The sequence below is a fragment of the Ailuropoda melanoleuca genome, chromosome 1 (genome assembly GCF_002007445.2).
Source record: "Ailuropoda melanoleuca isolate Jingjing chromosome 1, ASM200744v2, whole genome shotgun sequence".
Taxonomy (NCBI): domain Eukaryota; kingdom Metazoa; phylum Chordata; class Mammalia; order Carnivora; family Ursidae; genus Ailuropoda; species Ailuropoda melanoleuca.
In genome coordinates, this window is record NC_048218.1 from 55,790,696 (window position 1) to 55,862,784 (window position 72,089).

The window sequence follows — 72,089 nt, forward strand, 5'->3', positions numbered from 1 at the left end:
GCAGAGAAGCCAGGTGATAGATAATAAAAAGTGAGAAGACAGAAGTGACTTGCTCAAGGTCATGCAGCTGGATGGCGATAGGAGAGGCCTACCTCACAGGCCTGTGTGTTTACAGAGCACGACACTGTAGACATGAACTTTAAGGTGTCATTTTCATGCAGTCTGTACATCTCTTCTTCCCCTAATTTTCATGAATTTTATTTCATACTGTAAATAATCCATCTGTGATATCTGGAATAATACGACAGGCAAGAGTTGGTGGAAATTTATAAATAAAATAATTATTAAACCTGTATCTTGAGTCTTCACTGTCATGTGATGTGGGACACGCAGTTCTTTTCGTTTTCATTTCAAAAAATGGAGTGAAACAAGAAATCCAAACGGCTTTTAAAACTTTCTTTTTCAATAGATGTTGACTTCTGAGAATAGCAAAACTGGGAATCACTTTATCATGGGTATACCCCTCCAGGTTGTGAAAGAGGGAGTTTACATTATTATGGCAATTCATTTTAAAGGTAAGGAAATCAGGTATAGAAAGACCTCCTTTTTAGGAAATATAATCTATAAAAACATCTAATGGAACAGAAAAATTACAACAATATTATTGGCAAAGCTATTGCCTACATTAAATACATTAAACAGCAGATTTCTGTAATTCGTGGAGCTTGCAATGACTTTATTTGTAATTACAGGTTTAGCTGTGTTAACTGACCAGTTACTAGGATAAAGAAAGAGCTGGAGCTAAAATGTGAAGTTGCAGTGTGGATGCGCTGTAGTATGTTGTGGGCACTAATGCTTTGAAAGGAGAATCACTGGAAGGTGAGAGGTCCAGAAACCATAGCCAATCATCTCAAGTGCTCTTGGAGTCAAGTATATGACCTGGGAAGAAGAGCAATTGTTATGTGGAAAAAGAAGTAGTCTTTCCTACTCTGAAGAGCCAAATTATAGTGAACGTTGTAGACTGACAGTTATTCTTTCCTTATAACCAAGACCCTCCTAACAAATGATTCTTTTCAACCGTAGAAAAGGTCCTGAAGAGTAGTAGAGAGTAGTAGTGAATTCTTGATCGCTGAAGTTTTCAGGGAGAGATTGTACCATTAGAATGTTTTAGAAGTATAGAAGTTGGCCTAAATGATTTCTGAAATCCCTTCTTATTTTTAGATGCTCTTCTAAGCCGTTATGACCTACGACTGATGTGCTGAATCTGCTTGCTTCATAGTTTCTGAATAGCCTTTGGTTGGACCTCACATGTGGCCTGCAACGACCTGGTTCCAGCTCTGTCACCAGCCCCAGGACCAAACTTAGGTCCAGCAGTGTGCCTACTCCTGAAGGGAAGCAGGATGTGGATGCTGCTTGTAGAGGGAAAGGGCCCAGACCCAGGATCCCAAATCCTTGGCCAGCTGTGTCCTGCTGCTATAGGTTTTCATGGTCCACATGCAAGAGGAGACTCATGGCCAGATACTTTTGTTTACAGCTCTGAGGCTTGCCTCTCAGTTCCCATGTGGAAGTCCTGTTGCTTGTGAGCTGGACTAGACTGTGCAGCTGCAGGGAATCCCTGCGCTTTTCCAAACAGCCCAACAGGCTTGACCTAACACAGCCCAGGTCCTCCTTGGCTCTTTTCCCTTCTATGTAAGTCCTGGTTTTTCCCAACAACTCTTAACCACTCCAGTGTGGGGAAGAGGCAGAGAAAGCCAAACTCAAAGGAAAGACAGTGGCTTTCCTTCTCTAACACTTAGACTTCCTGAAATTGAGTAATATATATTCCTCTTTTAAGAGAAAAACCATGTTTTTTCTAAAAGATCTCAGTGTTGGCCTTTTCTCCTTTGCTGTTATTTAAACTCATACAAACATAGTATGAAGTATAAACTTCCTTGCTTATAGTTTTTATATGAAAACCAAAACAAATTTGCAAATTAAAAGAGAAATATAGCTATAAAAGCAATAAACTTTCAATTCATGTATGAGTTTAGTGAGAAGGGGTTGTTTTGCTCAGATAAAGTCACAATAAATCCCTTAACAGACCTGCAGAACATTTGCCCTCACTTGCTATTTTACTTGCTTCAAGCACCATCCTGTCTCTGCCAAGATAACTGAAACCTGCTGACATTGCTAGTAATGCATTTAATCCTGCTGGGATTTATCAACCCATGTTCCTGACAATCCCATACGGATGTGGTGTGGGTCAAGCTGCCAACTCCCATTGGCCTCGGTGCCCTGGAAAGATTTTTAAAACGTCAGCTTTATGCGTTCCCTAAAGTTTTGAAATAACTCACCAATAGAATTGCCTAGGCTTGGCACTTTTTGAGCCCCTTCTCCCCCCACCCCCACAACATTCTCTATCTATTCCTCATCCTCCTTTGGGTCCACTCTGTCACTTACATTTTGCTAAAAAATCATTCAGATTTTCAAACTTATTTGCATAGGAATTTTTGAATCATTCTCAAAATTCTTTTATTGTCTTCTGTTACTGTAGTTCTATTTTCTTAATTTTGTGTGTGGATGGTTTCTCTATTGTTTTTTTTAAAATAAGCTAACAAGCAGTTTCTAATTTTTAGTTTATTGAAGTTTATGTTCCATTTTTCTAAGATTTGTTTAATGTTCTTTTTCTATCTTATGTACCTGAAATACACTTGTTTTCTTTCTCATTTGTTAATGAACATTTTTATAACTAGTAGAAACATTTCCTGGAGTAAGTACATATTAGGCCAATCCCCAAAAACTTTAGAATATGGTATTATCATTATCTTCTAACTAATCTGTCTTGAGTCAAGGGCTGTGGATTGAGGTTTTGATTCATACTTTTGTTAATTTCTGGTTTTCATACACTTGATTAGAAAATGAGATTTGTGTTCTTTCTGTTGTTTGCATATTTTTATTGAATTATTAAGTGTAGTTTGGTCCTTTAGTATGCAATAACTTTTTTGAGAAAGTTGGTTTTGGTTTGATATTTTGAACCAGTCCAAAAGTTGCTTGTAATATTCGACATTTATTCTAGTTACCTTTCTAATCTATTTCATCACCAGTAATTATTTTTACATTTAAAAAAGCAAATTTAGAAACTTATTTATAAATTTATTTATTGAAAAATTAAAATATAGTCATTGACTCCTTTCACTAAGAGATGAGGAACTTAGAATATTATGTTTCCTCCCAACTCCCAGTTTGTCCTAATAAAGTCAAGAATTTTATCCGGATCTGCTACACTGTATTTTGTCTACTCTAAGACTCCTATGTTTTCACATTACCATCTCTGAGATTGGAATGCCTTAAGCAATGGCAGGTTAAAATAGCTACTGTCTTGCGGCATAATGATGATGTTGTCTTTGCTTGCATGTGCAGGCATTTGGTATGACTGGACAATGTTTTAGTCAACAAACCACTTAAAAACCATTTGAGGAGAGGGATGCCTAGGTGGCTCAGTCGGTTAAGCATCAACACTTGATTTTGGCTCAGGTCGTGATCTCAGTGTTGTGAAAGCACGCCCTGTGTAGGACTCTGTGCTGGGTGTGGAGCTCATTTAAGATTCTCTCTCTCCCTCTGCCCCCCCCACCAAAAAAACCCCCAGACCATTTGAGGAGAGGATAAGAGTCCTGGTTGTTGTATGAAAATCTTCCAATGAGATCTCCTGGTAAGATCAGGAACATGCCAGCGTTACATTTTACAAAATGGGTGTTCATCGCTTGAAAGTTTTGGAAAACCCTGGAGACAGAGAAACTTAAGAAATGCTATGTCATCATCAGTTCTCTCAAGGGCACAGAGAACTCTGGAAAACCTCAGACATCTGCAGCTCTGCACCAGCAAGTGATTCAAAAGATTTTTGGCTCAAATGGGAAGATGTTTTAGAAATACCTTAATTAATTTATTTTAGTTACAGTTTGCCTTTTTATGAAACCAGAAAATGGTACATACATCTTTAAGAGCTCTTTAAAGAAATATAAAGTAAAAATTCTAAGACATGAAAAATAATATGTTTAATTGACAATGTGCTCTCTTAGTGGGGACATAAAATAGTGATTGATTCCTTTTGGAATTAATGCTATCATAGGCATGGTGAGATTTGGAAGTTCATTCAATTTTTTTTGTTGTTTTGTACCTTTCCTTTCAAGAATTAATAGTAATCCCAATTATCACAGCTAATTAAACTTAATTTTTCATGACATAATTTCCTCATTCATAACTTTATAATGCTAATTTATCTCTCAGCTGGAAGCTGCCACGAAATAGAAATAGATTTTTCTCTTCTGAAAGGGCTTTTGGCTGATATACTCCTTGAGGTTTTGGGTCGTTTGTTTGTTTTAGCATCTAGCAATTATTTACTAACAGCGCTTTTTATAGTCATATTGCTCAACCTGGCTTTACATTTTTTAACTTTCTATAGTCATTTAACATGAATAACAGCTTGTCTGGAAAATATTTCTCGAGTCACCCATTTTTACAATCAGAAATCTCTTTTTTTATCATTTAGTGCTGCAAGAAGTTAAATGTTTCCCTGCTATCTTATTGTGTATGGATGTGTGTTTGTGGATTTTTTCTTCCTTTTACAGGTGAGCTGTTTTCTAAGCCTAGGTGATTGAATGCCTATTGTATGGGTCCTTTCTTTAAGTTTCTGTGTACTCCTCTTTTAAAAAGATTAACATTCTGAGTTAAATATTTGCCACATATTTGCCACAAAATGGTATAGATAGAATTTCCTTTACCTAATTGCTCTTTACCTGGATATTAGGTTGCAGGGGCCATGGACAATTGCAATGAGGGAATTTTATAGATGATGCTTTTCTTATAGGTTGAAACTTCTACTTTGAGGGTCAGTTCCATAAAGAAGGGGGAAAACTATCTCCTGTCTGTGAGAAGGGGGTGTCACTTGAGTTTTAGTTTATTCCTCTGTTTTAGGTGGAACGTCCAGCTTTGGTTAAGAAGTCAGGTTAAGCAAAGTACCTTGAAAGTAGCACACAAACTTTCTCTACAGCTAGAATTTATTGCTAGAATTTTTATATTGTACACTTCTATACCATATAATATTTTACATATTATATTTAATACCCTATATACATCTAACATACTATATAAAATGCTATATTTTACATTTTGTAAATTTTTATATATACACATGTATGTATACAAATACATACTTAAATATCTATGGACATACACACACACACACACACACACACACACACCACCCTGCAGAGATTTCCCAAGTTCATATTTGAAAGGACTCACCAGACTCCACAGAGTACACTCACTTTTATTTAAAGGCCAAGGGTACAGTGCAGCAAGAAAATGAGAGCGTAGACATTGACGGTCCAAGAGAGAGCTCGTGACTACGCTCTGCAGCGTTCTCATCTGTTCATACAGACCACACTGTCTCCACTGGCTCCTGCCTGAACTACCAAGATCTGTGTGAGGAATACTGACTTTGGGAGAGCTCAAAGCAGAATTTTTCAGGACTTTTATGCCTCGCTGGCCATGTAATCAGCTGGATTTACTTAATCGTTAGGCCAGTTGGAAACCATCATTAAAGAGACTGACCTTAGGGATCACCAGAGTAGTTCCAGACTTTGAACAGCACATCATAAATCCCACTGCTGTAATCCTGGCCGAGGGTCAAAAACCAGACATCCTTATCTCCCCAGAGATAAAGATTAAGCATTTCCAAGCCTAGCTGTAAACCAACTCTCTCCTCCATACATACACCCTCACCTCCAAACCTCCTTCCTCCAATTAGGAAGTTAGGTGAGTCAGAAGGGGGAACATAAGGACACATCCATGTCACCTATCTTTGGCCTCTCAGACAACTGACCTTGCATGGGTAATGAACTACAAGTGTATTCCTTATCTTTCCTCCTGCCAAGTTTCCCCAAGTTGGGGACGGTAAATAGGCACACATTACTCAGAGTTCATGCTATAAGATTAGAGCCATTCCCTAGTTTCAACTTTGATGAAGTTTTCTTCTATAAATTCAGTACCTTTTGTTCATTTTGGCTTATTTCAGTGAAGGAGTGGTGGTTACAAATGAATTAATGCTACCATCTTCCCATGGATATTCTAGACAACTTCTTAAATCTGGGATAGGGAAGAAGTTCCAAGGAGAAGCAGCGCTTGCACTGTGGGTATCCAAAGCCCTTGACCATGGTGACAATAGAGTCAGTAGGAGGCACTTGCTCACATCATGTGGAGCTTGACAGGAAGAGCAATTTATAGTTCTAGATTCCAAAAGACCGAAGAACTATCACCACTCATTTCTCCTTGGTGCCCTCTGCACCCCTTACCTGTCCCTCCCCATATGAGGACCCAATATTGATTATCCATACACAATATTTTATAATTAACTGTGCATGTGACTGTTCTCTACTGGTCTGTGAGCTTCTGTGCAGGGAAATTTTTTTTTCCAGTTTTATATTCCCGGTTTCTAGCAGACTACACAGAAAATGGTATAAAAACAATAAATGTTTGAGTCACCATATAACTTGAGTCTAATCTACAAGTTAGTGTCTTGGATTAAGAACCAGAACGACCAGATGGTTCTTTGCATACATCAAGGCTTTCAGATGTTGTGGATCAGGTCTTGCCAAATTTGGGAGTATTCCAGCCTCTGCCTCCCCTACCCTACTTTGGCTCTCTGAAGAGTATTCATCACAAAAAAGTAAGCTAAAGATAGAAAAGAGGACTGAAGGAGACAAATGGAATGACGGTGAAGTCTGCAGGTGGAATTTATTCTTTCTCTAACATTTTTGGGAAGAAATGTGAGGCTTGCTTCCAGGGATTGGCAGTCTTCCAGAAGTGGTTTGTTCCCTACCTCTCTCCTTCAAGGATTCCCTTTACATTGTAGATATTCTTGGAAAAGATGGAACCTTTAGCCTCTCAGTTATGCCTAATCAGTTGGAGTCATCTCTGAGCCAGAATGGGTCATGGGAAAGTGGCCGGAAAAGGGAAAATGATTCTTATGGAGGAGGTGGAAAGTCAAAGAAAATTTTGCCCAGGGTCAGTTTTAGCTACTTAAAATCACCCTATCCCTTCACCCAGCATCTTTGCCACATGTATCAACCCATAGACTGAAGGAATAGGGAATCACTCTTTTGCTTTCTAGAAGGAAATTGCTAGTATTTAAGGTCTCTGCAGTCTGTCCAGGGACACCCCAGTTTGTCCAAGTTTCAGGTTATCAAAGAGGTGATGCCTGTGGTCACCACATTAGGAAATTGTGTTGGAAAGCAAGCATACACCTTGTTGGAGGGATTCCATCAGTGTTTGGGATGCTCAGTCTTTGCTAGCCTGAATGTCCTTGGAAGCTCCAGTCTGGCTATATGGAGATGATAAGGGTTTCTGTGTTAGAGGTGATGAGCCCAGTGGGTCCAGCCACAGCAGTGCACCATGCTGGAAAGAAGTTATTCAATACATTTCCCCATTCCCATAAAAATCTGGAACTGGAATCTGAACTATGAAGTCTGGGTTCTCTATGAATTTAACATTAATTCAACCAGAGGAAACCTCTGAGTTTAGCATCCTGCTCCCTACTGGCCAAGAAAGATTCACAAATACCATGGAGTTAGATGGTAACTTAGATATCTATTCCTATTCTCTCATTTTGTAGATGAGGAACTGTGTCCCAGGGGTAAAATGACTCATCTCAGGTCACACAGGTCAGTCTGTGGCAGAGTAAGGACCAGCTACTTTCCCAAGTCCAGTGGCTATTTTATGACACCCTTGAATTCTATGACACCTGACCCTTTGCCTCTCACTGCCCTAACCTTGTTTCCTGAGTTCTTAATAACATGTACAAAACTAAGAGAAAGTTTGGCTTTGGGAGATTTGCACCAACTTTGAGAGTACTGAAGAGAAGTAGTTAGCATTTAACCTTGCTTCACTTTGTCATGAAGTTAAGAGTACTCCTACCACACCCCACTATCTGTGCCCCCCCCCCAAACCATTAAGTACAGAGCAGCCAAGAAGGAGAAAGGAGGAAAAGAAAGCAATCCTGCAGGGAAAGGGGAGTTAGTGGTGGCAGAAAAACGGACACGGGTTCTTTTCAAGAGGCTTCTCTTTTTCTGGAATTTCCATACATTATTGAATACTGAGATCATCAATTCATGCTCATTGAGCCATCATTCCTCCTAGTCTTGAGTTGTTTTTATCACCAAGACTCTAGAAGTTGAGAAGGTGTGAACTTCAATGTTAACTCTACTCCGGAAAATGAGACCAGCTGGGCTCTACGGATTCCACTGTGTCTGGACTGCCTGCCTCTGCCTCTGAGGCAGGATCTCTCTACCCTGCGATTTCTCCAGTGAAAAACAATTCCTGGAAACTCATGGATGTGAATTCTGACAACCAGCAACTTTGTCCTCCTCAGAGTCTTCCAGATTTCCCTCACTCTGCTGGGTGATTTCTTTCTACATACCATAATTCCATAATAATTCTTGAAAACTGTCTTCTTTGTTGCTGTTGTTTGGAAGGAAACACTTTCATTAAAAAACTAAAAACCAAACAAAGAGAAAATACCCAGATTACAAGTGCCCCGGTCTGTACTCCCAGAAGACAGATTCAGGTGATCTCATTCTCTAATCCTCCCATTTACTGAAACGTACTTTGTGATTTTCCAGGTTATAAGATTTGAGGACATTTACCAATAGCATCTTCCTCTGAATGTCTCAGTCCCTTTGCTGAGCTATTGCTTATTCTACAGCTCTGCAAATGATGATTCAGGGCTTCTTGGCCCACTCACAAGAGGAAAGAGAGTTCAGACACACTGCTAATGATGATTTCAGTGCCAGTGAAAAGTAATCTCAGGTTATGAAAAAGTGTTGTCTTTCTTTGGTTGCAGAAGCTAGAACTTTATTAATCTTATTCTATAAGTAAATTTTCTTTCTTTTTTTTTATTTATTTATTCGACAGAGACAGAGACAGCCAGTGAGAGAGGGAACACAAGCAGGGGAGTGGGAGAGGAAGAAGCAGGCTCATAGCGGAGGAGCCTGATGTGGGGCTCGATCCCATAACTCTGGGATCACGCCCTGAGCCGAAGGAAGACGCTTAACCGCTGTGCCACCCAGGCGCCCCATATAAGTAAATTTTCTATTATTATCTAATTGGTTTCCTTGGGAGATGAAATTCCCTCGTTATTATACTTCCCGAAATTGAGACTCTTTGGGCCCCTTACTTAGAAACCCATTTTTTATTGGCGATTTTAAGCTATCCATCTCCTTGGCAAATATTTAAGAGTAATTACATCATCCTGGTTCTCCCACCTGCACCCTTTGAGCAGCTGGTATAGACTGTTCTAAAAGGTGAGAGGAGGAAAGCTCTTCACCATGGGATGGGGTGGGGGCAGAACCATAATTTACACAATAAGAGAACTGTGTTCCAAAGTCACTTGAACTGTCTGGACCTCAGATGCCTATAAAATAGGTAAGAATGAGGGGCGCCTGAGTGGCACAGCAGTTAAGCATCTGCCTTCGGCTCAGGGCATGATCCTGGCGTTATGCGATCGAGCCCCACATCGGGCTCCTCTGCTATGAGTCTGCTTCTTCCTCTCCCACTCCCCCTGCTTGTGTTCCCTCTCTTGCTGGCTGTCTCTATCGGATAAATAAATAAAAATCTTTAAAAAAAAAAAAGTAAGAATGAATGGTCTTCATGGAGAATGAAGAGCAAAATAAGTGATTTCTCAAGTTTATTGAGCTACAAATTCCACTTTTACAATATAATTATGTATAACAAAGTCCAGAAGATGTAAAGACAAATTTGTGCAAATAGGCACAGATAAGTTAATAGCTAATATTCACATGTGGCTTGAATGCAGTTATTAATATCTATGCTCATTAGAGTTAATAACCAATACCAAGATGATTTGGAGAATTAATTATTAATAAGAGGTGCAAAAAGATAAGCATCCCCATTATTGATAGAGGCAGGCACTGTTAGGATGCTAAATGCCTGGGAATCAGACTGACTTCCTCAGGGCAAGGTCACAGATATTAGTTGTTAAAATTACTTGGTTTTCGTTTGTCGAAAAAAAGGAAAGTAGGAAAGAAGGAAGGGAAAGAGGGAGGGAGGGAGGGAGCATATTTAGTTTGAATCGTCATATCTAAAAAATAAATGCTCTTTTTCAAAGATAAAGATTGCATTTTGCACTCCAGCTACACTTCTATCCATTGTAACTCAATAACATTTACCTCTTAAAACAAAAAGAACCCTTGGATATAATCTCCATCTTTGTAATGTTCTTATATAAAATGCCAGTAGGGTAATAGGTCCATTAATGAGTAAGTACAGGGGTGTCAAGTGTGAGGGGTCAAGGTCTTCTGTGCCAGGAATTCCACAGCACCTGCTAAAACCCTGGAAGTATCTCCTCTGGCTGCAGTATCAGACTCTGGTGATGATTCAGGGATTCCTTTTCCTGGCCCTCTGATCTATCTCTGAAAAGACAAGATAAGAGAAACAGGGCAGGAAATGGCTATGAAAGCAAAGCAGGGTTTGGTGCTTTTCCTGGCTGTGGTGGCCAATATCGTTGGACTCCTGTGGTATCAAGCTTTATGAAAGAAACTCACAATGTAAAGCAGAGCCATCTCAATCATTTTTAGACTGACATTTCTGAAAGTGTTAAGAAGCTGTTTCCTCTGTTACATGTGTTCAGATGTTTTCTGAGAACATCTGTGCTGTGATGTTTAATTTTCTTTAACAATCATAGTTTTACTTACCAGTGAATACTTTTTAAAATGTAAATGAGAGGTATAAACACTTTTATATAAAATTTTGTATTCCAAATAATGTCTATCATAGAAGAAGAGGGAAATATCCATTCAGCACCAGAACCCCTCCAGTTAGAGAAACAAACGATTCCTTTAAACATCTTTATGGTTTAAGGTTTCAATAACAACTCATGAGTTGGCAAAAGTTTGCTATTTATTTAATTTTGGAAGAACACAGAAAGAAAAAGGCAGGGAATGTAGGCGGTGTGGAAAAACTCCTTTCCATAGCTGGCCGCTTGTGGCTTTAACAGCTGCAGGGGAAGCTGGCTGGGGCTAAGGTTACGTATTTCTGTTCAGTAAGGGTATCCATGGTGGTAACTCTCATGGTGACGGTAGTCATCCTGATAACCATCCTGGTACCCTTGGTGGTAGCCATGGTAACCGTAGCCTGCGTACTCATCTTCAGGGCAGCGCATCCCCAGTGACTGCTGAATGGCCATTTCCTGTCTCCGGAGTTGCATCGAATCAATTAAATCATACACAATCACCATGGACCACATTGGGGAAGGGTACCAGGATTTGACATTTCCATCTTTTCCAACTAGAAGCATGGAGAAGTACTCCGGGCTCACTTGAAAATAGTTCCGGATGTCTTTCACCAAATGGGCTGGTATGTCTTCTCTCTCCACAACAGAACTCCCTAGAACAGGTTTAGAAAAGTTGTTAGTGTACTGAAGAGTCACCCCTCAAGCAAACATTGAAATGAGAAGAAATCACTATGAGAATAGAAAAGGACCCATGAGTCCCAATTAAAGAAGATTGCTGGGTTTTTCCACTAGAAATTAAATGTCCCTGGTGTTCTCCAACACCATTAGCGTCAAACTTTGGTATGTGTGATGTCTTTTTAACAGGAATGTTACAAAACATAAGACCAATCCTTTAATTTAATTCTGGCAAGATCAACTTCTTTCAAGTTTGTCACGAATAAAGATTATATTTTTTATATTTCTAAGTTTATTTCCAATTAGCTTAGTTACGGCTTTCCTTTTGGTATTTTTTGTATAACAAAAAACTTATTTCATTTTCAAAGAGGAAAAACACCAATTACGTAAGATGTGGATACATGTATTTAAGCTATTAGGGTCAGTGAAAAGAAAAGGAGAAGGGGGAGGGTGCTGACACTTTCTCTGCCAGGGAGCTTATGCACATTATCTCTTGTGAAGATCTTGATTTTGCAAGGAAGAACTGATTTGCTTTCTGAAAACTTGAGTCACTAGTCACTTTTTTTCAGCTTCCCTGAGCCTTTCTGTATTGATCGTCATGTATTAAAAGGAAATCAGTAAGATATGACCCATGTGCTTCATAAAATTATTGTGGGAATTAAATGAGATGGCACAGATAAAAATGCTTTGTAAATCATAAAGTCCTATGCAGACAAAAAGCATTATTCTAGTTAAGAAAACGTATGCTTTTACTTTTATTGTTACTTATGAATGATTTTATATTAACAACGATATTAGTGATTGCACTCTATTTCCTGCTTGTGCGTACGTGAACACACACACACAGGTGGGGTGAATTCAGTGACTGTGTTCACCTTAGAGGTACACCCACTGCTTGCATAGAGTTTAATATAATTTAATTGAACTTAACAATAGTTCATACTGTTTTAAAATAACAGCACTTTACCATTAATTGGGAACAGTTCTAAAACTCCCCCAACTTCCTCTCCAACCCCTAAAAGTTTCAGAATGGTTATGTGGCGCAGACCTGAAAGAAAAAAGAAAACCATAAAATTGGTAAATCATCTTTTACCTCCAAAGGCTGATATCTGACAATTATAAATCTCTACATTAAAAAGAATATAGAACATAACCTGATTAGGCAAAATAATCCATTTTTTCTATAAAAAGAGTAATTAAATACTTTTAAAACCTTGAAAAAGACCAGTTGTAGATTTAGGATAATAACAGGGTCAGATGTGGTTTTGTTTTGTTTTGTTTGTAGATGGAAATAGAAGAATTTGCTCTTAAACTGTGGTTCTACTAAATAACAAAACAAAAATGAAGCCATCAGAACATTAAAATATCTGGGATGATCTGGGCTGATTCGTGTGCTGAAAAAGTCATGCCTGAGGTTGGAACGGCTTACATGGATGATTCAACTGTCTCTCAGAGAAAAGACAGCAGAACCCATGTAGTGTGATTGTTAAAGGAATAGTTCTGGCTTTCTTGCACAAAAGTTTGTCAGCTTAAAGGGCAGGTTCTTATCACTTTTTTCGAGGATTCAAAGGAGAAGCACTTAAGCAAGCACAGCGTGCTTCCCACCCTCAGCTAAAGTTTCACCAAAGGAGAGAAGGTCATGCCTTGGTGGCTTGTTGGAATTCTTTTGAGGATGAAGTGCACACGAAGGGATTCAGGAGAAAAAACACTGGAGGACAAGGGGGCTGTCAGTTCATCATATCAAGATTTCATGGTGTTTGACAAAACGCCAACCCACGCAGGGTCATACCTTGGGACTAATAATACAAATATCGATGGAGTTTATTGTTCAGAGGAGAAAACTGACAGTTGCCATGGCAGGGGCTGTTTTAAGGAGGGGCTAAAATCCAAGCAAAAGGCTATTCCAAAAAAAAAAAAGAAAGTTTGTGGTCTTTGCTCTTCTCCCAGAGAAGTGAAGCATTCTGTTCTCCATGTTGTTGAGTCATGTTTTCAAAAGGAAAGATCATGAATTTAATTATTCCCGGAAAGTAGGACTTGTTTACATTTCCTGTATATTACAAAAGGGTTTGCTTGCGCTAGTGTGATTTAGGCTCTGTGTGCAGAGATTAAATGGAACACCGCCTAATAACTGTTCCAAAGCTGCCTTTAGAAACTTAACAAGCCATGATTTTATTTATATTCTTATTGTGAAGGGCCATTAACTGCTCTAAGAACTTCTGTCTTATTTAGCAACATTGGTGGCTACAAATAATTTAAAATATCCTTAAAAATACAAAAAAAAACACCCTTATATATTGATATAAAGTCTTATTGACTTTGATAACTATACATAACTTTGAGGACTATACATAAAAACTCACGAACTTTCTAGTTGTTCTTACTCTTATGAGCTTGTTTTCTGCCTGCTTTTGAGTTATTATTTCATGTCTTAAAACTGAAATGTATTTATATTTTACAGATGCTGGGTCATAGTAAAGCCCCACGTTCTGTTAATGCTTTACAAAACGTATACCCTCATCTTTTTATAAATCAAGCACAGTTTTATAACTAATAAATGATTCCTCTTCCTAGTAGAAGTATCAGAATAATGCTGATTCATCTGTGTTCCAGTTAGGAATGGAATTTTTAAAATCTGTGGCTTCTAGCTACTTTTCCCCTCCCCCATGACTGTCAAAATTCTTCCTCTTTAGTGCATTTTAAATGAGATTTCAGTTGTGAATTCCACTTTTGAAACTGTCTCTTGGTTCACCATTGAACTTAGTACTAAGTTTCTATGTACTATGCATTTTCCTTTCTATGTGTCCCTATTCAAAATGATACTTTAGGCCACTAGCATAATAATTTTGGTAAAGAAAGCAAATGTTAGTTTTCAAAACACTGAACAGTTCACTACAAAAAATAAATAATAAACTATGTTTCTCTTTGAACTACTTGTCCTAAAAATAAGATTCTGTTTAACAGATCTTGCTGTCTTTGGTGCCCAATTACAGATCAAAATCCTTTTTAAGGGAATGGCAATATAATACAGTATGCTTCCATTAATATATTAATTCTCAAAGCCATTTCTGTTTTACAAAAGACATTTAATCTATGGAGAAGGACCCAGTGTTTGTAGCTAAGTATTACCTAAGTAAATGATGATATCTGGGTTTTATGTTGTTGAGACAAGTTAAAACAAACAAACAGGAAGGCACGTAATACAGATCACTGAAAGCAAAACAGTAGGTATTTTCAAACACTTCAGTGAAGAACTCCAGAGGGGAGAATATTGAAAAAAAAAACAAAACCCGAAACAAAAAAAATTAAAAAAAGAAAGAAAAACAAAAAAACCCTTCCAGTTGACTAAGGTTCCAGTCTGAAAGAAACTTTATACTCAATACAACTGAGTAAGTGTCTGGGAATCTCCAGTCTGGACTGAGGAGTATTTGGATGATCTAAGCTTCTCTGTTCCATTTTAGAATTGACCAGGAAGAGCGTGGTATGGGAAAACAGGGATGACGAGGCTTCCCACTCACCAAAATTGCAGGCCTGGCCACTGAGGGCCGAGAGCTGCTGTGAATAGGCCCAGTCTTCATCATTAGGGGCAGAGATCACCAGCAACCGCCTTCTCCATCGGAACCTGGAACAAGCAGAAGGCTGCGATTACTGCTTCAAACAATAGAGGCTAGTGTAAAAAATCGGAGTCCCTTTGGCTGTCGGGTTTGCCTGTGCCCAGAATAAAAAACACTGGCCCTTAGAAATATCTCAGAGTTCCTCAAAGCCATGAAGCTGCATTTCCACATTTCTTGCACTTTTTCTGTTATAACTCCACGGTCTGCCTACTGTGGCATTTGCATGAAGCATCACGCATGAGTCTGGCCACCACGATCAGTGGGGTCACCTGGGGAGACACAAAGCTCTCAGACACCATGAAGACTGGCCAAAATGGTATGTTATATTGTAGCCACAGAAATAAGGAACCAGAAGGGAACTGAAGAAAACTCAAGTTCTAATAGAGTTCAGTAGGGCATCGAGGGGGTTAAGAATCGAATGTATGGACAGGGAACAGAGTAGAAAAAGAGAACTAAATTTAAAGTGGGTGACAGTGACAGAGTGACAGTGACAGGAAGAAGGAAAATGGGGAAGTTGTTCAAAGGGTCAAGAAGGATTCCTGGAAAAACTAAGCCCTAGGGGTCTTGGTAGCCGGTGCTTCTTCAGAGGCAAATGTAAGTTCTAAAAGGTAGCCTACCATCATTAGTAAGAACCAACATTATAGAGGCCTCCCGTGATGGGGCTACACCTAGAGCCTAGGACTGTAGCATCTGTGGTAAACCTGTTTCTGCTCCAACACCATAGGGTAGCAGAAAGGGCTTTTGTCTTATAACCTGAGTTCATGTTTTGTCACTGCTAACTTTTTGGGTTCCTTGAGCATGTCACTGAGTTCATCTAAGTCTCTGTTTTTCCTTATCTCTAGAACTGAAAATAGCATCTACTTCGAAGAGGTGATAACACCTAAGAATTAAACAAAAACCCATCAGTGTAAGCTGTCCATGTGATGGCGTAGATATAGATGGTGGCCTGATCTGCGGGCTTCTAGATGTAGAACTTTGCTATAGACAGACCTTGGACATCCGTCTATTATGATGCCGTATGATAAGGGATCCAGTCCTTATGTTTGTGTCGCATTTCGTAGCTCACGTTCATCTTCACGGACAACATTGGAGGTCAGTGCAGGCACAGCCTATTCATCTTACAGATGAAAAAGTGGGGCTTAGAGAAGAGAAGTAATTTGCCTAACTAGTAAATCGAAGAGGTGGTACCAAAAATCGAGTTTCTCTGACTCCCAGGACAATGGTCTCCCTAGTCTATCACCCTCAGAGATCCCGAGGTGTGGCCGACACAGTCGAGTCCCTCAGGAGATAAGAAGGAGAGAAGGAATGCAACCAAGGGCTAACAGTATGGAGTTGTCTCCACTTCCACTTTCACTGGAGGCAGGGTTTTGCTTTCTGCCTTCCGTGCAGACAACTGTGGGGTGTTAGTACACTCGCTGAGCTGGAAGCCAGTTGATTTTATTCATGACTTCTCTCCCTGTGCCCATTCTAGCCTCACAGTGAATGTGAGCATTTTCAACCCCAAAGAAAATGGCCTCCTGGGGGAATAGTGGTTTGGGTGAATGAGAGAAAATGATAGTCTGATGAAATACGACCTCTGAATGGATGCCTGTAGCAAGGCTTGCCAAGAGCTGCTTGCTATGACATTACATTCGCTTCTGCTTCTTTCTCTTCAAGGGGAAAGAAAAACTAAAATCTCCACTGGGGATAGGGAGGTGAAGGTATTCGGCATGGAGGAGGGGAGAGGGGCGTCTGAGACTGTCCAAGATCTCCCGGGAAAGGGAACAGTGACTGCTGTCAGATCACAGACACGGTCTCCTGTACCCTCCCTGCTTCCTTAGGAGGCATGCCAGCCCAGCACCGGCCCCCCAGCCAGCATCCAAACCAGGCAAGCCTTCCTGGCCTCACACAGAGCTGTAGGGTATCCTCGAAGGAGCTATTTTGGGTGAGGTATATTTTGGCTTGTTTACCTGTGTGCACCACTGAATGCTGTCCTGATTGGACAGGGACAGGATCTGAGTCTCTCTGTTGTAGACACAACCAGGCAAAGGTCATTTCCCCTAAGTGATGATTCTTTCTCCCATGGCCCTTTACATTAAGATACAAGGCTCCAGCTGGCAACACTGAAGGAAATCACTTGCATAGGGCTAGCAAGAGATGTCAGTGTGGCCCAGATCCTTGTTTCGGACAAATTGTTCTCCTGTCACTTTAACGTATCAGTAAATAAAAATTCTATGAGCTGTGTGTGTGTTTGCTTCTCTAACTGGCATTCCCAAATTAGTGTGCATTTGCCCACTCTTTGGGGCTTCTGTCTCAGAGAAGCGTAATTATAGCCTGAACCAGATGCGTGTCACTGAAGACCAGACTGGCTTCAGAGTCTGGTCAGCTGAAACCAGGCTGTATAGACTCACCAACAACTCAGCAAATTTGAAGGAAAATTCTGATTGGATACTTATTTATTTATAGAACTGCTATTTAAAAAAAAAAATCTTTTCAGTTCTCTTTGCCTGGGTTTCAATCCTGAGGTGTTTACTAAATCTCTTCCTACCTCTCCCTTCATGACAAAGCTCTCTGACTAGGAGCTGAAAAACTGGTTCTAATACTACCAATAGCCAGTGTTCGTTGATTACTCACTTTGTACTAGGCTGTCGGCCCTCGTTACCTTAATTTTTATATTATTTTATTTTTTAAAAGATTTTACTTACTCATTTGACAGAGAGGTAAGAGAGCCAGAAAGCACAAGTGGGGGGAAGAGCAGAGGGAGAGGGAGAAGCAGGCTCCCCGCCAAGCAGGGGATCAGATAAGGGGCTCTATCCCAGGGCCCTAATATCATGACCTGAGCTGAAGGCAGGAGCTTAATGGACTGAGCCACCCAGGCGCCCCACCCCTCATCATTACCTCTAGTATTGAATTTATCTTTCACAACAATCTTAAGAATATATACACTTATCATCCGCATTTTGCAAATGAGAAAACCAAAACCCGGAGAAGTTAAGTCATCGGCCCAACGTCACACAACAAATACGTGGAGAAACCAGGAATCTAACTCAGGGCTGTCTTACTCATGCCTTTGGGTAATACACGATTCCACTTGAACTTTTAAGATCAATGATAACTATCAGCACGGTGATTTCATGAGTCGTGACCACAAATCATGCACGGCTCTAGGACATCCGAATTATAATCCTCTCCATCCTGAGTATCTACAGCAGGGGCCTGTTCCTGACATAGTACTGAATATTAAAGCCCATAAGGCTCTGATGTTCGAAGGAAAATACATTTATATATCATAGTGCCCTGTCCAGTACAAATGGCTTTAGATGAAAAATGTGCATACAAGTCTTAAAGATATGCCAAATTCGGATCAGTGATCAACAGGAATGAGCGCTGCAAGTTTTGTGTGCGATCAAAATTGAGATCATGTTGGGGCGCCTGGGTGGCGCAGCGGTTAAGTGTCTGCCTTCGCTCAGGGCGTGATCCCCGCGTTATGGGATCGAACCCCGCATCGGGCTCCTCTGCTGGGAGCCTGCTTCTTCCTCTCCCACTCCCCTTGCTTGTGTTCCCTCTCTCGCTGGCTGTCTCTCTCTCTCTGTCAAATAAATAAATAAAATCTTAAAAAAAAAATTGAGATGATGTCAAGCCTTTTCTGTCAAGGTTTGAAACCCATGACACAGTAATTATAAAAAGACAGCCTGCCTGGGGATGGTAAGAAAAATCTCTCAGAATGTCTGTAGCTGCAGGTCTCAGGGCTGGCCCAAATCCTTGGCTATAAATACAACAAAGAACTGGGTGGTAACTGTCTGCTGTCGAGGATGGAAAACCTGAGTTTACAGGGTTGGTTCAGCAGGTAAGCACCTTTTGGTCCTGGAAGATTTAGAACTAAGAGGAGAACGTTTTCAAAGAATCACAGTGATAATAGATATTTCTAAGAAGGATCCTGGTCTTCTTTATATACATAATTTAAGTTCTTGTGAAACTTAAGAGAATTTGGTTTAATAAAATAACAACCTTGAAACTTTAAATTGGAATGTGTAATTGAGTAATTAGCTTAGATGTGTGGTTTTAAGTCGCGTGCAGTTATTGGAACATCTGAGAAAACTTTAGATTCACTGTATTTACAAGATTACTGGATCATTTAAGTACTCAGCAAGGTTTTGTTTGTTCATTTCAAGCAATTCAAAAATACATAATAAATGTAAAATGGCTGTTTGAAATAATAGCATTGTTTAATTATGGAGTTTGTAAGCAAGATCAAATATTGTTCAAAGCCCCTTAAAAGTGATAGCTAAAATTTGCTAGGTTATAAATAGAATAATACGATTTAAAAGCCTAACTTAAACTTTAAGAGAGAGCTACGGTCTTAAATTTATAACTTGAATATATTCAACACTAATTGTGAAAATCAAAAGTGAACTTCTAAAGACTCTTATCTGCCAAAAGAAAGGTACACAGAAGGAATGGAAGGAAGGAAGGAAGGAAGGAAGGAAGGAAGGAAGGAAGGAAGGAAGGAAAAGGAAGAAAAACACCTCAAGGGCAACAGAAAGCTTTTATCATCAATCTTCTAAGTCAGTGCCATCAAGAGGGATGAACTTGGATCAGAAGTTGATGTTTCAGTGCCCCCAAGACTAGACAAAGAGCCATCTGCCCAGTGGGCATGCTCCTTTCATCTTCTTTCCAGATGCTTGCACTGCACTGAAAATTTGAATGAAGGAAGAACCTCAGGTTCCTTTCAGCTCTGAAATCCTGTGGTTTTAGGGATATTTCCCTTTGCTTCAAACTCTGGGCTTCTGGGTCCAAGACTAAAAATAATTCACATTATATTTTCAAAAGGAGTATTAGATAAAAATGTGGACTTTGGGATTCAGATTCTGCTGGGTCCACTGAGTCCTAGAACTGACACTAGCTCAGAGTCGACAGAAAGTTAGTTACTTTTCCCTGTTAGCCTCAGTTGTCCCATCCGCAACACAACAATAGTTACAGTATTCAGATCCTAGGATTGTTGTAAAGATTAAACTCGGGAAGGAAGCAAAAGTGCTTGGCACAGAGGTAAACATACAAAAAGTGATCCCTTGGGGTGCCTGGGTGGCTCAGTTAGGTGTCCAACTCTTGATTTTGGCTCAGGTCATGATCTCGGGGTCATGAGATGGAGCCCCCTCTTGGGCTCTGTGCTGGGCATGGAGCCTGCTTAAGATTCTCTCTCTCTCCCTTTCCCTCTGCCCTTCCCCCGGCTCCCACTCGTGCACTTTAAAAAAAAAAAAGTGATCCCAGCAACTCTGGGGTGTAGTGAAGGCTACTTGATAATATTTTCACATATGGGTAAGATTTTTAAGGCAAGTTAATTAGGAAGCATAGAGAGGTCAACATAGCTAGTAAATTGCAGACCCAAAACTTGGATGAACAATAAGTCCTTTGCTCTTTACACATCATGAGGTTCAGAGAGACCCAAATGTCCTTAATCTAGAGGAATTTGGATGATCCATCCACTTACTAGTCATAGAATTCTTGATTCTCCAACTTACATATGGAGAATATGCTTTATGGACGCAAGTAAGGAAGTTAATAGCTTCCAAGTTAATGAGTCCCCAAGTAAGAGCTTGTCCGTTTCTGGAGCCTCTCAGCCACACAGTACAGCTAGGTGTGGGGGGTGAGGTGGGGAGATGTTACGCTGAGATCTCTGTGCATTTATCTGTTGTGGGTGGAATTTCTGCAGCTTTACACCGTCTAGGGCCCCAAAGGCCCTGTAGAATTTTCATCCAACATGGGGGAGGGGACAGAGAAGGGAGAAAGTGGAGCAATTTTTTAAAATAATCTTGTCTGTGTATTTATTAAAATGTTTCTACAATGGTTTTCAATAAACCCTACTCCCCAGGGAATCAGGGATCTGGGTCAAGAGGATTTCTCCTTTCGAGGTCCTGCAGGGGGCTTTTGTTAGAAGGAAGCAGAAAATCAAGCAGAGTGTTCCAAATCCTGTTTGGAACCAGAGAGGCCTAATAAATAAATACGTAAAATACAAATGCTGTATACAAAGCCCTCTAAATTCGCTGACAGAATAAATGAACTCTCCCAGGTCCGAATTCTTTATTCTGTGCCAAAAACGGAGCAGAAAAGAGAGAAAAGACCTATCCAAAGCCACCAAATCAACATTCAAGCTTGGAGCTGACCCCAGTCAACCTTGCGACCAACCTTCCTTTCTACAGGAAAAGACTAAACCCCCTGGCCAGAGGGCTGTGAAGGAGACAGACTTTCCACCAGGGAAGGTTTGCACACAGGTCTACTTTGTGTTTCCTTGGCCTTTTCATGAGCTCACCCAGAACACCTTCCCACCTGCCTCCTCAGGGACTCCAAAGGTGGGGTACCTGGATAGGAAGTTTTCCAATGATTGCTTCTTGTCTTCCTTGCAAACAATGCCCTCCTTCTTCTGCTTTTCCATGTCTTTGATTCGGGACTGGAATGTATCGATCAAATCGAACACAGACTTCATTGATATAGGCACCTCATAGTATTGCTGTTTAAGATAGAATAGAAAGCATATAGTGTATAAGGGTGTTTCTTCCCTCTGTTCGGAGGAGAGGGCCTGGGAGAATTCAGGAGAGCACTGGAGAAAATCAGAGCCTGCAGGGTTCATTGATTTATAAACTTTCTTCTGCAAAAGTACCTCTGCTGATGTTTTGAGGTTCAGAATCCATGAAACAACGTCCCTTACCTTTTATGAGAATTTCTGAACTGCATACCTTTTATTGGAAAGGGTCCGTGCCTTCCTCATCACACTTATCTTAGGTTCGTTTCCTTATCTCTGGGACTAAACTGGTTCCTGTTCATTACACAACTGGAGAGAAGGTGAGAAATGCTATAACCAACACAGGAATAGAATAACCTGTTCGAGTATCTGACCTGAACTATAAGGATAATTTTCCACCAGAGGGAGGACTGTTCTGTGGTCGTCAGGAATCTACATAAACAGTTTGTGATTCCCAGAGACTGTTTTATTGAGCAAGTGTCACTTAAAATTAGGTCATGTTTCTACACGTATTCTCAGAAAAAAGTTGGACTCCAACTTAAAGATAATGCAATTCAGTTTCCTGGATCATAGCTGTCTGGACTTACAACAACAACCTAAGATGGATTTGAGGGCGGCTGAGCATAGGCAGCATAAACTAGAGAGAAGTCTGGACACAGCTTGGAACTATGCCCCCAGTGGGAATTCAGTAAAGCAGAATGTGAAAGCTAGCAGAGACCTTTGGGCCCATCTAGTTCAGTCCCTCGCATTAGAGGTAGGGCTACACAAGTGAGGAACAGATTAATAAAAAGCCTCTCTCCAGATCTAGAAGAATACTGCAAGCTGGGTCAGCTATTCTGTTAGCCCGGGTGACCTTTTCCCTGATGATTTTCACGTAAGCATGGTATGCTATTGGTGTACCAGAATAGTTAAGATGTGCGGCCTGGAGCCTGCCTGTATAGGTATGAAGGGCAGTGCTAACTGGGCGAACTTCAGCAAGTTCCTTAACCACTCTGGGCCTCTCTTTGTTCTTCTGTGAAATAAAGGTAATACTTGTCATTTATCTCAGAGGTTTGAGATAGGGATTGTAAAGGGTTGAGGTGAGTGCCTGACATGAGAAAAACACAATAAAGTTAGATATTTTTGTTATTATTTTTATAACTATTATTAGTGTTACTACATGGCACAGTTTTTCATGGCTCAGAACTTCTGTCCTCAAGCACAGGAAGAAAAGTATAAAAGAAAGGTATAAAACTCTACTGTCTTGTCCATGTTGGATCAGGAGGTAAACTTCTAGGCCTTACCAGAATAGGTCTATGTTAAATCTGGCTTTTCTGAAGGAAGAAGTCAAATACTCTTCACCTTTTATCCCTTGGGACTGGCACATCATAGCTATTCAACCAGTGTCTGATGAATGTTTGACCCTGAATTTGGTCTGGATCAAACAGCTGGGCCACAGGAGGCCATCCAACTCAGCTCTTTCCATAGACTGCATTTCTAGGCACAAAATCTATAGGGCAACAGGGAATATCTGAACCATTCTAAAACCTTCCCACTATAAAATAATTTGTGCCTATTCATATGTTTAATCGATTCATTGACAAAAAATTCAGAGTTGCTATTCTAAGGACTAGAACTGTATCATCTAAAACAGAAACCCATACCTTGACTCTCAGGTCCACATCTGTGAGCACCATGAAGAAGTCATTATAGGTCATTCCATATTCTTTCCTCAGCTCACTGATGAGATGCTGGTCTACCAAGTCCTCATCATCCACCACACGCATGGGTTTTTCATTATCTTAAGGAAAATGAAATGTGAATAAATATAGGTGCGACAAGACAGAAATAAGGGGGAAGCGAATGGGTGAAGGCTCTGGGTCTCCATCCTGAGTTAATTAGAACAGCGTTCATTAATTGCACACATTCAACTAATATTTTATTTGAATAAAAGTTTCCCAAGTGAATAAGTAAATATAGAAATAAATGAATAAACTGATTTTGAAAGTCAGTCTTGTACAGATGATCAAGCCCCATCTCTGTCTGCCTTGGTCATAGTGAATCAGAAGGAGCAAAGAGAGAGTGAAGGCGTCTGAGTCATCCCTGGAAGAAGACTGCCAATTCTGCCCTGGGAATGAGTCATCACTCCACCTCACCAAGGAGTTTTCAAATTTGTTTTAGTTTTAGTTATTCATCTAGTTGAGTCTAAAATCTGTGTCTTTTCCTCGCTTTTATTAGAGAATCACTTTGGGACTCAGTGAACTATGTCATTGCTATAGAGAAAAATAAGCCTATGTTCAAACTTGGCCACAGGTTCATTTTAGCTCCAAAAATGTAGGGCTCTTCATTATACAAATGTTGTAAGTGAATATAATTTCAAGCCAAGTGGTACTAAATTTATGGGAAGTTTTTAACCATTATGTATTTTTTTTAAACATCAAGCCCTAAAAATAAATTATTATAGTTTGAAATGGTTCTTGAAGATGTCATTAGGTTGATGGGAAGTATGAACATGGCAACTCTTATGTCTCTGGAATCACAACATTTCTGAGATGAAAATGCTACTTCCTTCCCTTATGAATCATAGTATTTCCCTCCACCCCACTAAAATTTTTCTCTGCAAAATAATCCCTTGTACTTAAAAAAATGTGAAAACTTCAAGTTAGCAAATATGTGATAATAGATATATTAGTGAAAAGAGTCTATCAGGTACCATCCACATAGCTACCCAACGAATAATACTGGAGTAGAAACAACCACAGTTTTGCAGATACAGAGGTTACAGAGCTTGCGTACCATAGACCATTGCTCTTTTATGGATTAAAAGGGGATGATAACAATTTAACTATTACTTTGGTTTATTTGATTAGGATCACTGAAGAGTATACAAACAAGGAAACTGATTTCCCCCAAAGCAGATCAAAACTCGAGAAGACTCTATTTTCCTCCCCCAAATTGTGACAGGTCATGGAGGCAGCTCAAAGGCATGGGAGCTGATAGCTTCTATGAGGGCCAAGCACTGTCTGCAAAATGAAAAATGACGTGCTTCATGCGTATGAACTATTTTTAAATGTATATTTTTGCTGCCATTAATTAATTACAAAGTGATGTAAAAGAATTGCCAGATTCATGTTGGTTTTTGTTTAATGTGTCTCATTGAGCAGAAAAAGCAAGTTGCTGAAGAAAATGCATAGAAGACATTATTTTTGGTTCAAAGGAAATAAAACACATCTGCATAGGAATAGACACTGGAGAATGTCCAGAAGGACATCTAGCTGGTGACAATGGCTGCTTCTAGGGAATGGAAAAGGTGAAGTGGAAACTTTCACTGTTTATTCCACACATGTCTATAGTATTTAAAATTTAACAAGTAGCATACTTTGTAATTAATAATAATAATAAGGTAAATCATTAAAAACTGATTTTAAAAATGTTTTTAACAACCGATGATTCTAAAACTTTAAAAACCTGATTTTATCTTGAACCTAGGGATTACCATTTTTAATTTCCAACCTACAGTCATTTTTGCTTTTGTTCATTCAATAAAATATTTGTTGCCAGCGTCCTGAGCTAAGTCTATGCGGGACCCTGAGTTCAGAGATAAGTAACTCAGATGGAGTTCAAGTTCCTAAATTAGAATCAAAATTAGACCATTTTATCTACCTAACAGAGAAAGTTACATAAACCACTGAATGGCTGAAATGGAAGGAAGTTGGAGATTGTAGGAGATTTCAAAGATGGCCTCAATTCATCACCCCTCTCTATACCTAGACTCTTTGCTCAGAAACTGCAGCTCCTCGTTAAGGTGGATAGGTTAAACTGTCCCGCCTCTTGATTCTGAGCTCATCTATACAACTTGCTTTGGCCAATGCTAGTTGATATTAGCATGGGGGACACGGACAGAAGCTAGAATTGGGCCTGTACATTTGGGATTGCTCTTGCCTCTACCATGGCCATGAGAACATGGCCTAGCCATCCACCCTAGCCTTCTGAAGGATGAGTTACACCAAGTTACCCTGGTCTCAGCCCAGATAGGGCCACTCTAGATCAGCCAACACCTGTTAACCCCTAAAGTGTTCAAGCACAACTAATATCAGTAGGACTGCAAATACATGGACCAGCCTCACTGAGGCTCACCAAGCCCAGCCCAGATGACCAGAACCCTACAGACGTGTGACTGAATGGTTAATAATTCTATGCCACTGAAATGTGCGGGTCTTCGTTACAAAGCCTTATTGCGGCAATAGAGAAGTGATACAGACGTTACTTGGCACAACCCAGTCACGTTATTGAGAAATAATACAGGAAACATATGAAGCAGGAACTGAAGCAGATATTGTGGTGTGCTGTCAGATCCCACCTTCAGAAGCAAGACCACTCTGAAGGTTAGCAGCTGACTCCCTCTCCAAAAATCACTCTCCTTAGAAAAAAGCTGCCTTTCCCCCAAGTCACACTCTCATTAGGGGGCAGCCCACATTCAATGGTTGATGAGGTGGGGGGGGGTAAATCTAAAAGATGTCCCCCTTGCCTCGAAGTGGACCACTCTGAAAGGTTGATGGCGCTACAATTAAAATTCCCTCTCTGTTCTCTCATATCCCTCACCTCTCATAAGCATTATTCCTGGGAATACTCCCCATTCACCCCGTGCATGCAAATCTCAGAGTCTGAGGGTCTTTTCCCCAGAGGATAAACCTATCACAGAGCCCACCGGGGAGCAACTTGCTCAAGTTCACAGTACTAGTTACTAACAGAGTGAGGGTTAAGCCTCAGGGAATATGACTTCACTCTTCTCCAGTGTTCCTTCTAGTTTACCAAAATATGTCCCACTCAAGTACAAAGAGGACTTACGACCAAGATTTAAGCCAAACTTTTTTCTAACTGGGATATGGCAAGAAACCAGTTTCATGGTCTGGTTTCACCTTTCAACTGAAATATTTTCTGAAACATTTTGATTCAACATTAAAAATAAAACATTTTATACTTCCAGACTACAGAATATCTAACATCCTAAATGAACGTCTGTGTCAAGGAGGAGAATCTGTCCCCTCCAATGAAAGCACTGATCAATAGTGGCTGCAAGGATGGGCACAACTCTACTGTAAGACAGTGTTCTCCTCTGGCCCAATTCTGAGCAAGGTACGTGCAAGGCCAACTCCCAGCTCCAGCTGCACGCCCTGCCCGAGGCTCTGTTAGGCTCTGCATTCTGTCTCATTCAGGCCTGAGATGGGACTGGGTGAACACGAGGCTCTCCTTAGTCTGGAAATGCAGCATGCATCTGGCAGCTTCTTATTACATTTAGCCAAGTTTTGCCAAAGCTTTCCAGTCCTCATTCGCAGGGCTTAGAAGCAAACATTCTTTAGGACACATCCTATAAACAGTCTACATGGTCTTGATCCAGCTAAAAGGATTCCCAGATCCAGACCCATTTGATGGGATTTGGCTATCCCACACAGCTTGTTCCTGACCCAAGATGACTGAGGAGGGACAGAAGGGAACGTGAACTCTGTCACACTCTGGTGGGGACCTGTCCTGCAAGTGGGGCATTGGCCTGGGTGTCCATCCTTGAAGGACCTCAATTCCAAAACTCAGTGGCCAATATCAGGTTGCAGTAGATTCCTTCATGTATTTGTTCTTCCATGTCTGACTACAGACAGCAATGACTGCAGAAAAATTCAGCTCCAACCACAACTTATTAATCACCAACTGTGTGCCAGGCATTACGTTCAAAGCTTCCATCCATGATGGCTTCTTATCTGTGATATTCACAGTATATCTCCTTCTCCCACCCTGTCCTACCTGAGTTTAGGCGTTCCACCAATGTCCCTGCACCACATCAGCCCCACCCATTGCTTCAGAAGTTTCTTATCTCCTCTAGCATTTTTTCGAAGCATGAGCCACTGTCTACCTTCATCACAACTACCTGAGGCACTTGTTAACATCACAACCCATGAACAAGAGGGGCAGCGGGAAAGGGAGGAAGAATCTCAGGCAGACTCCACGCTGAGCACAGAGCCCAACTCAGGGCTCAATCTCACGAACCTGAGATCATGACCCCACAGAAAACGACAGTCGGATGCTTAACTGACTGCGCCACCCAGGGGTCACAGGAATCTGCATTTTAACAAGTTTTCTGGGTCACTGTTATGCGGTCTAAGGACAGAGAACAAAGACAGGTTAAAATCCAAATCCTAGACATAGCAACCAAGGCCATTTTTGTCCTGGACTCAGCTGACCTTAGCTAGCTGATCTCTGAACTCTTCCAAATATTATGCTCCAGCCTCTATTTTCAGTTTCTAGAAATATGCCTTCTCTTTCTGGAATGCCATCCCTTCCACATGGGAACTAATTACCTGTCAACCTGCCTTTACCTCATCTGTGTACTCACAACACTTTTATACCCTCCTGCAATCATGCTTATCACCTTGTATTGCAACCAGTGCTTATGCACCTATTTTCCCACTAGATACGAACAATTCATCAATAGGGACTGACCTTTGATCATCTTCTAAATCCCTGTAGCCTGGCACACATAAACACTAGGCACAGATTTGGTAATCATGAAATTTCTTCCCTAAGAATGATGTCACGTTAAAAAAAAAAAAAGAGGGTAGTGAGGGATAGAGTAAAGAAGGTGAGCAATTCTGGGTCTTTCTAGAGAACCCACCATCAAACCCTTATACTACCTTTGTCTTGCGAGCCTAAAACACAGCTAGTCTAAGTGTAATTTGAGAAAACTCATCACATAGATTTATTTTCTAAATTTGGGTTTTCACCCAAATAATAATTGCATTAATCGTATTTTTTATTTTCTATATAGTATGGTCTCTTGACATCTTAAAAACCCTTTCTGACTGGGAAGAGACTGCCCCTTCCAAGCCTAGCCAATTCTTGGAGACAGCAAAAGGTCCAGCCTGCAGCAGCTCTCTGAAATGCAAGCCATTGAACTCCATGCCCTACCTCCTCTATCTGGCACATGCACCCCAGGAAACAGTATTCCTCTGCTTTAATCATCCCTGGGTCAGATACCAGGCAACTAGGGACCACTCCTATAGCGCAAAGCCTGCTGAAACCATTCAAACTAACCAATCAGAAACTATTCACCCTGTTCTTCCTTGCCTTTTTCTTGGGAACCCCAATAAAGGCAGTGACCTAGGCTCTCCCTTCCCTGTTTTTGCTTCTGCTTTCTGACCCAACCCTGGCTCCTCTTGTGGCCCTGGGAGGCGTGCTGCCATTTCCTCTCCGGGACCCATGAGCGATAAATTCTATTTTCCTTTGACATTCTGATCTTTTGAGTGTCATTCACTGTGCTGCCTCATTCACCACCATACCTTAATAAACCTTGTCCAGGGGTAACAGGCAACATAGATCAACTGTGTTTACATGGCATTTAAAATATAACTATTCTATTCAAGAAGTCAACACAGGCCAAAGCTATGTAAATCTGAAAGCAAAGACTCCCGCAGAAGTTGAATTGCTTTGATCTCAAGAATATTTCTGGGATTGCTGAGCAGTCTATAGTAGATTAATCTCAGTTAGGATACCGTGGCCTCCAGCAATGGGATTCACTTTTTTTTTTTATTGGAAACAGATCAATTTAAGTGACTTTGTAGTTAATTCCCTTATTCCCATTTTACTGGTTGAGTGGGTTGGTTGTCTGCCTACTACCTCTTTGTGAGATGAGTGTGGATGACATCTATAGGTGGGACTAGTCTGGCCATTCCTGATCACAAAATTGCTGCTTTTACTAGATCTCTAGAAAGAGCAACTTGTCCCATCTATGAAGAAAGTGTCCTCCCCAGGTTCTTTTCTGTCCCACAGAATGACTCTATCAAAACTTAGAAGTTATTTAAAATTTATTTGAAAAATACATTTAGAAATCTTTAGTGACTCCACATGGTTTACCAAATAAATTTTGGATTCCCTGGCCTGGTATTTGAATCCTCTAAAATCTGGTGCCAACCTCTTTTTCCCTCTGTTCTACACTTAACCTCTGCTCGAAATCAAACCTAGCTGCAAATCAGAACCACTTGAGCAATGTTTCAAAAACATAAATTCCCAGACCTCATTCCCAAACTGGCTCAGTATCTTGGAATGGGGAAGGGAGTTGGAATCTGAATTTTCATTCTATTTATGAAGAATACCTATAAATTGAGATTAAAGAGAACAATCCTGAGGCATCTGGGTGGCACAGTCGGTTAAGCATCTGACTCTTGGTTTCGGCTCAGGTCATGATCTCAGGGTTATGAGACTGAGCTCCGCATCGAGCTCCGAGCTCAGTGTAGAGTCTGCTTGAGATTTTTCTCTCTCCCTCTGCCCCTCCCACTCATGCTCTCTCTCTCTTTCTCTCAAATAAATAAATAAATCTTTTTTTAAAAAAAAGAACAATCCAATAGAAAAATAGGCAAAGGACACTAAAAACAAAATATAAATGCTTCCTAAACATATGAAAAGATGTTCAATCATACTCAGAAGAAGAAAAATGCAACCCAACAACACACTGCACTAAGATACCATTTTTCATATACCATATTGGCTAAAAACATTCACAAGCTTGGTTTTACACTCTGTTGGAGAGATTTGGGGAAATAGACACTCTTACACATTGCTGGTGGGATGGCAGTATGGTACACCTCGTGTGGAGAGAAATCTGGTGATACCTAACAAAACTAAATACATTTTCAATTTGGCCCAACTATCCTGCTTCTCTGAATCTATTGTAAAGATATACCCACACAGATAGAGTGACGTGGGGATAAGGTTACTTACTTTGAAATTGCTTATAATAACAAAATACTGAAAACAATCTAAGTGTCCATTAAAAGGGGGATTGGTTAAATAAACTGTGGTAGAATCTCACAATGGCTTGATGAAGAATGAGGACAATTTCTATATACTCATAAAGGAAGGTCTTTAGGAAATATTTTTTAGGTGAAAAAAGTAAAGTTCAGAGTAGTACAAATACAATATTTTGTACTAAAAAGGGGGAATATAGGTGCTTATATTTATTTGTATTTGCATAAGAAGCACTAAATTCATAAATAAGAAATCATAAAAATACCTATGGGGCAGAGATTAATACAGTACAGCTGTCAGGAATGGGTGGAATGTTTGTCTGTCTATACCATTCTATGTAGCTTTGACTTCAGAATCCAAAACATGCATCATCTCTTCGAGAAATTAAATAAAAACAAAAGTACTTTGATGGAGTCATCACCTATGAAAAAATCTCCATTTTCAAGGCCCCTCCAATAAATTAACCCACTTTTCAAAATTCTCTGATATCTAGCCCTTCTCTAATGACTGCAATTGGAAGAGCTTATCCCTCCAGCATATTCTTTAAGCACTTCTTTTGAACGGTTGACTGATCAGGTGCTTTTCACCCCTTGATCATCAGGGGTTGGTTTTGACACTGATACACTTGAAAGGCAGGAGGACAGTGAAATGGGATGACTAAACAACCTGGGGGCAGGCTCCCCAGCCTCGAGGGCACACAAGTGATTGATAATCAGAGATTGAATAAACAGACAGGGACACCCAGCCAGTGTCTGTGAATCTGCTCACTCACCCAGCCTGGACTCCCAGCACAAGGTGGCAGAGTCCAGAGAAGGCAGCTGCCAGACTTTGTCACCACTGATGAAAGGAGGAGTTGGGGCAGAGGGTCAAATTTTCAGGTGCTCCTGAGGGAAAGTGACATTTCTGCATTGTTAGGAGCCGGGGAAGCTTGTCCATAAAGAACAATTCTCTTCAATAGGATCAAAGAGAGTATTAGGCTGAAATAGAGTCTATCGTTCTCACCTATAAAAAGTATTTTAGAAATTCACCCATGAATTCCTTATTCATATGACTATGGAATCAATTTCTCTCCTGTTGTCCCATCCAGCCACATCCCCATCAACTTTCCACCTCCTTTTTCATTGAATACCCTCAAACTCTTCTTCCTTCAAAGGAAGCTTTCAAAGAACTTCCTCTGTCTCGTAAAAATATCCTGTCGCTCTAGCCCTTAAAAGCTGGTCATTGAATATCAGTGTCAAATATTTTTCATCCCTGTATCTTGCTAAGAGAAAAACATGCTTCCTGTGTTTCCCCCTTATTTCTCTTTCTGTTCTGCAGTAAAGTACCTTTATTATTTTTTTTATATTTATTTGAGAGAGAGAGAGAGAGAGCATGAGCAGAGTGGAGAGGCAGAGGGGGAGGGAGAAAGAGAAGCAGACTCCCCACTGATGCCGGGTTCGATCCTAGGACCCTGGGATCATGACATCAGCTGAAGGCAGATGCTTAACTCACTGAGCAACCCAGGTGCCCCAGTAAAGTGCCTTTAGCCAGCTACTTCTTCCTATCTGGCACACTTAGTCTATAATCCATCCTCTTCATATATACACCAATTTTTCTATCCAATTGATATTTTAAATACCACTAACTATTAGGAATGCTTTTATGTGCTATGTCTTTCTAAACTCACATATAATATTATTTATCTTGGATGGCAAAACCAGGTGGGCTTATTGCAATTTGCTCAGACTTGAGTGACTTTCATTAGGCTAATGACTGAAATCTTAAAGTAAACTTCCTGGTATTTGTAGACCCATCATCTATAGTCCAAATACATTTAGCAAAATGGACCAGCTGATGAGTACAGCCCACAGTGTAGTTGGATGTGGGTCTCTCTTTTTAAGGCCCAGTAAAAGTCTGGAAGAGTAGAGAGTGCTTGATTTATTTTTAAGGAAAGTAAGGCCATCTGATAGATTTCCAGCTGAAAATCGGTCAAGGCTAGAATTTGGTTCACTGAGTCCACGGTGCACGCCAATTCCTGTTTTCCCATGGCTGGCTCCCAGTCTTGGCTGAAAATTCTATGGCCTTTCCCATAAGGAGGGTAAGCTGGGACATAACACAAGGAGAGAAAGGCCTTTCAGGAATTAAATGAGGAACAAAAGAGAAGGCCCCCCAGATCATGTCCAAGCTGCCATTCAGTGGGAGGCAAACACCCAAAGCACAATACCTGACTTCCAATAGGGCAGGAAAAAACCCCTCAGTGCCTCTACGGCTCATATTCAATCCAGATGTCTAAAAAACAGCAGGATTAATGCTAAAAATTTGCCAAGGCAGCACCAGATGCTTATAACAGTTGGGACCACATAGAGGCTGAAGCAGAACATATAATGATTTTTCCAAATTTCTCCAAAATAAGGAATGAGGATTCTTTGTGTTAGGGTTGGTGGGCAACACATTTGACACTGGGAACACCTGGCAGGGGAGGCCTTTCATCGCCAGCTGGCACCAGTTTCTGCACTGGATTGAATACCTACTTCCTCTCTAGACATCTGGATTGTAATTAAGCTCACTGGATCTTGCTACTATTTGAAAATCCAGAGGCAAATGGTTGAATCTCAGTTAAACACTAAATATTTGGCTTTGCAGTATTAGTCTTTTGGGCTTTGGTTTTATTACCAGGAGTAGTAATGCACCTTGCGACCTGGAAGGGCAGTTGTGAGGGTTCCTTGTCAACATTCTGTAATTAGCAGAAAGCAATTACAAGTGCTTTTCAATTACAGGCACTCTAGTCCCTGTGACAGCTCATTGAGCTCCAGATGCCTTCCAGAGAAAATGGTGATGATGACCACATAATAATATTTATTACATGGCAGATCTTTATAGGTGTTATCTTACTAAATCCTCACCATAGCCTGTGAAATAGATATAATTATTTTCTAGGCTGAGGTTTGGGAAGCAACTTGCCCAAAGTCACACAACAAGTAAGTTGGGACTGTAGATTTGAACCGGTCTGTTTGACTCTAGAACTTCTTTTGTGTCTTCCGTTTGTATGATTATTGTTGTGGTTAAGGGCTTTGTTGTTGTTGTTCTCCCTACCAAACATACATGCAGCACAGGGGTTAATGTCCACAAATCACTCACCGATCCATAATGTTTTATGATGGGACATTGGAAAGAATGGTATTTATTTTCCTTTGGTGCTAACTCAGGGGAAGGTGAGCTAATAAAGATAGAGAATGCATAACCAAAACTTTATATCTCAATAAATTCTAGAGACCTGCTGTACAATATTGTGCCTATAGTTACAAATACTGTATTGTGCACTTAAAAATTAGTTAAGAAGATTGGCCTCAGGGTGCCTGGGTGGATCAGTTGGTTAGGCATCCTACTCTTGAATTCAGCTCAGGTCATGATCTCAGAGTTGTGAGATTGAGCCCTGTGTCAGGCTTTGTGCTAGGCATGGAGCCTGATTAGTGTTCTCTCTCTCCCTCTGCCCCTCCCCATCTCTCTCTGTCTCTCTCCCTCTTTAAAAAAAAAAAAAGGTTGCGATCACATGTTTTAACCACAATTTTTTTTTTTAAGTAGGCTCCACGCCCAGTGTGGAGCCCAACATGAGGCCTGAACTCATGACCCTGAGATCAAGACCAGACTGGGACCAAGAGTCAGATGCTTAACCATCTGAGCCATCCAAGAGCCCCTTAACCACAATTTTAAAAATATGATTTAGAAACTAGACAATATCCAAACCAAATTGACATTATTATGACATAATTATGACTGCTATGTGTTCTATTACATCAAGATCACATGGAAGAAAAATTTGTGAGATAATGTCTTATATATATTGAAGTTAAATGTTAACTAATGGGGAAAATATGTCTTATATTCTTTCCAAGGAAATGTATTTTATGAAAAATATGCAGGATGTGCAAATGGTGAAATAGGAAGGACTTCCATTGTAGTTAAAATAAAAAAAATGTAAAAAGTAGAGAATGCATGAAGGGGAAAAGTTTTTTGTTTTTTTTTTAAACATAAAGCCCCAGAGATGTAATAATTATAAAAGAAACTGGGTGGGTCAGATCTGGGGCTTCTGACTCTGCGTCCAAACTACTCACAGTAAGTCTTGCAACATTCCCATGAGAACTGCTAGGAGTTAGACAGCTGCCCAGCGCTGAGCTGGACGCCTCATGAGCCTCACACGCACCATTAATATGAAAAATTGTGAAAACTCTACATTCAGCCAAATTCTTCGGCTCTCCAAAAGGACTTGGGTACAGTTCAGTCCATATTTTCAGTGACTTTTCATTTCGCTGAACAGCCTTTCTTAGCCCTCCCCAGTCCTGCCAGAGTCAAGTGCTTCCAAGGGTCTGGCAGTCCCCATCTGTGAGTGAGTCACCTGCAGCATGAAGCAGGAAGATCAGATGGTATTATTCACAGGCAAGAAGACTCCAGATCCAGAAGAAACTGTCTACATACCTTTCTGGCTCTCCCACCACTGTATTACTTCTCTCGTTTTTCTCTGCCTTATTGACTTTCAAACCATAGAATGCCTGCATATTTTTTTCATTTGTAAAGTGCCAAAAACTTAACACCAGAACCATCCGGAATAGTTATGTAAATAGGTAGGTAAACTGGCCTTTGTAACCACAAGGAAAGAGCCCTCTGAATATCTGAATTTTCCTCTTAATTCCCCACTGACCTCTCCCATAAACTTTGTCCCACCTTAGGTATGAGAAAAACAATAATGTAATTAAAATGTTTAAGAAAACCTAGCTGGAAGTGGTCGATTTTCATGGTGCTGTTGTTGACAGGGCCAAAGATGGTGATCACGGAGATTTTCCTGGTGGCCATCTTGCAGAAACTTTCCAGATACTCATCTCGCTGCTGCACATACATGTTGTTTTCAGCCTTCGGAGCCGTGATCAGCTAGAGGTGGGAGGAGGAGAGCAAATACTCATTCACAGTGATAGTTGTACACAGAGGCAAAATCCAAAGGGATAATTTGGAATAGAGGGCTGGTAGTGACTGACGTTAAAGTCAACTCAACTGAAGTGTTATATTGGACATTATCCTAATGGGCTGCTCAGACATTTGTGAATTCAGTGGTTACTACTCTTTTGTTTCACGTTCCGTAGGGTTGAGAGAACTTCATAGCCTTTGTAACTTCAAATCCATACATAGATTCTGTTTCATTTTTAACATACTTTACTAGGCAACCTTGCCGAAAATTTGTAGGATGGCCTCTTGGCCTGTGTTTTATCACACAGTATATATTCATTGTCACACTGGGCCTGTACAGAGCTCCTGGCAGACTTCTTTGACACTGGAGTCCCCCACGACAGGATGGATTTTGCTCTTTCAGTTCAGCCTTCTATAATTCAGGCCTGGCATTTTTCAACAAGCTCCTGTGTGTCTTTTAAGCTCACTGTGAACCCCTGACTTCTGGGGGAAAAAAGAGAAAAGACAGAGCAAAAAAAAGAGATGTTATAGTCACCAGAGCCATCTGGGAAAGCGGATTTTATAATTTTGGATAAAAGGAGGATACCCTTCATTTTTAGGGCTTCTGTTGAATGCTCTAAGAATGTCTCAAAGTTTCCATCTAACTGGATATAAAAGCTTTTCTACTTCCTTGATTATTTTTGTAGCCTTTTCCTGAGCCTTCTCCAATTTTACCAGGTTTTTCATGAGTAGAGACCAGAACTCTGTACCACAACCCACAAGTGGGTGGGCCTGGTGCTGTTCACCCTGGAGGTGGAAGGACATGGACTTTCGTTCTGATGATGAGCAGGTCTTTGTTGAGCTCTCTGACCCTAAATAGCTCACTAGGCTGCTGTCTGCATGAACACTGTCTATTCACCCTTTGCTAACTCATCACTTGGCTTAGAGACCAGGCTCTATATACTTTCTCAAATCTGACCTCGTTCAAATTTATCAGCCACTTTTCTACTCACCCATCTAACCTTATAAAATGTTTCTGAAGTTTGTGGCTATTAGCTTGGCATTTTTCAGAGGGCACATCGCCATGTTGTTCATCTCTTCCAAACACTTTATCAAAATGGTTAATACATCTGCTCCCAGCTTGATACCGCTATTTATCCTTCTCTGACAGAAATGTGTTTATTGGTGCCTGCAGGCTTTCCCTTTTAAAAATTCCTTGTGCTTGACAAAATACTATCCTTCGTGGAAATCAAAATGCATTCAATAACTTCTGAGCAGAACATTAACAAAGATTTTTCTGGGATGAAGGTATTTTTTTCTCAGGTTGTTACTTATTTAAGTGGTCATGATTTTGTTTATTTTTGATTTTGTGTTTATATTCCTGTTCAGATGGACAGGGTGGGTAGAACATACTTATTTTAGAAATGTAATTTCCCAAGAGGACAAATAATATTTTGCCAAATTTATTCATTGATTCATACTTAGCCTTAAAAAAGATTTAAAGTGGCTATAAAAAGATATGGTGATGGTATTTTTGCTTTGTTAGTTTTCAGTTGGTTTTATGACGTTTGAACGTATTTCTCCAGGTTTGGATGGTGGCCCATATCTTGGAGCTTTATTTTCAGTTGATATGTTTTAAGTCTTTCTTTCTGGCCATTCTTTGCTCACATACACACTATTTTGAAATAGATGAACGTTTAAGTGAAAACACAAAATAGCCAGAAACAAAGGTGAGATTTACTGGTAATGATTTTGGGTTCCCTTTTCTAAATGAAGTATATTCCCAAATGTAGAATCTATTTAGAGGAGTCTCTAGAGCACAGCTGCCTACATGCTAGACGACTGACTGGTAATTACCTGCCTTTGTAACTTCAAATCCATACATCGATTCTATTTCATTCTTAGATTTTGCCATGGACCTTTATAGCCCACTGACGGACCATGATAGGACAGGATTTCGAGTCCTCACAGCTCCCTTTGGTCTGTTTCTCCCTCTTGTGAATAACTGGGAATTTCAGACAACATAGAATCGCACAGAACCTCATCTTCCCCTGCCTGGCAGCTTCTCTCAGTACCTCTGAACGCAGTAGCCTTAGGCCACTGGATACCCAGTGGAAATCAACATAAATAAATAAAGAGCTCTGATGTTTATTTTCACCTCAGGACCTGTGCCCAGGGATGCCTTCACCTACCGGTGAGGTGACGTTTATTTTGCATGACTCACTTCCTCCCTCTGCAACCTGGCCCCAGGCTCTCTCTTGCTAACCTTTCCTCCCATTCCTCCCTTACATGACCTCTTCACTCCGTAGCCAGACTGGTCTCTGTTATGAAATGAAAGGAATCTGGGCAGAGTGGCACAGAGAAAGGGTGACTGTAGTCAAAGAGGAAGCGACTGCATTTGTTCCTAGTTCAACGCTGGCTACCTTGTAGCCTCAACAAGGCCACTTAACCTTATGAACCTTGGCTTTTGCCTCTTTACAATGGAACCACTTTCCTGACAACAGTAGTGAGAATCAAGAAAATAAAAAATATATATATGTACAGGCTGTGTGCACGCAAGCACCATATGCGTATGGTGACTCTGAAGAGTTGACTCATTCCTTCTTCTGCCTTGGCCCCTATCACCCCTTCCACCCAGAAATCTCTCCCCTTCTCTCCACCTTAACTGCATGCGGGCAATCTTCAAATGCAGCATCCTCCTTAACATCTTTCCTAGCCTACAATATTCACTTTCTCCTTTTAATTGCTGTTTAAATGCTGGCCCATGTTCCTCAGTTTCCATAGATCATTCCAGCCAGAGGAGAGGAGTAGTGGTCCCCTGCTTAGGAGTGTCTAGATGCCCCCTGCAAACCAGCTGATAAAGACCCCTCTCCCCTTGCATTTAATCTTCAGCTCCAGCTCGCATCAGGGACCGTAGAGGAGGCTATCATATGAACATATTTCAGCCACTCTTTCCCTGTGTGCTGACACTTGTATCCCATTCATTGTCGAGTTTGGCAGTATTTCAAACGGCATTTAAAATGGTAGCCGTGTCCAATCCCCTCTCCCTAAAAAGAGCATCCTAGAACTTCTCAGTAAACATTATCGTCTGACACTTGGACTCTTTCCAGGTTGGTGGTGATAAATCAGGGCATGTATCATGAATTCAGAACTGTGTTGTGGTTCTTTTTTAGGTTTATGTTCCAACTGGTGTGTTGGCACAAGGAGCCTCAGAATATAATGAAGCCAGTTTGCATAAGTGAAGGGAGCCAACAAGAGCGGGAAGATGCTAGACAAAGATATTTTAAGTCTCAGCTTGTTCAAAGCACTGTGCTAGGCTCACAACACTAGATTTTTACAGGATTCTGAAAAGTAACATTCAAGCTAGTAGTATGCCTTAGTAAAGCAGGACTTTATATCCCTTTCTAAAATTAAACCAAATAAGTAGATTGTTATCCCAATATCCAAATTTCTGAGGTAGGGTTAAAAGTGTGAACCTAGTTGAATTACAGGACGTTTAGTCTCCAGAGTGCTTAAACTTGATCTTGAGTCAATGTAATTCCACATTATGAGGCCTCTTGCTAACTGACAAGCAGGTATATCTCAGGGCACAAAACGATGCTTTTCAGCTACTCCAAATAGTCCAGCGTTTTAGTGATAAATGGCTTTTCTATATTCTTACCGTTGTCAACCCCAAACCGACACCGACCAGTCTGAGGGGTTAGGTCAACTGGGATTCAATCTATTGCTCTCGATGACCCCCAGGCAAGCCAGAGAGCTCAGGTGCAGAGAGCCAGCTGGGCATTAAGGTCAGAAACTCTACACTGTTGCTTAGCACAAAATGTTGACGAGTGATAGACCTTATCATTTTTCCGAGTTGTTTAAGGTTAAAAGTGAATTTTAAAACATCTGTATTGATTAACTAACAGGACTATTTCTCAGTTTTTCCTTCACTTTGTGGCATAGGCCCATTGAAGGCTTACACCCCCAGGATGCAGAATGGGGGGAGTGGCTGGAGTTTGAATTTTAAAATCAAACAGACCTGAGTTCTAATTCTGCCTTGGCCATGTATTAGCTACACACCTTGGGAAACTTCTCAAATTCTCTAAGCTTCTTTCCTTGACTGTACAGTGGAGTTAACAAGTCCCTCCTCTTGGGGTCGTTATGACAGTTAAACCACACAGCTTTGGCAAAGCACTTTGCAGGATGTGCCCTTTTCTGTTTACAGGCTGAGAGGCAGGGGCTTTGAAGGACCTCTGGCCTCAGAATAGGACACCTGGTTCTACCTGCAGCTCCTCAGAAGGCCCCTCGGATGCTGTTCACCATGGCGGCCATTGTTTCTCTCAAAAATGGATTAAGGAGAGGCTACATGATGTTTTCACATCTGAAGAATGATATAAATAGATGTAAAGCCCTAGGGGTTTATGATACATTGTAGCTGGACACCAGATTACTGAGAAACTAGAAAGAAGAGCTAAAGTCCTGTGTGACTTCTTGGAATGTAACCTCATTTCAGTTTCAATGCACTGGGTTCCGTTGAGGCCAGCTGGAGGTATACGTCGCCAGCCCTCCTTTTACAGCTCGGAGAGTGCTAACTAAGCCTGAATGAATGTTAGTTGAACCACTGAACTTCCTGAATAACATCAGCATGTGTAATAGGAAAAATGAGTGGAAAAGAGATAAATGGCACCAACCAGCTCTTTCTCCCAGAAACCCAAGTCTCCTCTCTGCCTGGTGCAACAGATTTCTTTTCTCTCCATCTTTTGCATCATGTTGATTTCATCTTTGGCTTTTCTAATCCGTTCCTAGTTTAGATATTAGCTCTTCAGAAAACACATTTCTGATATGACCATCAGCTGGGCACATGTGGGATGGCAAGACTGAACCGCCTTCTGTTGGTACTTTCTTCCTAATAACAAACCTGGTTCTCTCGCCAGCCCCAAAGAGCAACGCTGCCATGAGCCACCCCAGCTGGTTTCTGGTTTGCCTTACATGACATCAGCAGAGGCTGTCGTTTGAATTTCATTTACTAGAAATTTATGATCAGGGATGCTGTTTAAAGCAGAAAATACCCAGCTGGGCTTTCAAACCCCTGACTAAGGGAGTAGAGCGAAAGGGGAGAAATGAAAGGCATGACTAATATCAGGGATAGAGTATGAAAACCTCTTTCTTTGGACTCACAAACCAGGGGTGATGGAAGTATTTGCCAGATGGGTGCACAATTACAATGCTGACATTTTACCCATGATTATTTCCCCCTGCTTAAAACCTGCCCACGAGGAACACTTCGCCTGCCCTGTTGGCTAAACGGCCAGGGTTGGGTGATGTGCTTTAGCAGCTGGACGAAGTCCTGGGTCCTCGGGCAGGACACACTGCTAAGGCTGGCCCACACCTCGAAGAGAGCACTTGGCTCCCTTAGGTTTTGTAACAAACATTTAAGTACCAGGTAGAATTCTCCTCTGAAATGAATGATTCTTTTGGCTCTGACGAAAATATTCTCATTTAAATTTATGTACTCTGAAAAAAACCAAGTAGCTGTTAAACTACTCTAGCAGACAGCCTGTCCTCGCTAACTAAGTTCCATACTTTAAGGCTCTGGTTAAAAATGAGTAAAATATATAAAAAATGCATAACAACACACACACAAGCCTGTAGAATCAATGAAAACTTACGTTTTGTTCTACTGCACAGGTAAACCACTGTGGAACAGCTGAGAGAATTTTGGGACATGCCCCACCCATGATAAACACCACCAGGGACTCTGCTCTGAGTAACATTTCAAATGCATATTTAAACTTTTTGAAACCACTAAAGATAAATGGACACCAGAGCCTCTCTGCTCCGATCATTAATCCAAATTTAGACCAGATTGGAAAAACTAAAAGCCCCTTTGAGATATACCTTGAGAGAAGAGTGCCTGTCTCTTTGGGTGGGGATAATGCAGGGTGCTGTCACCCTATGCCTTTAGTAGGACAACTGCTGTGCTCAGTGTCTCCTTCCCACCCATGTATCTGAAAAAATCTTTCCTGACCCACACTGCCTGACATTAATTTACTGATCCCTTTCTCCGAAGTGACTGTATTGTACCTTCTCCTCCTTGACAGCCTGGAGTAAAATGACAGCACTTAGAAGGGGTAATCTTGCAAGGTCCCTAAAAAGGGGGGCGGGGAGACATGGAGAGGGGAAGGAGCCATTCTCAAGTGACTAATGAGAACTGCCCTTACATTTAGGATGGAATTTATTTCTGTCCAAAGGCTTCCTTTGGCTTGGCTAGATTCTTTAATTATTCTTTGGGTGGAGGCTAGTAATGGCCAAAAGAGAGAGCTCCTGAGATGGACCTTTGACTTGCTCCCTATCAGTGGCTTCAGAAACACAGGCAAAGTGGGAGAAAGACTTGCTTGTCTCCTTTTGTGCACACACACATACACACACACGCACTCATTTGACAGAGGCTCAGGAGAAACTGACATCCATCTCTAGCATTTTGGAAATTGGAACAATTAACCCAGCTCTCCACATTGTTGTTTTGGCCTCTTACTAGAAGTTGGGCAGTGATGGGGGAGAAAATCTTTAAGGGGAGGAGACTTCAACTTGCTGGTTTTAAAGTATCTGTGAGGGTCACGCCAACGAGGACCCTTCCCCATTCCCGGTCATACCCACTCCACACCCAGTCTGCCTTCCTTTTCTCTTTGAGGCTTCCACTCTGATATAGACCTAATTAGAAGAAAAAGGAGAAACTTTACCATTTCCCCATACACACGCTTCTAGTTCCTAAGCTCATGAAGAGATACATCCTTTTCCTAAGTTGTGACCAGAGTCAATGCATGCCGCTTTAGGAACTCCTTCGTTCTTCTTTTATTCTTTGAACTTGGTAAAAGAGAGCTCTACCCAGAACTATCCGTTGGAAGAGAGTTAAAGATAGGGGATGGGTACTGACAGGTTTGGAAGAAGCTGAGCATAGGTAATTCCCTGGGCTTCTGTCCAAGGGCCTCCGGCCATTGAGTCCAGACCTTAGGGCCACGAACCTGTGTGGTTCAGAGAGCACTAAACCAAAAGGAGCTACTGGCCTGGCTGCCCTTTCTGGACGAACGTCCTGATCTTGACATGGCACGGATTCGACCACAGCCTGCCATCCGGCAAGACGATTTTAGAAAAATAACAATGCAAACATAACATGCCCTGCCTCAGCCCACAGAACAACGCCGGGGAGAAGATTACTTACAAGCAGCCTTCGTTTGCCTTCAAAGGACCCCAGCAGATCGGTCACTGACTTCCTGGGACTCTGAGCGAAGTGTTTGGTGGTGGGTTTCAGGTAGCCCTCCTGCTCTGTTTTACCTGCTTTCTTCTTCTTGCTCTTCTCTTTCTCCTGCCTGCTCTTTTTCTCAGCCTTCTCCTTCTTCACCTGCTTTTCACTCTTGAGTAACTTGTCTGCTTTCTCATTTTTCACCTTTTTTTTCTTCTCCTTCTCAGGTTTCTCCAGCTTGTCGTGCTTTTTCGATTCCTTTGTTTTTTGGGGGGGAATATTCCCCACCTGCAACTCCTCCTCCAGCTGGGAGGCAGTAGGCCTGCTCAGGTCGTACTTACTCTCATACTCATTGCTCAGAATTTTGTCCTGGGCTTTCTTTTTGGGAGGTTTCCCCTTGGCTGGCTTGTGAGCAGCCGGCACCGCACTCGGGTCCCGGCGGCCATGCTCGCGCCTGTCTGTGCGGTTGTCCCGGACACGTCCCGCGCCCGCCCTTGTGCCGTGCTCTGAGATGGTGGTGGGAGGGGCAGCCGTGAAGCTCTCGAAGCTGGTGGCCTTGCTGGGCCTTCTGGTGGTCTGCAGCCTCTCCCGGTGCTGCTCCTTCCTGGCCTGAGGGTAGAGATTCTCTGAGGCCACGGGCTCCCTGGCAGGGGCCACCTCCGCCGTTGCCGGGGGCCTGTGGGCATCTGAGGAGGGGTGCACCCTGGGGGTCCAGGGCCTCTGGGTGGTGGGAAAGGCCGCGGTGGTCGTCAGCCTCGCAGCGGCAGTTACCACCCGAGAGGCGGCCCGGGGCGCTGTTGGGACAGCGGCAGGAGGCAGGGTGGTGGCCCTTGGGGTTGGAGGCGGCGGGGGAGGGGCGGCCGTGGTGGTGGCCGGCTTTCTCAGCACCTTCAGCCGGCTCTCTCTGGTCGGTGGGACTTGGGCTCGCCTCTGGTCGTCCTTCCTCTTCTCACCGCTCACGCCCGGCTTCCCTGCCCCTCCACCGTTGTTCCCCTCCTCCACCACCTGGCCCTCGACCCCAGAGGCCTTACATTTTTGGACAAAACCCTTCTGCCTGATTTTCTCTATCTTGCGGATGGGGCCTTGGTCGATGATCTCATACAGGGCCTCCAGCCTGACGGGGTAAGGGTAGCGCTCCTCGACCTGCAGCGTCTTCTTCAACAGCACCATGCCAAACTTGCCCGTCTCCAGCTTCAGGAAGCTCATCAGCTTGGGGATGAGGATGGGGTCCAGGGGCTGCTCCAGGACCCGGCCCTCGCTGGTGATCCTCCGCACCTTGCCCCCTTCCTCGCCCGGCTGGTGGAAGAGCACGATCTGCTGGATGTGCCTTTCAGCCAGCTCACAGTACACGTCGTCCTTCAGGAGGCTCATCATGAGGCGGTAGTAGCCCTCCGAGGCGTGAGGGGCCGATATGACCCACACCCTATTCTTGCCCGCAAAGCTGGCGAGGATGTTGGGGGAGCTGGATCCAGAGGGGAAACGCAACATTCTCGAGCGAGCTGAGGACCCCTCATCTCGGATCATGTGACGGGGAGAGCTCGGGGCTACTGGTCTCTGCTTAGGTCTCACTGGGGCCCCGGGGATGCGCTGTGGGGCTGGCGGCGCTGTTGTTGCGGGAGCTACTCTCAGCACCGGCACACTCCTCCTTCTTTGGAGAGGCGGCAGGTTTGGTTCTTCCAGAGTGGTTCTCTCAATTCCCTGAGACCTCCCTGTGTGCCTCAGAAGCCGAGCCGGCCTTCTGTTGGCTGCGGAAACCAGAGGTGCTTTGCGCCCTCCGTGGCTCCCCCTGTTCATGGCGTGGAGGTGGGGTTCTGATCCACACACCAGCCACATTGCCAACAGCATGGTAAAACTCAGTCCCATTCTCCATGTCATTGTGCAATCCACTTTGAAAGGCAGCAGGGTCAAAAGACAGAAAGGGAAGAGGGGAGTGAAAAAAAAAAAAAGAAGAAAATCATTTAATTGCAAACAGCCCTGGGCATTTTCTCTTTCTCTATCTTGGCCAAGGGGTGGGGGAAGGGGTGGTGAGAGAAGCAGCAAGGAGGTCAGGGAATGGAAAAAAGGGTGAGATCCTGTTGCTTTTAAACCCCTGTAATTTGTTAGTGCTTAACAGAGACAGTTACATTAAGCAGGAAACCCAGCTCACTTCCCCATTCAGCATGCTCGCCCTGTTTCCACCCAGCTCTCTGATGCTCCAGAGAAAAGGCACATTGAGCATATTAATTATGACAACATTCCTATTTCATTTCTTCAAATGAGCAACAAAGAAACAAACAAACACACCAAAGACAGAAAGGATTACACACTTACACTGTGGCTCATGGAGATGGAATGCAGAGGGTTTAAAAGGCAATCTGAAGTGTGGTCCCAGGACAGTTTCCTAGATGAAATACTTTTCCTCCCAAGCCTCTTTCTCCTTCGCACGGCTGAGCAGTACAAAGGGGGGTGTGCTGCAGCCCCGGCTTCCAAAGAGCCACGGACCCGCAGCCTGTCCTGACCTGAGGGCCGAGCTGCTTTCTTCTTTCCTCTGGCTGTCTTTTCACCTTCTTGACAAGTAGGATGAGGGGAAAGGAGCTGTCCTTGTGAGTCTTTGCATCTCCATTTGTCTGTAGTTTCTGCTCGCGCTCGTGTGTCTGTGTGTGCCAGTCCCCTGTGCCAACAACACAGGGCGCCCCTGAAAGTGAAGTCCCAGCTATTCCTGGATCTTGCTCTTTCTCTCTTTAGAGTTCCAGGATCCTTCTTATCACCCTTTCCCCCACAGTCTGGCTGAGTCCCTTTGTTTCCGAGCGTGAAAGCGCTGGGATTAATATGTTTTCCAGGCTGAGAGAAAACACAGGAATGTGATGTTGAAAAAGGACTTTTTTCTTTTCCTGCGCTTCTCCCCTCCTTTATTTCTCCCCACCTTTTTTTTGTTTTGTTTTGTTTTCCTCCTCTTTTCCTTCTCCTTCTTTTTCTTCTTCCTCTTGCCTGGACCCGGTCCCAGAAATGCCAGGACAACCTCAGTTTTGATCCAAACCAAACTCAAACAACAGCAGCGGCTGGAAATCAAGGAAACTTCACTAAGAATTAAACAGATCAGCAAAACACCACCTCCTTCCCACTTCAGCAAATGTTGTGAGAGTGGACTCGGTGGGGAAGGAGAGGGCTGTTCTCTGGGGTGGGGGAAAGTTTTGAAACACTACACATCATCATAAATCACTTTAGAATAGGATGGCTGAGGACTTAACCCCTTCCATACCACAGGATCAGGATACTTTCCCTTCCTGTCTGGACTCACATTGCACACTGGAAAGGGAAAATTCTCAGATTTCTGCATCTGGCTGCTTGGTTTTCCTAGAGACAGATACTCATTTGGGTCAGGGTGCTTGGCCGTACATTTACGGACAGTATATATATTTATAGTTCCGTGTGTATATTTTTATCTCTTTCTCCCTGTTTTATGTGTTTCGTTTGAGGTTGGAAAAGTCCATGGAAAACATGACTGGGTTGTTTTTATTTTATGCTAATCGGGGATCATATTACTGAGTTCTTGTTCCTAGTTTTCTCCTTGGCATGGAAGGAAGCTGGGAAAAGGTTAGAAATGGCAGGCGATGCCTGCTGTTCCCCTGAGACTCTGGTTGGTCATTACATCAGGGGACGGGCATTATGATCTCCAGCCCTGGGCTCTCGCTAGAGACGGTAGGTTAGGACCTTCCTCGGAAGACGTGAGTGTGCGATGGGTTGTGGGGGAGGTAATGCAGGACTGTGCTCTCCAGAGGCTTCAGGAGTCTGGAGGGTTTTAGGCAATCCTTAGAAGTGGCCAGATCAGGTTCCAAAGGAGAGACTGAGGCAGCTCTGTGCATCTACCTCCCGGATCTGCCATGGGCATTCAGCTTTTGGTGGTGAGACTAGGTGACTCAGGGTATACAGAGATTCCTTCCAGTCTCTGAAAGAGCATCATTCAGTCGATGTTAACTGCCACAGACAGTGGTGAACCAGGATTCTCAGAAGGCTCCTTCAAGCTAGGCCATGTTAGCAGCTACCCCTGCTGGCTAAAACCTAGTTCCTAATTGCCACCCCTTGATCAGCCCCATCTCTGATGGGTCACATTTACCTTTCCTTCACATGAGATCCCAGCACTGAATGAAAGACCTGTAGGGGACTGAGTATAGGCTTCTCGACCCACAGCTTGAAGACCAAGGGCCAAGAGGAAGGGCTCTCCTGTGGAGCTCTTTCTGACACTTGTGAGTATAGTAACAAAGGTGGACTTCAGACTAGAGACCCTCTGTCCCATGGATTTGGAGAAGACATCCCCTCTCATGGGATTCACCTGTTCAGTTGATCCAGTAAATGTCTTCTGCTAAGTAGGGCAATCCTAGATGTCATTTCCTTTCTCACATCATAATGGGTTCCACGCTATACTTTACTGAGTCTTTTTCTTTCCTTCTCTTTTCTTTTTGTCTTTTCCCTACTAATAACACTACCATTTATTGAGCATTTTCACATGCATCTCTGGGCTTGGTGTTTTCATATATTCCTTTATCTACCCCTCACAGCATCTGTACGAGATAGGTGGGATGATGCCCATTTTACAGATGAATGAATTGAAGCTTAGTAAGTTTAAATAAATTGCCTACCATCACACAAATTGTAAGTGGTAGCTCCGAAATTTGAGCCCAGGTTTAGAACTATGTAGAAAGCATTATGCTGTCTTGTCCCCCTCTTTCATTTTCTCCCCTTGCCTTCTCTTTTTTCTCTTTCTTCAATTCCTTTTTTGTGTTTCTAGTATTCACAGAGAAGTATTATTTGTTTGCTCAACCTGAGACTTATAATTTTAGAGTCCTACTTTCTGGAATGACTGTGTAACAGTACTTTTTGCCTTTCTTAATAGGTCCTTAAAGTCTTTTGTTCTTTTCCTTAAATATCCCATGACTTCCACCAACCTGCTAAAGATGTGTACCACATTAGTCACCTGGGCACTGGTAGAGTTGAAATGCAGTCAGTTTTGCCACAGGAATTTGACCCGGAGGGGAAGTCAGCCCAGCCTTGAGCTGTGTGTCTTTCTGGGGCCCCAGGCTTTCTTCCCTTCTGCAAACTTCACTAGATGGCGCGCTAAACACATAGGCGGGAAAGGACCGAGGACTCCACCACCTCCACGTCTCCCTAGCGCTCCCCATTCCACCCCCTGCCCCCGCACAGACAGACTGGCAAAGTGGGGTTTCTCTTCCTGTTCAGAATTTTTCAGCCTCAATACCTAAAGCCTTCCCTGAGACCTCCAAAGTCCAGGGAGCACATACTTAATAAGAGCGATTAGGAAGCAGGTTAGCATCCACGCCTTTCCGGAGAATCCTATAATGATACACGGTTTGTAAAGAGTCTCAATTTCTAGTCCAAGATTTTAGAGCTCTGTATTAAAAAGTCTCCCACCTAGATCTTTCCATTTCTTTTCTTGCAACCTAAAAAAATAGACATTAACCCCTTAGCTGAGAAGAGAGATGGATGTTGAGTCAGAGAAAGGTAAAAGGAATACCATTTGAAAGTAGATTTTAGACATGCCAGTTTGGAAATTCACTGTGTTGAAACTGCCTGACACTGGTTGCACAGTGATTTGGAGGAAGGAAAGGAAATGAACACACAAAACAGAATGGCTTTAGAGACACAGGGATGGGGCAGTTATTTGTTGGAAGTTGGAATAAATGTAAGGAGGCATCCAGAAGGGGGTGTGCACACTGGTCAGACCCACACTGACCCAAGGCTTCAGCAAGCTGGGATGAAGTGTCTGGGAAATAGCAGAGCCACACCTTTGTGGCAGAGACATGGACTTACACATTGAAGATCACTATGTGCTTTTCCTTTTCATTTGCAGACCTTAATCAAAGGTTCAGTCTTAAGGATGAAGACCACATCCCGTCCTTCACAATGAAAAAGAAGTCTCCTTTTTCTCAGTATTCACAGGGTAGGACAATGAAAGAAATAAACAAGAGTGTCCAGAAGAAAGCTGGCAATGTGTTAATTTAGGATGCTGCCCTCCCAGAGAGGCTCTGAGAAAGGCTAATCCCCCAAAAGAAACACTCTGAAATTGTTCCTGGAATGTAAACAGGGTCACATGTTTAATCCAAAATTGATGAATATGTGTATTTAAAAAAATAAATAAAAACAAGAAATAATGGCCAAAACTATTGGGAAACAGTTATAAATATTTTTTGTTCATTTATTTTTAATAACTTTAGAACTTGTTGGGGGGGGTATAAAGGCACTCTCCCCCCACCAAGTGGAAGGTTATTTAATTAAGAGAATGTTTAACTCCTAATTAGAACAAGTTGAAAGACCTTGCCCTAGCAGAGATTAAGGAACTATGTGAATAACCTAATGGCTCATTTTATTTTAATTATTTATTATTTATTTATTTGTATGATTTTATTTATTTATTTGACAAAAAGAGAGACAGCCAGAGAGAGAGGGAACACAAGCAGGGGAAGTGGGAGAGAAAGAAGCAGGCTCCCAGCAGAGCAAGGAGCCCGATGTGGGGCTCGATCCCAGAACCCTCGGATCACGCCCTGAGCCGAAAGCAGACACTTAATGACTGAGCCACCCAGGCACCCCTAATGGCTCATTTTAAATTTTTAATGTCATTTAGATCTGTATTGGTTGCCATTCTATCTGTGCAAGAAGGGTAAATTTGTGGGCATATCAGTTTGGTGCTTGAGGGGTTAGCTCTGGGTTGGGAAGAGACAGACAGTACCGCGTTTAGTCTTAGCTATTGGCCATTCAATGCATGCAAAGGATTTCTATCAATCAGGTTTAAAGAGGCAAACTCTAATTATGCTGCTCTGCACACCTGTGGGTACAGCCAAGAAGAGATCAATGATCCATTTTTTTTCTCCCTTCTTTCAGCCATTCTCTCAAATGTTTGCCAAGAGTCCAGACTTTGTATCAGGAACAATACAGAACCGGGTAGTCTCTTCCCTTAGATGTTCACAGCCCATTGGAGTAGATAAACAATTATCAATTATATTTCCACAGCAGTACTGCCAACTTTCTCATGTAAAAATTCAGTGCTGACTATGGCTGCAGCCAGTATGCATGGAGTCCATTCCTGTTGGAGACTTTGCTCCTTTGATTCCTGGAGCAGGCTTTTCCCCAGAAAGAGGCTTCCCATGGCAGCTACCACATGGCACTGGAAAATCTTATTTGGTATGTTTCATTGGCTCCAGAGTCCACTAGAGTCAACAAGGGTCCAAGATAATCGGCAGGAGGTGCTAGATTACCTGACAGTCCTTCCATCCTTGTTTTCCCAGTCCCCATCTTGGTTCTGTCTGCTGCACTTGCTCTGCTAGGATTGCCCCATCTTTCACTCGTTGTTTCTCTTGTATTGAGCCTGCCCTCTGGGTTTTGCTCACATCACTCAGGATACCACCTTACATAAGGAGGGGTTAACCAACAGGATGGCAATTCATTCATTCAACAGGTGGGGTGAACAGGTATTACCAAGTGCAAGCCTTATCAGAGTGGTTGTAAGCGACGTATAAAGGAATCTATAGCATATCGTCCACTTTGTCAATTCTTCAACCTCTGAAGTTGGAGTTGAGTCTTAGTCCTAGCCTGAAGTCCCTAGAAGCCAAGTCTATTGAATAAAGTAGATGAGGAAATTGTGTATTTCTGGCTGGGGTCAAAATAATAAATGACTATAAAGAGATAAGTTTTCTGGGGCACCTGGGTGGCTTAGTCTGGTAAGCATCTGCTTTCAGCTCAGATCATGATCTCTAGGTCCTGGGATCGAGCCCCATGTCAGACTCTGCTCAGTGAGGAGCCTGCTTCTCCCTCTCCCTCTGTTCTCTCTCTGGTTTTCTCTAAAATAAATAAATAAAATTTAAAAAAAAAACAGATTTCTGCCTGGTTCATTAACTGGCTTTGGAAGAAATATAAAAAAGGAATTTCAAAAATTCTCTGAGTGTCTAACATAGAATAAGTACTTCTTATGTGTTTCAGTGAATGGATAATTGAAATATCACTATGTACAGTTTTTTAAGATGTTTGCTTTGAAGTCAATGATGTGAATTTGGACCCCACTGTTTTCTAAAAAGTCACATTAGTTTGTAATCACATCTCAGAAATCTCTGTTTAAAAACTATACTGTTCTGAGTCCTATGTTTGCAATTTTTCCTATAAATCTAAAACCGTTCTAAAAAAATAAAGTTTATTTAAAACATCAAAAAATTAAAAAAATAAAAACTATACTGTTATAACTTAAATATTTTTAACCAAAATCTGTTGCAAAAAACTCCAGAATAAAGATCAAATGCAATGTGGTCTTCAAACTGAGTTTAAAAAGTTCAAAGCAAAATTCACTCTGAATTTGTTAACAGGTAACATTCCGAAGCTTTAAATGTTATTTTTATTTGAAAGTTAAGCATGGAAAATAAAAGCATGTGGTCCCTTTACAAATAATTTGTGATGATGGATTTTGGCAGGAGTCTTGGCATTAACTATCAGGAAATTCAGTCAGTACAAATAAATGTTGGTAAGTAACTGCATCAAAAACAAGAGAAACAATTTAGATTTAAAAAAAAAAAATCCTGTTCCCGGTTGGACGACAGTTCCCAGTTCCCATATTTGAGATTTCATGTATTCATTGGATAAGATTTGTTTTGCCTAAGAGAAAGCAGTACAAAATTTGCAGCTGAACAAGCCTTACATTGGATTGTGAGGCTCTCTGCTAATTGTGTGACTTGGGTAAGCTGTCAACCTTCCTGAACCTCTCAGTTTCTTCATCTATAAAAATGTGAATGGTTATTTTTTACATAAATAATAGGGTTAATTTTTTTCTCTAAGAATGATTTTATTAGAGTGCTTCTTAGTTCAAATTATGGGAAATCCATAGCTAACTGCTGTAAACAACAAGGAATTTGTTAACTCACACAAATAAATTATCTTGAAGTAGGGCAAGCTTCTGGGTTGATTTGCCCCAGAAGTTCTCATTCTTTGTTTGTTTGTTTGTTCATTGTGGTAAAACATAGACAACATAACACTTACCATTTTAACGATTTTTTTCATTTTAATGATTTTTAAGTGTCCAGTTGAGCAGCAGTGAGCGCATTCCCATTGTTGTGCAACCATCACCACCATCCATCTCCAGAACTTTTTCATCTTCCCTAACTGCAACTCTACCTATTGAACAATTTCTCTCCGTTGCCTGCCTTTCCTCAGTCCCTGGAAACCACTATTTTACCTTCTGTCTCTATGGATTGGACTGTGAATGGCTATTTTTAATGGGTGCAATGTGCCTACCACAATGCTAACACTCAGCTAATCGGGGGAGAGGGGAACGGTGCCTGCACAAGAACAGCCATAAACTCAGGCTTCCAGCCCAAGGCGAAAGGGTACTGGAACGATGTGGGAAGGAACTAAAGGATCAGACAGAAGTGCTAAGCACCGAACACAAAGAGAAATGGTTAAACACAGGAAGAGGATTCACCTATTAAGTATTTTGTGCCAATCTGTCATGAGATCAGAAGCCCGCGTAGTGTTTACACTTTGTCTCTCCTGTTGGCTTTCCCTCTACAGCTGCAAAAGTCTTCCAGTCGGTCTTCGGGCCACCAGACTCACCCTCCTAATCTACCCCTACATGGTTGTCACTGTAATTTTCCGCAAACATCAATATTTCATTCCTGCTGCAAATTCCTTAACAGTGAGCAGAGAACTTTAGAGACAAAACTCAAGGCTCCCCTGGCCTAGAAGTGAGCTGAAAAATAGGCACTAATTTTAGCAGTAACCATGGAAACCTGCTGATGGGCATTGATTTTAGCAGTAATGATGGAAACCTGCTGATAGTGTGAAGTCCGATCAAGTTGGAAGTGGTCATGAGACTGTAGGCCTTCAGTATAAGACCTGAGTGGAGCTTGGGACCTTGGGATTTCCTCCTGCAGAGAAGGTTTTGAACCAACAGAAGAGTGTGAAGGTGCCCTACAGGAGCAAGAGAAATGCATGACCTTCAGGGCCATGGTCTTCAGAAGATGGTTTGAATGTGAGTTGCACAAAATGTAAGGAACTATGAAACTCCCCAGACACATCTTACGGGGTCCACTGAATGGTGAACATCCCCACCACATTCCCAGAAGGGAAAGCAGGGGCCCAGAGCAGCAGTGCAATTGGATTGGAAATTGAGCAATGATTCCATTAAGGGTTTTAACAACTTGATTATAAAAAAAGTTTTACTGGGTGAAAACTTGAAATAGGATGGAAATAATTTTTTTTACCATGTTATACCTAAATTAACCTGGCTATAACTTAAAACTTAAGAAAAGAAAAAATGCAGGAAATAAAATGACACCTTTAATTTTGTTTTTGGAAATTAAATCATTTCTTTGATTTTAAAAATATGGTAGCTTTAGGGGCGCCTGGGTGGCACAGCGGCTAAGCGTCTGCCTTCGGCCCGGGGCGTGATCCCGGCGTTATGGGATCGAGCCCCACATCAGGCTCTTCTGCTATGAGCCTGCTTCTTCCTCTCCCACTCCCCCTGCTTGTGTTCCCTCTCTCGCTGGCTGTCTCTATCTCTGTTGAATAAATAAATAAAATCTTTAAAAAAAAATATGGTAGCTTTAAATTATTTTTAATTTAAGTGTTGTCTCAAAATAGATGGGCATTAAAACATGACATATGTAGACCTGTTCATGGTGAGCTAGTATGTCTAAATTATCAAGATTTCTGATTCAGTAAGCGATTATAGATGGACATAGAGAAAAAAAAAGATTTTAAATCCACAGGTTATTTTTAAGAGTTTTTGTGAAAAACAAATATTATGTTTTAATGTTTAGTATTCACCCAGCTTATTGAAATGACACAAGTACTTAAAGAGAGATTTCAAACTATTTCTTCTGTAGATATTCAGAGCATGACAAGTCTGACAGATTCTTTAAAGAACAATTTCTTTTCTGTGTTTTCAACTGCAGTAGAGCCAGTTAAATGCTCACCCAACTATTCAAACTCAATTTGCCTCCATGGCAAAAATAACCCAGTTGATATTCCCCCCTTTTCCCCACTGTGTTTTTCCAGCATCCTGACAGCTGCACTTTCATATGCCCAAATACTAAATAAGATTTCAGCTTACTATAAGGAAAATGTTATAAACACCAGAGCTATTCGAACATGAAGAGAGATGCCTGGGGAGGCAGGAAGCTTCCTGTTGGAGAAAGTGTTAAAATAGGGGTTCTTTCGAAGAGAATTTAAACATTTGGAGAGTGGCTACCCCAGGTGAGTATTTTGCCTTGAAGATTCTGGGAGTCTATGGTTGCTATAATTACTGTGTATGAATTGGAGTAATTTTCCTGGCTTGCTTTTGAGAAAAAAAAAATTAATGAAATACCTGTCATCAGAATTGTTACCTAAAGACACAAGGTAGAGAAGAAGTGTCATAATAACACAAAAGTAGTGGACTGTCTACTTACGTAGTTCCCAAAAGTTCTTCTCCAAGTAACAACTGTGCCCATGAATTAGCATCTTTATCTAACAAGAAATAGTGAAGAGCTGCTGAAGTTATGCACAAAAGGATCTGGTAGAAGATAAGATCAACAAGGGTGAGAAAATGATTGGTACTGCACATGAAAATTATTTGGAAATATGGTCTTTCAGAAAATCAGTTAAGCCATTGAAAAGCCATCGAATAAGCTTAATGTGATCCTCGTTGGGACTGTGCTATAGAAGTGCCACTGTGAAGCGATGGATAGTGGGTCACTTCACGCAGTTTGGCTGGCAGAGTTGTACTTGCCCCAAATCAAGGGCTGAGTCATTGTTTCATCATCCTAAGAATGTAGTGCACATTGGCAGTTACTACTCAGTATATTACACCTAAAATAAACTTTATATTTTTCTCTGAGATTTCAAAATAAGGTTGCAAACAAACTTTGAAATATTTGCTGTGACATCTAGTACTTGTCGAGATGGATTAATTTTGGTGGTCTTTTCTCAGGATTACATTTTTGCCAGGCAGTAAGGACTTCGTGTATTTTCCAAGGGAGCTCCTTAAAGAAATCTGATATCAAACATATACAATGAGAGGCACTGTATTAATAATTTTTAAGAAATTATTTAAACTTTCCCACCCTATGTAAGTCCACAGTAGAAATAGCAGAGGTATGTTAAAAGGAAAAAAGTCTATGCCCCATGTGACAGAAGCTTCTTTAGAAATCTAAGATAATTCCCCTAATCAATGATACCAAAAACAGTTTACACAAGGCAGGAAGCATGCCCTGGGATTTCAGTCACTGAATGCAATTAGGGGTGACAATGGCTGATATTTTTAGGTGATTTGGCATACCAAGACTCAGGTGTTACTCCTGAACTGGGTCTATCCCAACTCTATCTGTGATCTCTACTCTCTGAACCCTACATGAGTCTCTTGACCTACCTCTAGTGTTTTGGGATCCAGCACATCAGTTTGAGTGCCTACCGGAGTCCATTTCTACTCTCACAATCCTTACAGGTATCACCTGGTTTCTTAAAGTAAATTTAATTCTACCCCAAGTGAAGTACCAGGGAAGATTGTCCTGGATACCCAAAACCTCTAGTTTACTTGAAACCAATTTTCTCCTTCCCTCATTACAGAGTAATGCCCTCCAGGAGAGATCTGGGAGGTCAGGAAATCCTGATAAGGAGGTGGAGGTTCAGGCCTTCTCATAATTGATCTAGAAAGACTTTGGAGGCAGTTTCAGACAAGACAGAGCTATAAATATAGACTAGAGCCTAAAGACCAGCCTAAACAACTTTTCAAGACCTTTCTGGCATCTTTCTTGACCTTTATAGAACTCATAACTTCACACGTTGGCCATAAACACATTGGTCTTTGGGCCAAGGCAGCAAGGTGGAGCTTTTGAAGAGCAGGCCTTCAGGTGATCTCCATGATAGGAGATTTCCACTTCCTTGCTCATCATTGGGAGAAAGGGTTTAACCTCTGGCTGCCTCCCTTTATTACATAATCCGTTCATCATGAGGCCCAACCCTAGTTGCTAGTTGCTTATTTGGATGAAGAGAATTTTAAATCTTGGACTTTGACTTCTTTAAAAGCTTATGTAGATGGCTTAGTGTCATTTTCTTCTATGTTGGTCAATTCATGACAAATGTAGTATTTAATGTGAAAACTTACATATAAAGGAATGGCACAAAGCCCTCAGCTTCCTACTTTGCTCCTACTTAATTAGTTCTCCTTGCCTTGGGATAGGAAGCCCAGTCCCATGTTTGCCCCCGCTCTAAACAAACCCAATGCAAGCCCTGAGAGCTCGGTAGGACATACCAAGACAGTGTCTCACACTCTCTGGAGTTCATCATGGAAATGTGATAAAGATTAGAAATATGTAGACCTTTCTCTGTGTCTGTCTTCCAAACACCCTGTGAGGGCTGGCAAAAAAATGTTCTTATTCTCCAAATATTCACTGGCATGTATTTGTGCAGTAAAATTATGTTTGGGGTTTGTAGTTGGACTTTTTAAATGAACATCTGTTATTCTCTTTCAGTCAGGAGGTTCTGAACCCAGCTGGGTAGGGCAACCTGGCTTCCCCACCACCTCTGTGGAGTCACAAACGGAGCCTGTCTTCCACCAGCTGTTTGTTGATTGGCTGACCAGCTGCCACTCATCTCCCACAGCTGTTTTGGCTCTGAGAGCCTCTTGGGTGTGGAGGGAGAGGGTCAGGGTCAGCCTGTTCTATGCTGTAGCCCATGGGAGTTCCAGAAGCAGGGAAATTTCGTTAAGCTGTCCTGATCAGCCATTACTGAATGCTAAAGTCACAGCCCTGCGTGGGTGTGAAACAGGGTCTGGTGTGTACCTTTTAGAATGGTGAGTCATAGCAGCTTAGTTTTTAGAGCAATTGTTTTTACCTCCTGGTGTCTCTCTTGTCTATTTCTATGAGATGAGATTATAGATAATGTGACCCATGCTAAGGCAAATGAGAGATGTGGTTGCAAAGAGCGCTTTATTTTCACCAAAGAAAAAATGCTCTTTGGGTCTATATTATGAGTTCCATATAATTTGGAAAGGGAAATTTATTTATCTACCTGTGTCAGTACCATCAACTACAAGAATACTTCAAGCTCCCTAGACCACTCTGACTCTGATTGGCTTCAAGACCCTGGATTTCAAGAAGACAAAATATAAGACTTCAAAAGCTTCCTTTCCAGGCCCTTCAGCAAAATTGTATCAATAGTCATAACACTCCTTTTGACACGCTGTTATAGGGTGATTACCCTTCCTGACTCACGGCTCTAGCCGCATTATTGTCTCACTCAAATTCTTTCCATGGCTGGCAGCTGTCAAAAATACAAGTCATACTCCGTAGCTTGGCATTCAAGGTCCTTTATGATCTGATCTCAAACTACTTGTCAAAACTCTTAATTGCCAAGTACTGCCATTAACACTTCTTTCAATCTAGTTAAATGTACACATACTGTTTCTTTGTTGCCCCTTGTTTTTTCCACTTCTCTGCTTTTGCTTACTCTGTTTCCTGATCTCCTCAAGTCCAAATGTTTCCTGTCAAGGCCAGTTCAAATATACTTGCTCTATAAAGTCTCCCTAAGCCTTCTCAATCAAGTCCATCTCTGCTGCCTCCAAAAATCTAATTACTTTCCCCGAGCTCTCTCAAAGCACTTTTTAGGACCTTTTGTCTGGAATTATAGCTCACAATGTCCAGTTGTCCTACCTTCCCCCAGCAAGAGCAGGCAGAACCTGTGTCCAGTTAATCTTTGTGCTTGTCTTAGGGCCTTCAAGATAGTGGGTGCATGATTGATTTTTGTTAGAAATATAGTAATGGACATTTGCAGAGAGTTTTAGAATTTCCAAAGTGGATTCATATTCATCAATTCAGTTAATTCTCATAAGTGATAGCACAAAGAACAGGTGTTCTCTTTATCACAAATAAGAAGGGAAACAGAACTAATTTTTAGTCAGAATTAACTTTTACTTATTTATCAAACTATGATCTGTGTCGTTATTAATGTCTGCCTCTTCTGCCATATTGTAAGCTCCACGAGAGCAGGAACCATGTCTGTATTTCCAGTGCCTTTCACATTGAAAGACACAGTATAAAAATGCATTAAACATTGATGAAGGAAGGAAGGAGTGAATACCATGAGATAAGCAGTGGACTGAATGTTCTATGCACACTATTTCATTCTCACAGCAGGTATCATCTCCATTTCACAGGCAAGGAAGTTTAGTCTCCGGGGTAAACAGTGCTTGTGCGTGTAGCTGAAATGGAAACCCAGTTCTTATGATTATAGATATGATGTCTTTTCCTTCATGCCATCAGCCTTCTATGAAGTGCCTTTAAGCAGTCTTTGTTATTTTTTACTTTTAATTGCTTTGTAATTCTATAAGAAGAAAGATATTTTCAAGGGTTACCTTATCTCTGTTAATTATAGACATCGTAGTTATAAAATAGTGGATACGTTATTAGTCACAATTACAGAACCCAATGGTATCATTGTGTGAAGGTAGATGGGGATGTACTCTTGCAAGGGAGGAAAGGATTTTCTAAGGATTTCCCTACCTCTACTGTAGTTCTCTGCTTCCTTTGAAATGAAATAATTGTTTTGATCTAAGAGTAAAAAATAAGTTCCTATCAAAATTTACTTTGTTCTAAATGATCCATAGGAATATTCATAGCTATATTTTGATTGCTGTCTTTGAAGAGAGAAAACAAACAAGTATTGAGCAATCTCCTCATGCCAGGACTTACTGAGGTGAATAACTTGATGAGGTGGGCATTATTATTATCTCTATTTTACAAAGGAAAACGTATTGCTTTCATTTTTAAGAATGGTTTATTTTTATATCTTTTGAATTTCAAAAGAAAAAATATATGATTGAATTGTCCAAATCTCTTTTTCTTTATGTGAAATTTGGGGAAAGATTTTCTGATTTAACAACATTCCTCATGCCTAAAGTCAAAAGGGAATCTTTTAACTTTGTAATTTTCTGAGTCCTCTTTCTTAGTGTTTTCATACTGTGGTTGGTGGTCAAGTCATTGGGGTTGAAATGGTGTGTTTGGTTAACACGTGCATGCAAAAGTTAGAGTTAAGTAATGCCCATTATTATTATTATTATTATTATTATTATTATTTTAAATGTTTTCTTTTTATAACAAGATTAAAATATTTCTTTGACTTCTCTTTCTCAACATACATTTGGGAAGCCAATGGAAATTCCTCCTTCATTTGAAAGGTAGCATGTTTCAACATGATTTCTACGAGGGAGTCCAGTTTATTAATGTTTTATAAATCTGTGTTAATCTATCTTTACTACTCACTATCTAATTTGCATTTTTAATATTTACTGTGTCTTTAGTGACAATGTGTTTTTCTTTGTTTCTGTGCAGACCTCAACTATGAAACTACTGGTATGCAGTTAGTCATTCACAAAGTGTATTGGATCAAAACAAAAGACCTTAAGGCCAAAGTTTTGAGCTGTAATACCATTCCCATGAGCCCTGCTTGTTACCCACAGCATGTTCCTATCACTGTGATATGGATTTAAAGAAAGCTTTTAAAAACATAGCAGATTAGCAAGACCTAAAAATCCCTGGATGGGACCATTACTCTCAAAGTGATCCAAAACTGACATCACACATCACACAGAATCTTTTATAAAAATTTCTGTTCTCATGGCTACTCTTGTGGTGCAAAATATTTATGTGAACCCAAACTTTGCAAAAGAAAACAACTGTTAGAAAGATATATTATGTCTTCTTACTATTGTCTTCCCGGTCTCACTTCAAATTTGTTGCCAGGCACTTTTACAGCTGGGGCCCCCTTGAAAGAGACATCTGCAAAGGGAGTTAGGAACATTGAAATGCAATCTGTAAAAAAATAAATAACACATCTTCTAAACAGGAGTTTTCTAAGTAATTACATCAAATGATTAATTAAAGATTAATTATTTTAAATTTTACTTAGTGAACATACAGTGCAATATTGGTTTCTGGAGGAGAATTCAGTGATTCATCACTTACATACAACACCCAGTGCTCATCACAAGTGCCCTCTCTAATATTCATCACCCATCTAGCCCATCCCCCAGCTGCCTCCCTCTAACAACTGTCAGTTTGTTCTTTATCACTAAGAGCCTCTTGTGGTAGAGGTGCCTGATTGGCGCAGTTGGTTAAGCTCCTGACTCTTGGTTTCAACTAAGGTCATGATCTCATGGGTCTTGAGGTCAAGTCCCCTGTCAGGCTATGCATTCAGCTCAGAGTCTGCTTAAGACCTTTTCTCCCTCTGCCCCTGCCCCACGTGTACTCTCTTGCACTGTCTCTCAAATAAATATATCTTTAAAAAAAGCAGAGTTTCTCATGACTTGTTTCCCTCTCTCCTTTTTTCTTTCCCCCTTCCCTTATGTTCATCTATTTTCTGTCTTAAATTACCCATATGAGTGAGATCATATGGTATTTGTCTTTCTCTGACTGACTTATTTCACTTAGCATAATACTATCTAGCTCCACCCATGTTGTTACAAATGGCAAGATTTCATTTTTGATGGGTGAGTAATATTCCATCACACACACACACACACACACACACACACACACACACACACAAAATTTAAATAGAAATGGAAATTCCTCTTCTGAAGATAGGGAATAAGTAGTCTTTTCTTTGATAGGCTCCTGTATCCACATATATATACTCCAGGGCTCCAGGTCAGTTCTGTAGAGTTCCCAGATTCAAAGAGATGAGAAGTCGTCAAGAATAACAAGGTAAGAGAAGGGGTTCTTGCAAATGCCTTGAAAGCTTTTTCCGTTTCCCCTGCCACCTATAATGGGCACAGTTTCCTTTCTTTACTATAGTCCTTAGTCCTGACCCGTCAGGATTTATAACTATCACACACTTTGGTGTTAACCGTTATTTCTTCATCATCAGGTTCATTTCATTTCAGTTGTCTAGTTCTGGTCTTGGTAGAGCACCAGCCCACATTCAGTCCTTACTGCCCACCTGTAAATTTCTCTAGTCCCCTTCTTGCACTGGAATTTCCCACCATAATAGCTATTTAATGCCTCCTCTTGCTCCAAGCAGGTATAACCCCAGTTGGTTGACATGGGGGAAGTTCACCCTTCAGGTTTTGGCAAGATATACCCAGTGCATAATGAATATGTAATGTATAATGAATGGAGATGATGCTTTTGAAGGAATTAGTTGTCTAACCAATGTGATATGGCAGTCTACGTTTCATATAACCTCTGCCATTTTCTCTCATTCTCTATGTATCTCCAGCTCTCTCCTTTGCTGTGCTCTTCTTCTTCTGACATGGAAATATGAGTCAGAATAAGTTAGAGAGAAGAGATAAAACAAAACCACAAGGACAATACCACAGACACATACGGATACCTTCAACTGAAGAGAAATAAACCAGAAACCCACAAGGACCATTTGAGAGGTATAAACAAATTTTAAACAAACACGTAAATTAATTTAACTCCTCTAATTTTTTCAATAGCTAACATGTGGGTTTTAGAAAACATCTTTCAAAGACCATGCACAGATCACTATACCTTTCTTTGATCATTTGACTACATCAAAATTGTGTTCAAACTTCAAGTGAGGAAAACACTGGAGTACAGTCTAGGATTGGGATTTCCTGGGAATCTCCATGCTCTTTCCATCTATCCCTGGCACACACAAAAAAATCTTTTTTGAGGGAATTGAAACAGGAAACATGTTTATTCGTGCATATGTGGCCTGTATTACCAGGAGTTCTTTCAGAAGTTTTGAGAAGAAGGCCCAAGATTTTAAGAAAATATAAAAATACTAAGAAGATAAGTTAGGAAGTTAGCAATAATGAAGTGGATTTAATAAGTATCAAATGAGAGATGGCAGATCTTAAATAGCTCACAAAATCTTTACAGAAGAACCTGAAATACCAAGAAGATGATTTTTCAAAAATTTGGAATTGGACGAAAAGAAAATATTATTTTTAAATGAGGCCAAAACATCCATATAAAGAGATAAGTGGTTGATTCTCAAGTAGCTGGGATCTTGCAATGCTTTCTAGAAATTTGGAAATATTGGGTTACTTGTCATGTAGGCCCTATGTCACTCTTTTTTTTTTAATAACAATATTTTGACTAGTACCACTTAGAATTCCCAGACTTCTGAGTACATGTTGTGAATCTGAATATATTTGAGATTATCGAGTTTCTATAGCTATTAATAAAAAGATGGATGGTGGGATCAATAAACAAAATGGTTTGAAAATCATTGACCTTTGGATTGTAGCAAAGATGTGAGTCACATTTAGAGATCACTGCCATTTGGAAGTTAACACTTCTGGAGTTTGGCTTCTGGGCCAATAACTTAAAATTCTTTGGGAAATGGGATAAAAAGAATTATATACTCCATGGTAAAAAAGGGTCACATTTACCTAATTGAGATGGACTTTGTCAGTTTATATAAAACATGAAATAATTAAAGAAAGGAATAGAAGTATGACAAAGACTGATACTTGTTTTTTAATATCCATTCCCCCCCTTTTTTTAGTAATAAATAAATATGCATGGTAAATCTCCCTTTCAGCTAGGACTAACCATGTGATTAATTTGGGGCCATATGACATGACTGGAAGCATTGTGTGACTCTTCAGGAGTTCTCCTTAACTACAAAGCCCGTCTTTGCCTTTCCTCATCCTGCTACTATGACGGTTAGAGCTCTAGCAGCCATGTTGAGTCACAAGAACAAGGGCCACCTTGTAAACATGTTGAAGCAGAACCTTGGGGAAAGACTGGTTCCTTGATGATTGTGAGGTTGTCATCATTCCTGGACTTACTATCTCTGAAATTATTTCACATGAGAATGATACTTCTATCTTTTTTAAGGCACTTTTATTGTGTGTGGGGAGGAAGGGGGAAAAGTGGTCTATTTTATTCTCAGATGAACCTAATCCTAACTGATATGTTTTACTCTCCCATCCCCAGTATGCTGAATGTGTGCTGAATCTGGGGGATAGCGGGAGGTAAGTGGGGCAGTAATCAGGACACCCCATAGTCAGAAGGTTTGGTATTCATTTGAGTGACAGTCTGTAGGCATAATTTTCCAGAGAAAAGGTGGACAAGAAGCAGTTTACCTAGAAACTGAAGCAGTTTCTGGATTACCTGCTGGGTTGGCCCCTGCTATCCTATTAAATAAAAGACATGGTCAAATGTATCATTGAAATTTTTCCTTTCTTTTCTTAATTCCAAGGGGTGTGTGCGTGTAATTTTTAGTATGTTACAATTCTGATTTTCTCAAGAAGATTAAATAAAATGTCAGCTTTAATATTTTTCATTTAAGTGATTTACCCACAGGAAATCCTAGAATCTGAGTTCCTGGGTCTGCGTTCACTTTTAACTGACTGCTGGCCAGCTCTTTATTTCTGAAGGCACATTCCTTGGAGTCCCAGAAAGAAAAGTACTCACAGTTGTGGCTCATACTTCCTATTTTGGAAAAAACAGTATGACTGGTGTGGTCATACTTCCTACGTGGCTTCATATCTGTTTGGAAAAAAAATTATTTGATGTAGACACAAAATTATATTCCAACTGAGAGATGGACTCCATTTTGCCTCGTTGAAAGGTCTAATAATGTAGGAATAATGGGGTGGAAGAACACTCCTGTTCACTCTTCTTTGCTTCTAGAATTTGAGTAGATAGTTAAGTCATTAAAACTAGGCTAAAATTTTTTAATGAACTTAACTAGCAAATTAACATTTGTCCTGATCTCAATTATTCTTGCAAGTGAACTGCAAGGTGTTGCCTGGTACAATTACCTAGTTCCTGTTCTCTTCTTCCTACAAAAGCCTTTCATTTTGTACTACTCCTCAGAGCTCCTTTCTATCTGCTAGATTGGATGCTTCCTGATTCAAATCAACTTTCGCTCAAATAAACTAAAAATTTTTCATATGCCTCAGTTTATCTTTTACCAACTAAAAAAAAAAGAAAAGTGTCAGTTTTGACACATTTTGTTATTTTCTTGTTTTTATACTGCTAGTATTATCTTTATGATGTGGAGTATTATATAGATTTGGGGGTTTTAGGGTTGTTGCAGAAATCTTTTTTATGCTACTTATCCATTTTGTGAGGTTTGTCTAGGTTAAACCAAACACTATATATTCTTACATATATATTAAAAATTACAAATAGAAGTTCTAATATTTTCTTCCCACACTTCAGTGGACTGTCTTGCATAGCCTGTGGCATATCCATCCATTTTGGATCCTCTTAGGGAACTCAAAATCAACCCCACCTTTTGGAGTGCATTCATTTAACAACTAATGGCAACATCATAGTGGGAGTGTCCCAACCCTTTCCTAAGTGTCCTTACACAACTAATATGACCTAGTTTCGATGCAGAGACCTGATGAAGAAGCCCATCCTTCTACCTCCTACCTAACAGTAATCCGAAACCCCGAACTCTATTTTACTCTAGTGTAAGAGTATCATGGCCTGAGGGGCATCTAGATGGCTCAGTTCGTTAAATGCCTGACTTTCAATTTTGGCTCAGGTCATGATCTCAGAGTCCTGAAATCAAGCCCATGCTGGGCTCAGCAAGGGGCATGAGCCTGCTTAAGATTCTCTCTCTCCTCTCCCTTTGCCCCGCGCCCTGGCTTGCATGCTCTCTCATTTAAAAAAAAAAGTATCTAGGGCTACGAAAAAAAGAGTATCTTGGGCTGCGAGGTACATTCCAGCCTAGCACCCATTCTGGCCTAGCACCATCCCACTTTGCTGCACTACCTCTGGGTGGTGAGACACTGAGAGCTAGAGAGAAGCTAGCTGTAGGCCTGAGCCCAGCACTCTGCTGCAGGGCTAATTCTCAATTCCAGCATTTTCACATCAGTGTTTCTCCTTTGTACAGACTCACCCCACTCCAGCTGCATGTCAGACCTGGAGCACAGAGTTAGGTTTGGCGGAGCAGTCTACCAGTGCCCAGAACCCTATCCTCCTCTTCTCCCTTCTGGCCCAAGGTCTGGGATTCAACACAGTCTTAGTCTGTCCCTTTTCTACAGCCTTTTAGCCCTTCTAAGGATAGCCATCCACAGTGATTCTAAAGAACATCCCTCATCCCAACCTCCTTCTAAATAAGGTTGGCCTCAGTGAGGTCAAAGTGCTTTCCTAGCTCCCTCTTTGCTGAAGCAGAGAAAACAAAAATTTTATCTTCATCTGTGTCTGCACTATAATATTGAATACACATTGTGTTCAAGGCACTGTGCTAAGACATTGATCGTCAACATTTCCTTTTAATACTCACAGGAGGCTGATTATTATCTCCGTTTCATAGATGGAGACGTTGAGACTTAAAGAGGTTACAAAACCAGCATATTTCAGAAAATGGGGGTTCTATACTGGAAACTCAGTCCATACTAACTTCAATATCCATAATATCATCATTATACTATATTACAGCTCCATAATTATACTTTGGGACAACAATATCCTCTACCAGAATTATACTCATGTGTATGATGAAATATTTTTCCTTGAGTAGGTCACAGTGTGTTTGGAGAGATAGAAAGTGTGTTACAATAGAAATTGGTAAAAGTTGCTGGGAGAACATGGAGAAGAGAGCCCCTAACTACTTAGAAGGGGATCAGAGAAAGATTCACCCAGGAGGAAACTCTTGAGTTAATCCTTGGGGAATGAGTAGATGGGAGCCAGGGAGTAAAAGCTGGTGGGCATGCCTGGCAGAGGAATTATTTATGCACATGTGAGGAGGCTTGAGAGTGTCCTACACATTGGAGGACAGCAAATAGTTTTCCATAGTCAAAGGACAAGAAATGGAACTTAAAATATTGAATTGAAGAGCAATACACAAGATAGCAAAACAAAACAAAAAGTCAGAGGGGAAAACATGTAGCACTTTGCATGATATACCAACGGCTTTGGACATTTTCTGAGTGTGGCAAAAAGCCACTGAAGGAGGGAGTATCACATGATCACGCTTGCATCTTAGATAACTCTAGAAACGGATTAGAGGATGGTCTAAGGCTGAGAGACCCAGTTGGAAAGATTGTATAATTTTTGATGCAATTTTATTCTAAAACTCCTGAGCCACTAGGATAGGCACCCAAACCAATGTAGTCTTTTTCACATTTTCAGTTTGAGGGCTTATACCAAACTCGGTTTTCTTAAGTCCACTCCCTCACTCACTGACTCATTTCTTCATTCAGCAAACATTAATTTGTCAGGAGTTTCCAAGAACTGAGTTCAGAACTAGAGCAAACTTTTCCCATCAAGTTCACCCCAGGACAAACCCACATCCTTTAAGCTAAGCCAGACTAGACAGGCTCTTCCACCTGAGCCTGGGAGAATCTGAGGCTGCCTTCATGCATCTCTCTTTCCGCCCTCCCTCTGCACTTACCTTCCTGCATCCCTCTCGCTACCAGAATCTCAGCAGGAACATGAGCCGCAGGAACACTGGCCCAGGTAGAGCGCCTACCTTCTAGATAACCATGGCTGGTGATGAGGTGCTGGGCAACACTCAGGCCAAAGCCCTGCTGAACTTTCTGCAGAGGGACCTGTAGACTACTGTGAGAGAAAAACTAAATTGGATTTGCATTGGCTAATGCAGGTCAGCACCTTTTCCTTATCCGATAAATTTGAAGATAAAAGAAAATTCCTACGTGGTTTGCAGAGATAACATTTCAAAGAAAACCCACATGGTATCAACAAAGAGAACTGTGATCATCCCAGCTCTCCAACTCAGAAAGGATGAATACGCCTTCTTCAGTATCAGAATAGGAGCCGACACTCCCAAAATAGAGTTTCTCTATTTTTATGCCATGCTCTTTCCAAATCTTCTTTGTTATTGTTTTCACTAGTCCCAGTAACAAAAATTATTTGAGGATCTCTGTGGGCAAAACACTATACAGGACATAGGAGACACGAAAACTCATATAAGTGCATTACTGTCCTTAAGGACTTTGGTCTAATTGAGGCAGATAAAAGGTACATAAGGAAAAATTCATTATAAAATAAAGTAAGGCACGCTATGGATTAAGTACGTGGTACACATAATGGTTTCATAGGAAAGAGGAGATTTATCCGAAATTAAAAGGAACGGGAAGAGTTCAGATTATCACAGAGAGAAATGACCTAGGAGAGGCTCACAGAGAGACAATGCGAACTCCAGGACTGAAGAGTAACTATAGCTGACATTCACATAACATTGTCAGGCATTGTTCTAGGCACTTTATACATATAAATTGATTTTATTCATTCCAACATCCTTATGACATAAGATGAGGTAATATGCACAGAGAAACTAAGTGACTTGCCTAAGGTCATACAGCCAAGTGGCAAAGCCATGACATGATCTCAGGCAGTCACCCTTCAGAATGTGGTCTTACCACTTACATACCCTAGAATGTATAAACAGCAGTCAGGCTTCATCCAGCGGCAGCAGGTAAGAACAGATGTGGGCAAGTATATCCATGTGACAGGGGGTAAAATCTGATGAGAGTGGGGGCATACACAGAAGTGCCCCCAGAAACCTTGATGTGCCCAACGGGGGTGTCAGGCTGAAAGCCATTCACGTCTGGATTTTATTTTATTTTATTTTATATTTTATATTATTTTGTTTTATTTACTTTTGGTGGGGACGGGGAGGAGGAAGGAGCAGAGGGAAAAGGAGATAATCCCAAGCAGACTCCCTCCTGATGAGGGCTTTATCTCATGACCTTGAGATCATGACCTGAGCTGAAATCAAGAGTCGACCACTCAAGCAACTGAGCCACCCAGGCCCCCCTCTCTTCTGGATTTTAAAAGGCAGTTTATTTTATATTTGCAAACATACCTAATTTCAAAAGTCAAAACTCAAATGGTAAAATCTTAAATAATCTCAGACTACAGTAGTTTTGGGGTTGAATGGAAAACAGGCATATTATGTGACTACAGAAATGAATATTAACATGGTCTTCGGTTGGGAAAATGTACAAATCTAGAATTTTCCTAAAATTAGTATTTATAGGATTGACACATATATAAACCCAAATTTTAATTACTCAACATTCTCGAGTGTTCTTTTTTTTTTTTAAAGATTTTATTTATTTATTTGACAGAGAGAGAGACAGCCAGCGAGAGAGGGAACACAAGCAGGGGGAGTGGGAGAGGAAGAAGCAGGCTCCCAGTGGAGGAGCCTGATGTGGGACTCGATCCCAGGACTCTGGGATCACGCCCTGAGCCGAAGGCAGACGCTTAAAGAATGAGCCACCCAGGCGCCCCTCGAATGTTCTTCATGTTCATTATGTTTGGCCTCTTCATTTATCCCTCTCCCTGGCACCATGTTTCTTGCCCCCTCTTCCCTTTGCCACAGGTCAGAGACAGTGGGTGATGCCAACGAGCATCCTGAACAGGGTCATTTCATGCTCGTTAGGGTTCTGCTGAGGTGGGAACACTGGACCAGCTCACTTCCTCCCCAGTGTGGTCACAGAAACCTGCTTCTAATAAGAAGGAGAGGAGAAAGGAGGGGTGTGACAGAATGGGGAAGTTGGTTTTATTTCCCTCAGGTTGAGAGAAAACGCGAATCAATCGATTAAAGTGACAATATTCTGGAACAAATCCACAAGACCTTTTTCCACCCCAAAACTGGTTAACAAAACAGTGATCTCACTTGAAGGGGCAGAAAGCAATTAGATGAGGACTCCAGTACACAAGCTTCCTGAGAAGAAAAAAAAATTAGTCACCATCTGAGATCCCTAAGTCCTCCTCCCTCCCCTAGGACAAGTCTAGTGGGGTGGGGGTGGGGAGCGGGAGGCAGAAGGGGTGGGGGAAAGGCCAGTGACTACAGCCTCCACTCTAACTCCAGTTCTCATTCAAAGAACATCAAACAAAATCTTTACATGTTTGGAGACTTTGTTTCTTCCCCTCTATTTTTGTTTCCCTTCCCCACCATGAATTGTTTAGTATTTAGAAAAGTTTTCAGTCATATGACATTCACTGGCACCCATCTGACAGCTCCTATATGTCTGAATGCACTCTGGTATGCCTGGCTCTTCCAGACTTCAGCCTGGCTTCTTCCAGATACTGTGCGGAGGAGGCTTTTGCCAAGAGCAGGAGAAAACATCTCTTTTTTTCCTATAGTTTGGACCAGGCTTCCCTACACAGCCCCCATGCTGCCAAGGAGCCCAGAAGAGGCACCCCCAAGGGCAGGACGGGTGGGGAGCTACAAGCAATCTTCCAAACTGCCTAGGAGAGACCATTTTCTATAGTCTTCCCTCCGTGGGCTGGGACCAAAGCAGGAACGTGGAGATTGACCCTTTCTTATCCTCTACTGTCTCTGAATAGGTGATATTAATTTAAGGCACTCACATGGTAGTCTCCATTTATAATTGTTCAGAGTTCTTTGGAAATAAGAAAAAACCATAAAATTATCATATTTCTCTAGAAATAAAGGCGATACTACTTATTGCTTGAAATAAATATTGTTGATGAATGAGTGAAAGTAATCATTGCTGGCGTGCCAAATAGAAATGGAAAAACTGTGATTCTCCAGAGAAGCACAGGGTCCACAGGGTCTAACCTTAACCTTGACCCTGACCCTAGAGATTGGTGGGCAAGGAGAAGAATGGAGAGGGGGTGAGGGAGCTGGGCACGTGGCATAATCTGCCACTTGGAAACTCTGGGGACCCTTGTGATGGTGCATCTCAGCCGGGGCTAGACACAGGTACAGGGAGTGAGGGTCGTCTGCTTCCTGGGGAGCCACAGGGCTGGACAAGACAGTTCAGCCCGGACTGGGGGAAGAAGCAGAATGGAAGTCATGGCAACAAGTTTTCCATAGCCAGGGGTGGTGACAAGCTGGTCTTGAATGCTCAGACAGAACATCTAGAACAGTGGTTGAGTAAATCCTGAACGAGACGGCACTGATGCATATCTAGTTTATAATTTTAGGTGTCCTCGTGATTTTCTAGAAAAAAATTATCACATACTTGAATTGTCTTGGCTATTTTTCAGTCTTTTTTCAATGCTCCTTGTTAAATTCTTATCTGAATCTCTTCTCCTTTAGCCACCTTGTAACTAAATCTTCATTTTGAGATAATTGTCTTTTTCTCCCATTTCTGTCCTAAATTCAATCAATACCCATTTCATTTCCTGCAAACTGGCTTTTTTCCCCCTCTTTTGGTCCATTTTTTGCTTTGAATTGTTAAAATTTTGATTCATCCCAAATACTGGTAAGCAAGCTTGAAGAGGGTGGTGGGATGGGGGTGGGGCAAATCTCTCGTGGTTATCTCTGGAAGCCAGGGCCATGCAGAGAAAGCAGCACTTTGCAAAGGCACTGAGGCAGGTACAAACACAGCTTATTTGGGGGAAAGCAAAGAATCCCCATGGCTGGAGCAGAGGAGCAACGGGATTATTCTTAGCATGTGTCAGGCTGCTTTGAGGGCTTTTAAAATACTAACTTCTTTTGTCCTCATAAAAACCCAGTGAGCAAGATAAGATGACTATCTTCATTTTACAGATGAGGAAGTGAGACACAGACCAGTTAAGTTATTTACCCAAAGACACACAGAGAAGAGAGTGAGGACCTGAATCTGTGTAGTCTGTGGGGAGAGGAGGAGGAGGAGAAAGAGGAAGAGGAAGGAGCTAAGGAAATCCGGTGCCCTGCCATGCAGGGTCTTGCAGAGCATTTCTGGGCTTGGGTTTTTGCTCTGAATGAGTTGGGACTTGATGGGCAGATTGGATCAAAGGAGTGGCATGGTGTGATTTACACTGTAAAAGGATCCCTCTGGCTGCCGGGTTTAAGACAGACTGTAAACAGGGAGACCTGCTAAGAAGCTGGTGAAGTGATAAGGTGAGATTGCCCGATGAGCAGATATTCATGAATTCTGGTTTATTATGTAAAAATACCCCTGATTCCCTTTTCCACACACTGGCAACTAGTTCAGGCCTGTGTAAACACTGCGACTGCCAATCGGGAGACAGGTCTGCAGATCCTTCTGTCCTGCACACACATCTCTGCTCTTACAGGAGAGGACATAGAGCCCTGCCTCTCTCCTGCTCTCCCAGGCCCTAACTGTTCCTCTCCATTTGAAAACGGATGTGCCCGGAATGAATTGGCTTAGTCATCACTGGAGTGAGGGGGCGACATAGCAAAGAAGAGGCGTAGCGTGACTGTCCCATCGGGGATTTCACTTCCTTTCACAGAGTTTATTCTGCTCCCACACCTCAGTCTGTGCACACTGTTGGAGAGAGGCCCCATCTGCTTTCTCTTCCTCCCTCTCCACCCCTTACTCTCCCACATGCAATCACAGAGGGGGTGGCCGGGTAATCCAGATTGGTGGGTGGCTGAGATCATTCTCCTTTTTTTCCCACCCTCAGACCTGAGATCCTGAGTTATAAATGCCCCCTCTGTCAGTGCTGCCTTCACATTGCAAACTGTTTTGCAAGCCCAAGTGGGATAGCTGTACAAAGCTTGGGGAGAGGAGAGAACTCTCTAAGGCTTTTTATCTCCTCCCTAACAGAACCATACAAACTGACATCCACTAGCCACCAGGAGATATCTGGTATCCGTTTGAGAAAATATCAGTGAGATTCTTGAGGGGTGTATTGAATTTGGGCCTTTGCTTCAGTACCCAAGGGCTGAGGTTCTATCTGGGAGGAAGGCCCTTGCCTGTGCTCCACGCATTTCTTTTAGATATGCTCACCACAGCAACACAGAGTCAGGTCAGCCTTGGGAAGTCCGCCAGGAGCTCCTATCAGGAGACAACTTTATCTTCTTAGCAACTGACATGAGAATGACTTTGATAGGCTTAGGAGGAGGGTAGAAGCCATGGACTAGGTTTTAAGTGGAGAAGGAAAATAAAAGGGAAGCCGGGACCAAGCATTGCAGGACAGATATGGGGGGGGTGCATTGGGAGACTGGCTGGGGAAGGAAGAAGAGAGGCTTAGAAGTGGGACGGTTGTATGATGTGGAGGAATTGAATAAACGCTGTGCGCTGGGTGGTGTCGCTCTTTCCCACAAATCCCCAAATCTTCATGAAAACTAAAAAAGTTCGGGATTTTCTCAGTGTGATTGAATTCTTCATGGTGAGGGGCCTTGAGCATCAAGGTTGGCCTGAGGCAGAAACAGTCAACCTGCACGAATGAGGGAAGGAGTCAAAGTGTAGGCTAAACCCTTGACCTCCGTGCTGCTGTGTCGTGCACAGAGCCAGGCGGGCCCTGGCAGGATAGGCACACAGCCAGATCTGGAGGACCTGGGCCACTCTGGACCTCATGCAGTCCTCCTCCTTGGCTCCCTGGAGGTCTCCCTTCTTGTCCTAATATTTCTACTTCCAGCCAGTTAGCTCAGTTCACAGCCATTTGAGAGTTTTGTCTGAGAGGTTATACAGTGCAGTGGTCAAGAATAAACATACTAGAGCCAGACAATCTGGATTTAAATCCTGGCTTGGCTAGTTTTAGCAGTGAGCCCTTGATTAAGGCTACGGGTGCCTCAGCTTCCCCAACTATAAAATGTTACAGTGGGTTATCTAGCTCACAGGGATGTTGTGAGTATTAAACAAGTGAATACATGTAAGGTACTTAAAATTATACGTAGTTCATGGGAAGCTTTCACCAAGTATACCTGCTTATTACTACTTAATACTGGGAGGAATAAGGATATGTAGCCACAATACCAAAACTTACATGTTTTTGATCACTGAATTTCTTTTTTTTAATTTCAATTTATAGTGATGATTCTGTTGTTATTTTTTTTAAA

General features: G+C 41.5%; 1 protein-coding gene across 1 annotated transcript; it reads right to left on the reverse strand.

The window, feature by feature from the left end:
* Window positions 1-10,872: 10,872 nt before the first annotated feature.
* Window positions 10,873-45,566, reverse strand: CCDC80 (coiled-coil domain containing 80). The gene is made up of 8 exons (XM_019797606.2): window positions 44,724-45,566; window positions 42,393-44,299; window positions 35,023-35,179; window positions 23,149-23,285; window positions 21,345-21,493; window positions 14,914-15,017; window positions 12,366-12,446; window positions 10,873-11,376 (listed from the first exon to the last, which is right to left on the reverse strand). The coding sequence occupies exons 2-8, from the start codon at window positions 44,286-44,288 to the stop codon at window positions 11,030-11,032; spliced, it is 2,871 nt and encodes a 956-aa protein (XP_019653165.2). The 5' UTR covers window positions 44,289-44,299; window positions 44,724-45,566; the 3' UTR covers window positions 10,873-11,029.
* Between the last annotated feature and the right edge of the window lie 26,523 nt (window positions 45,567-72,089).

Coding starts and splice junctions, on each gene's coding strand:
- CCDC80 (XM_019797606.2), bottom strand. CDS start 44,288: ATGACATGGAGAATGGGACTGAGTTTTACCATGCTGTTGGCAATGTGG. Junction 35,180..42,392: donor AAGGCAAACGAAGGCTGCTT/GTAAGTAATCTT, acceptor TCCCACCTCTAG/CTGATCACGGCTCCGAAGGC. Junction 21,494..23,148: donor ATGTGGACCTGAGAGTCAAG/GTATGGGTTTCT, acceptor TATCTTAAACAG/CAATACTATGAGGTGCCTAT.